General features: G+C 36.4%; 3 protein-coding genes across 4 annotated transcripts; 2 read left to right on the plus strand and 1 right to left on the minus strand.

The window, feature by feature from the left end:
• Nucleotides 1-23,509: 23,509 nt before the first annotated feature.
• On the plus strand, nucleotides 23,510-33,525 carry LOC108676164 (tropomyosin). Its single transcript, XM_018164214.1, has 11 exons — nucleotides 23,510-23,642; nucleotides 23,797-23,868; nucleotides 24,255-24,389; nucleotides 25,091-25,184; nucleotides 25,872-26,086; nucleotides 27,111-27,233; nucleotides 28,527-28,730; nucleotides 29,340-29,441; nucleotides 31,246-31,344; nucleotides 31,726-31,893; nucleotides 33,433-33,525. Exons 1-11 carry the CDS (start codon nucleotides 23,568-23,570, stop codon nucleotides 33,523-33,525), a joined length of 1,380 nt encoding a protein of 459 aa, XP_018019703.1. The 5' UTR covers nucleotides 23,510-23,567.
• Nucleotides 33,526-33,781: 256 nt separating this feature from the next.
• Nucleotides 33,782-39,873, plus strand: LOC108676182 (gametogenetin). 2 transcript variants are annotated; one of them, XM_018164236.2, is made up of 5 exons: nucleotides 33,782-34,235; nucleotides 34,559-35,666; nucleotides 35,960-36,347; nucleotides 37,264-37,398; nucleotides 38,068-39,873. In XM_018164236.2, the coding sequence occupies exons 1-5, from the start codon at nucleotides 33,816-33,818 to the stop codon at nucleotides 38,186-38,188; spliced, it is 2,172 nt and encodes a 723-aa protein (XP_018019725.1). In that variant the 5' UTR covers nucleotides 33,782-33,815; the 3' UTR covers nucleotides 38,189-39,873. The 2 variants fall into 2 exon arrangements, with proteins under 2 accessions (XP_018019725.1, XP_018019732.1); XM_018164243.2 differs by having other exon boundaries at nucleotides 34,559-35,657.
• Nucleotides 39,874-39,991: 118 nt separating this feature from the next.
• LOC108676198 lies at nucleotides 39,992-43,876 on the minus strand. Its single transcript, XM_018164254.2, has 3 exons — nucleotides 43,672-43,876; nucleotides 40,546-40,693; nucleotides 39,992-40,353 (listed from the first exon to the last, which is right to left on the minus strand). Exons 1-3 carry the CDS (start codon nucleotides 43,690-43,692, stop codon nucleotides 40,211-40,213), a joined length of 312 nt encoding a protein of 103 aa, XP_018019743.1. The 5' UTR covers nucleotides 43,693-43,876; the 3' UTR covers nucleotides 39,992-40,210.
• Between the last annotated feature and the right edge of the window lie 23,625 nt (nucleotides 43,877-67,501).

Genomic DNA, 67,501 nt, shown 5'->3' on the forward strand with positions numbered 1-67,501 from the left:
GCCCGCAAATTACGGGCTCATGCCCGCAAATTATGGGCTGAGGCCCGTAAATTACGGGCTGACGCCCGCAAATTACGGCTCATGCCCGCAAATTACGGGCTGAGGCCCCCAAATTACGGGCTGACGCCCGCAAATTACGGCTCATGCCCGCAAATTACGGGCTGAGGCCCCCAAATTACGGGCTGAGGCCCGCAAATTACGGGCTCATGCCCGCAAATTATGGGCTGAGGCCCGTAAATTACGGGCTGACGCCCGCAAATTACGGCTCATGCCCGCAAATTACGGGCTGAGGCCCCCAAATTACGGGCTGAGGCCCGCAAATCACGGGCTGAGGCCCGCAAATTACAGGCTAAGCCCGCAAACTACGGGCTGAGGCCCGCAAATCACGGGCTGAGGCCCACAAATTACGGGCTGATGCCCGCAAATTACGGGCTGAGGCCCGCAACTGTCTCTTATACACATCTAGATGTGTATAAGAGACAGAAATCAAACAACGAAACAAATGGGTTGCGAATTTATTTAAATCACTAAAAGTTAGGTAATGGTGAACTTTTAATTTTAAAACTGTAATGATATATTGCAGTTTTCTTTCTATGAGGCGGCGATCCATCGTGGCCTGGGACTGCTATGTCCCAAACAAATACATACTAAGGATACTAAGGATATAACATCATCATTAAAACAAATAACATTATATGAGATTATTATTTACTGTGAAATAAATACCGTATTTACTTTCAACTTATGAAAACAGTTAGCAAAATGAATTTGAGCCTGTGATAAATAGACCACCTTCAATTAGAGGGGTTTATTGATAAGACAAAAGTGCAATATATATGTTCTCGCACTGATTTTTTTATTATCTTTTTGGTTCCATCGTTGGTGTTTCAAAAAGCATATATATAATCACACGAACATAGCTGATATTTCAGCTGCAGCCAAAAATTAATTTTACGTGCATTTATCAGTCGTCCTCATAAAAATGCAATTCAATTCATGCAGCTTTCTAAATGATCAACCTTCACTGTTGTATGAAATTCTTAATAAAAATCTGTTCAAAAAATTTCCAGGTCAGAAACAGGCAAAATCTTTTCATATTTTATTGGAACTCAGTGGAAACAATGGATAATGGGGACCATAGCAGGCATGCCTAATTTGAGTTATGCACCTGGCCTATACTTTCAAAAAAAATTTAAGAGATCGTAAGTTCATCAGCCAATCATTGACGGCCTTTCAAGCAAAATCCACCAATCCTAGGCAAGAAAATAGAGCGTAAGTACTTACGTTCACTTAGCGAGTCTTTAAAGTGTGGCCCCTGGCCTATTTCTTATATGAATGTTTTATTGTAATGTTTGAAGCAATTGTACGAAGTATAACGCATTAAACAATATATATAATAAATATAATTCAGTACTCACTGCAGTGAGTGACAGAGAGCGCATTTTCTCGTCGACGAAAACGTGAAGTCACGGACGGACAGACAAGGCCTTTCAAGCAAAATCCACCAATCATAGACAAGAAAATAGAGCGTAAGTACTTACGTTCACTTAGCGAGTTTTGAAAGTATGGCCCCTGGCCTATTTCTTATATAAATGCTATATTCTAATATATGACGCAATTGTACGAAGTATAATGCATTAAACAATATATATAAAAAAATATAACTCAGTTCTCACTGCAGTGAGTGACAGAGCGCATTTTCTCGTCGACGAAAACGTGAAGTCACGGACGGACAGACAGACGGACAGACGGACATGGCGAGCACAATAGTGCATTTTTTTCCACAAATGAGAAAATGCGCTAAAAATGCATACGGGAGAGGCTTGAAATTTAATGATTGATCACATGTATGCTCTTACTACGATGCTGGGCTCATACTTTCAAAAAAATCAAGAGATCGTAAGTTCATCATTCAATCATTGACGGCCTTTCAAGCAAAATCCACCAATCATAGACAAAAAAAAATAGAGCGTAAGTACTTACGTTCACTTAGCGAGTTTTGAAAGTATGGCCCCTGAACTGTTATTCACAGATAAACAATTCCGGAAATTGCACTTGGGTCTCTTATTTGAGACCAACTCGGTGATACGGTCATTTTTAAGCCAATGTGAGGAAATGTTTTTTTTAACTTTCATGGCAAATTTTTTATGCAACAGGAACTATATTTCTTTGTTCTATGAAATAACCTTTTTGTGTATAAGTAAATGTGGCATAATTTTACAATAAATGAACATCGTTGTTATGAATATTTCTCTAAATGTGTAGATTTTACCTGGAATTTATAAAATTTTCCAACCAGACTCTTGAAATTATTCTCTTTTTGCCTGGGCAACATAACCTTCACGTTTCCTGAATTTTCTTCTATTAAACTAAACTCGGCGCTTTTTAATGCTATTCCTACGAGAACGTCGTTGCGATGTATGCACCCAAGACGCCACCGCAGTAATGGAGTTCTGACTCAGCTACGCGGTGGCCATAACGACTCATTCCTTGCGATTTTTAATGCTATTCCTACGGAGTTCTGATTCAGACCGTAACGATCGTCCCGAAATTTGACTCCAATCTCGGGGCTTGTCATCCCAGTCTCAGCGAGAAAAATAGCGGGATTGTCACTAGCCCATCTGCATCAATCACTCCAATCTCAATCATTTATCCCCGTTATTTCAACCGTCAATTTGCGTTCGTTTCGTCCATTTTCGTAGAAAAATGCGTTGGTTTCATTGCTCCGTTTCACTCAAATGAAATTTAATGATCGTCAGTAGTGTTCGAAGTGATTTTTTTTTGCCATGCAGAAGCTTTTTTCGTTGCTTCACTGAATTTTTTTACTAAGCCGAGAAACATTAAACGCCGTGAGATTCTCCAATCAAAAATTCATTTCAATCACAAACAAACTTCGGATGCGCTAGCCTTGAGTAAAAATTCTGTGTGACATTTGCAATAATTACATGAGAAACATTGAACAAACATTATATGAGAAACAATAATCAATAACTTGCTGAGTCAATCACACACTGGAGGTCAATCAGGTTAAAAATCTATTCACATATTATTTTGAAAAAATTAATTTATTGCCTTTTGCAAAGGTGGGATTAAGTGCAATCGATAGGCCACGAAAATATTAGCTTTGGAGAGCAGCCAAACTCGAGAGGATCACTCATATTCTCCTGGATCATAGACGAGTTATCGNCTGTCTCTTATACACATCTAGATGTGTATAAGAGACAGGGCTTGTACTGTGTTGATGGTATGATGATGGCTTGTACTGTGTTGATGGTAAAGAATGGCCGTTTTAAACGACGCGACAAGTCTTTTAGAAATTTGCGACACACGAATAGTTCCGATAAAACTTTACAGGAGTGAACGTTTTGAAAAGATAATCGCAAGGAATGCTTGCTTTTCTTTACATATCAAAACGAAACTCGGTAGGAACTATTGCCAGTCGTTACTTTTTGAAAAGATACCCGGTAAGAATGATTAGCTTTAATGTTTTAACTTATAAATTTTCACTAAATTTTGACTCAATTATTATTCTTTTCATTTTTGGTTCAGAGTAAATTTTTCGAAACTTATGAGAGTTTTGTTCAGATTAGTTCCGTCATTTAGCAATTGCGGTTCTCGAATCTTGGCGAGTCTTTTCTCTTAAATTAGAACCATAATATCTATACATTCCTTTAGTTATCTCTACTGCATCTATTATAATTATTACGTAACTGTTAGTTCTCCTGCGCATAATGCTAATTAATGTGGTTAAAGGCCCTCTATTTATAACAGCCTTATAGTTTATCCAAGCTTATCTTGATTATTCAAGAAATATTCTTGTTTGAACGAAATGATAATTGTTTGTTCGAAGGTCACAGTTTTTAATGCATTTTAGTCATAATAAATATTTCAGGTTACATTCTAGCATTAGCTTAAGAAATTAAATTATTTTTTGCTGGTGAATTCTTCAATTTTAATAAGGTTTTAAAGGTTATTTATGTTCATTTTATTTATATTGCAGTATAACTCCTTCCCTGGGCTCTTTATATCCCAAAGTTTTAGCCCAGCATTCCTAACCCCTATTACCGGTACTGAAAACTTTAATTTCAACCACATTAATAACAATATTTATATAACAACAGTGATATTAATACAACCACATTAATAACAATATTTATATAACAACAGTGATATTAATACAACCACATTAATAACAATATTTATAACAATTTTAATAAGGTTTTAAAGGTTATTTATGTTCATTTTATTTATATTGCAGTATAACTCCTTCCCTGGGCTCTTTATATCCCAAAGTTTTAGCTATAACATATCCCTGAATATAATCTTATTAGAAAACTTTAATTTCAACCACATTAATAACAATAATATTATATAACAACAGTAATATTAATTCAACCACATTAATAAGGGTTACAAATTGCCTTTGAACACGGAATAAATCATTATGTTTTTTGTGAAAAAATTATGATTTTCATGAGAAAAACATGTGAAGCAAAGAAAAACACACATTTTTGCTATGTGAAAATATCTAGTCGTCGCGGAAGGAATGAATGTTGCATGTACTCTCATGAAAAAATTTGTATAATTTTGCATATATTTACAGTGCACTTAATACACCACTGTGCTATTTATAGGATTGAATGATAATTTCAAAAAATTTAAAAGATTGACGATTCTATGACAGAAAAAGGTTGATCAATATTTTGTGCCAAAATATCGCCGTTTAAATTTTATTCTCAAAACTCTACTAAAAATTCAGCAAGCCATGCTAACGATGTTATCGCGGTAATAATTAACTTAATTCTCGTCTATATGTGTCCACAAATACTCATAATGGAAAATTCAGCTCAATTCGACTCAAAATTTCATATTCATGGTCCCTCAATATCATAGCTAGGCTTTAAGTGCAGACCTTCAATTTTAAACTCATAACCGTAACTTCTCTCGAAATTAACTTCAAAAATTCTCGCCTGAAAAAAAAAACGAACAAAAATCGTTTTTTTTCTTCCCGGTCGGAACGTCAGGGGAAATATTCCTGTACTTGTTTGGCTCTCATTAATGACTAATCACGATAAGTAAAAAAATTTATAATTTATTCATGGCCCACGACATGGCCCAGAGTCACGGGACTCTGTCACGGACTTCGTTATGAACTTGCCACCTACGATCACAGATATGATATATATGAATAAATGTGATGATGAGAATAAATATGATATTCTTGGTGTTAGTAAAGGATAAGTGAAGTAAAATTGAAGTTAATAATGCTAAGGTTGAAAATTATTCTATTCATATTAATTTAATACTGACATATAAAATAATAATTTTCATCGTTAGGCTATCACGGCCTATCACAAATAAAATAAATAAGAATAAATGTGAAGATGAAATATGATATTCATGGTCTTAGTAAAGTGTAAGCGAAGTAAAATTGAAGTTTATATGGTAAGGTTAAAAATTATTCTATTCATACTAATTTAATCATAACATATAAATTTATTGAAAGATACTTGAGCAATATAATTAAAAATATCTTTTAAAAATTAACTTGAGCGATATAATTAAAAGAAAATAATGGCGGCAATGTTGAGGCGAAACACAAGTGATGATTTTATATCATTTATTTTGCTGGCTTAGAGTGCTTGCAAAAAAAAAGATAAAACATGCACTACCTCCAAAAAATTACAAACACTTAAAAAAATCATTATGTCAAATAGTAGTTTTAAGTTGTGCGAATAAAGTTGAAATTAAAAATTTCAAAGTAAATAAATAAATTTTCGAAGTCTTTGATATCACTTTTCCCATCTAAAGTACATTTTTAAAGATGATGCTCTTCTCCAGTTAGTTTCAGTTCCGTGTTTGTTTCAATAGATAACAGTCACAAAATCTGTTCCGAGCGAGCCGTTCATGTAGTACGCTCTTTCGGGCAGTTAACTCGTATGGAGTAAGGAAGATGGACGGGGTTCTCCACTTTACTCGTAAACGTGTAAGCTGAAAACAAATTACCTATGAGACACTAATACAGCACAACTATGGAAATTACCTATGAAACACTAATACAAAACATTTATACACAAGAACCAGAAACAACGTTAACACGCTTTTACAATAAACACAATTATGGAGAAAACAATAAGTTAAATACTTTTAGTTACTATAGGTTACTCAGACTTACATAGTTCGTATAGGAGTAGTGCGTAGTAAGTACCAGGTCACAAGGATGAATAACGTATGGTCTAACAGGTTCAACATCAGATTGCGTTGGCTACTTATTCTTTGTATGAACAGAGACAGAGAGACGGGCGTATGAACGACGCCACAAAATCAAAAAAATTATTTGTTATTAACTTATTAGTTATTAGCCATAGTTAACGATAAATATATCCCGTTTAATCTCAAGGAAAAAATTAAAACGAGCATTAGATGTTTCAGATATAACTGATACTATAGGGCAACATGGGGCAGCGCCCCCCTCCCTTTATTTTTAACTGAATTTTTGATGAAGTTTTAATTGATACGAGGTGGTTCTTTGTTTTGTTTAAAGGTACAACTAATGAGGAATGTATGATGTGAATTTGACGCCTATATGTTTATTCAATTTTTAATGAAACACTATTTTGTAAAAAGTGTCAAAATGGGCCCATTGCCCCACCCCTGGGGCAATGGGCCCATGGGCTTGGGACAAGGCGCCCACCCTTGGTCCTGTCTCTTATACACATCTAGATGTGTATAAGAGACAGGNTTTAGTCATATGTCATTAATCTCATTAATCCCTTGTCATTAATTTTGTTAATCTCATGACTTTAACCCCAATAATTTCATGTCGTAAATCTCATTAATCTCATTTTACAATTTCATTAATCTCAAATCATTAATCCAATTTGCCTCATGGCTTTAACCTCAGTAATTCTATGTCGTATATCTCACAAATTTTATGTTATAATCGCATTGATTTTGTGTCGTAAATCTTATTAATTTCATGTTGTAATTTCATTAATTTCATTCCGTAAATCTCATTAAACTCATGTCATATTCTCATTAATATCATTTCGTAAATTTCAATAATCTCATGCATAATCTCATATCATAATCTCAATAATTTCATGCGTAAATCTCGTTGATCCCATGTCATATCTCATTAGTTCCGCAAACAATCGTCTCCTTAGCCTTGATGAGTCTCATAATTTTTTTGTCACCAATCATATTATCCTTATAACTCATATGTCATTAATCTAACTGCACTCATTAGTCTAATTTCACTTAATACGCAATCAAATAGGGTAGAGCTTTGATAAGGCTTATATCCTGCAGTTTCAATTTATTTTTTAGTCCTATGGATCTAAACCTGTAAAATAATAACTCCAAGTCTGTTTTTAACGCGTTCAAGAACAAATTAGACAAGACCATGCAGGAGCATATATGTTTAGTCTTGAAATGCCTCGTATCCTATTGAACAACTTAAATCTAGAAGCGATTTTAAATCTACCGTCCGTTGAAAAGATTTGATCAAAAGGCCAGTCTAGTCAAGAAAAATACAAGAATAGGCCACAGGCCTATCCAGGCCTAGTATTTAATGCCGAAGATACTATACTATACTTTACTATACTATACTATACTATACTATACTATACTATACTATACTATACTATACTATACTATACTATACTATACTATACTAGACAGAACTGCAGGCGTGTGGAGTATGAGCTGCTGTAGCACCAGACAGAACTGCCGGCGTGAGGGTGGAAAATGACCGGAAATTTTATTTCTAATTGCCCATCAGGTAACTACGTTCTTTTCTTTTCACGCGTGAAGTTGGCTGTTTTAGTAAGCAAAATTTCGTGCAAGATAAGTTTGCTTCTTCGTAAGTTAGTTTAAAAGTAAAAACACAATGAATAAATTATAAAAGCAGGATTATAAAGAGATAAAATAAAATGTCGACTTTAAAACTAGTTAAATGTTTTGAGTATGGATACAGAAGTGCTGTGCTGAGAAATTTGGAAGCAAATATATGTATGGATTTTAAAGACAATTCATTGAGCAATTGAAAAGTAATTCAACAATTTAATACTAGATCTGGGTCGTTTCTGAACGAAAATAATTCTTTTTGAATTTACAGCGGGTACCATTTAGCAATCAACAAATAGAGCGTGCGGTTTTCCTTGTAGCGCGATCGATAACTATATACCTGAAGATATATATTTTTTTTTTTTGAAAGAACTTATTTCACACCCAAGTTTGCTATCGAGAATAAATGTACGTGTTATATGCATAGGAAGCAAATCGGAGGCGATTTCACATAATGCATTTCATAGGCGTCAATTTTTGTTGCGTGTTCGAGTCCAGCAATACCCTGCACCTCAATTATTTTATATTCCTTTACCTGAGAGTGCATGCGAGAAGAAATATCAGCTTAATATATTCTCAGTCGAACGCCACAGACACAAATTCCCCTTGTGGTAGTAAAGCAGTCAGCTAAGGAACAGCAAGAACCACGGCTCAGGGAGGCTCACTTCATAATGTTGCGATAAAAATTTTAATGCATTCGAATTGATAATATATTCTCAATGAAGAGTTATAACATAAATATTGATGTATATATGAATATATTTTGCACACTTCACCATAATATGACCGCAAAACATACGTGGTGGCTATCATATGTAGATGACCCAGGAAAGTGTTTAAAATTGAAAATTTTCTTCAAAATGTTCTCGTTGTTCTTTTTCACTAGGTACTGTCATAAATTTTACTGTTGTGCATTATCGCTGTAATTATATAATTTCTTATTATGGTTTCTTAGTCATTTTATATTCATGGTCATAGCCAAATAACATAATCTAGAATAATCACCGTAGTAATCATAATATATAAAACGTTCATTAATTGTCATTAGCAGCTTCAATACGCAATATTTTGAAGCTTTAAAAAGCGTATTGAAGCAAAATTGTTTGTTGTTTGAGGCTTGAAGCAATCAAACAAAAAATAACAATGAACTTGAATTTATCTTGGAATTTTATCATAATTCCAGCATGAAAAATATTAATCATAATTCATTTTTTATCCGCTCGGCTGAAGGTCAAAAATATCGACCAATCAACGTTAATCGCGCACAATATAATGAAAAATTAGTAAACTAATTTCACAGTCTCCAAAAAATCAGCATAAACACCAGGACTCGAGTGCCAATTAGAGCCCTCGTGGGCGCAGGTAAAGCGAGCATCAGTTCTTTTGATGAACTCCTCGAGTTCAGGTTCGCATGGCCAATTAACAGAAAAAGAGAACTCGGAGAGCAATAAGTGTCTCCAGCAACCAACTTACAAGAGATTTCTTTTACGACGAATCGTAAAATCATTGAGCGATGGAAGGCTACGTTCTTCAAAAAGGGTCATGTCACAAAATTGAATGCGACGGTAAAACCCCTCAGCCACCATGGAAATGACGTTAAAATGACGTTTAAAGTTTATTCTATGAGGAAAATATTATTTACACGTTGATTAAATGTCTGGTAGGGTAACGGTTCTGATAGTTGTTGCTATCACGTTTAGAGAAATTAAGATAAATTATCACTGAACTGAGCTTCCTTTATAGCAGTGGTTACCAACGTGGGCGATATCGCCCCCCTGGGGGCGGTGGACAGATCTGTGGGGGCCTCTGGAAAGATCTGTGTTAAACCTTTCTCTTTCAAAATTGCAGCAAACTAAATATCAAGAAAGAGGCGTTTGTTTTTATATGTGTCTGTCTGCGCGGGGGCGCTAGAGATTCACTGGGGAGCCAAGGGGGGCGCCAGCCTGAAAAAGTTTGGGAACCACTGCTTTATAGTATAACTTATCAAATATGCACTTCAATCTTGATCTGCCAATCTCATGTTTCATCGTAATTTGCATTTCATGTTCATTGCTGCACCTGTAATTTAGTGTTATATTTCTGCATTTGAATTTGATTTCTCGAACCATAGACACTAGCTTGAAATAAATGCACCTCATTTCGGCTCCGTCAAGATCAATCTCGAAATTTCCACTCAGCTCGCGATTTCGACACCGAAATCAATCTGCCAATCTACCTCCAGCTACTTCACTGGCAAACTTTACCCTTGATCTCCACAAAACTTACCATTTCACCAGCGAAATCGGTCTCCCGATCTCTACTCTGCTACTTAATTGTCAAAATCATCTCCTGGTCTCCATGTTGGTAGCACCGCAAAGCTCGATCACCAGCACCAGCAAAATCGATCTCCTGATCTCCATTCTGCTACTTAACTGTCAAAATTATCTCCTGGTCTCCATGTTGGTAGCACCGTAAAGCTCGATCTCGAGCACCAGCATAAATCGATCTCCCGATCCCTACTCTGCTATTTAACTGTCAAAATTATCTCCTGGTCTCCATGTTGGTAGCACCGTAAAGCTCGATCTCCAGCACCAGCAAAATCGATTTCCCGTTCTCTACACTGCTACTTAACTGTCAAAATCATCTCCTGGACTCCTTGTTGGTAGCACCGCAAAGCTCGATCTCCAGCACCAGCAAAATCGATCTCCTCATCTCAACGCTGCTATTTAACTGTCAAAATTATCTCCTGGTCTCCCTGTTGGTAGCACCGTAAAGCTCGATCTCCACCCAAATCGCTATTGCTCCTCCGATCTCGATCTCGCGACTTTGATGGACCGTTAATCTGGCGCTTTTACTCTCGTCCGCAAAAGATCCTGAGACGCTGGCGCTCTTTAGTGTAGAATTACAGACCCGATGCGGAATTTTCCTGGACTCATGTTGTTACGATCAGGATCTAGAGTCATTATGTGTAGTAACGGCTTCGTTAACGTGCCAAAATCGCGTTTATTTCCGAGCTTATTGCTTCGCGGGAAATTAAAAACCTGCCTCTGATCTTATCAACAACTAATATTTTTATCGATTAAAATGACGTCAAGCTTTAAATAATTCGTTAAATGTACCTAAAACTCTCCTCACAGTCCTATAATGAGCTAAGTGTAATATGAGAGTTTGAAAAGCTATTCTAATTTAGCTTAACTGGCTGGAAACTCTGAATGAAAACTCCCACTTTGTTCACATTATAATAGTACTCGTGCTGTCATAACAACATGATAATTACATTCACTTCAACATGTTATCGTGTGAAGGTTGCAGCAATCATGTATATAGTTCGGCGATATATTACGAATTTATTACCACATTGGCTAAAAAATTTTCTTCTTTGAAAAGACAAGAATTCCGCATCCAATATTAATAAAAAAAATTAGATCACTACTCACTGCAGTGAGTGACAGAGCATTTTCTCGTCTATCCGTGACGTGAAGTCACGGACGGACAGTCACGGACGGATGGACATGCAAGCACAATAGCCCTTTTTTCCATAAATGAGAAAATGCGCTAAAAATAATATAATCGGTCATTCTCATTAAGTTTCGAAGCGCACAACAAGTTGCCCATAAGTGTTAGAACCCAAAATCCCCGGTCTTAGCTCTCCTGGGAGCGATACTCCGAAGTGCGTTTATCTGACCTATGCACGTGATGCAAGTAGTCTTGTAATATATTAAGTCATTGTCAAGAAATAGTATGTAATTAACCGGTAATGCAATTAGGTGTGTATTCTTGTATGCATAATTGTTTCTGTTTAATGCACTAATGCAATCAGGTAAATATGTGAGGTAATTGTCAAAAATAATTTGGTTTTTAGGTGTGGGTATAAGTTAGAAACTAATTAAATTGATGTGCTTACTGTATGTTATGTACTTCGGCAAGAACGATTTTAGTCAATAAAAACGGGAATTTTAAATAATTAATTACTTCGTTGGAACACAATTTTAATTAATCTTTTTGGTAACGGATGTGATCAGCAGTTACGACGTGGATAACACGAAACGGCCCCCTTGGCAAATGATGGCTAGATAATGTTTAATGCTTAAAAATTTTTTGAACAAAAATTTGATGGTGTGGTATAATCGAAATTTTCAGCGTAGTAACTGCAATAAATTCATAAACATACCATTTTTCAACGACTGCTTCAGAATGATGTGAACCAATAATGGCGATTGAAAATTTGAAACACTTCTTGAACCGCAATAATAACTTATTTTTGCCAAAACAAATGGAATCGCGAGAACTAATTCTGGTGACAAATTTAAGCAAAAAGCGTAACGCAAAAGTTGGTACGAAGAGCCCACGCAATCAATGTAGGCCCGACATGTCACACGAGGCCACTGAGAGATGAAGAAGACGTGACGTGCCTTCCATAGCTTTGGCACTGATGGCATCGCTTCCTCCTGCTGCAAATTCCGACCAAATGCCGTGGGGTGACTGTGATATTCATACGGCCACGCGAAGGCTAAGGGTTTCATGGGTGACTGTGATATCCTGCGGCCACGCGAAGGCTAAGGGTTTCATGGGTGACTGAGATGTTCTGGAGGCCATTTGAAGGCTAAGGATTTTATGGTTGACTGTGATATTCTGGCGGCCACGCGAATGATGAGGGTTTCATGGGTGACTATGATATTCTGGCGGCCACGCGAAGGCTAAGGGTTTCATGGGTGACTGTGATATTCATACGGCCACAGAAGGCCAAGGGTTCCAAGGGTGACTGATATTCTGACGACCACGCGAAGACTAAGGGTTCCATGTGTGACGATGAAATTCAATCTGGTTTCATTTGGCGACTGTTATATTCACTCGGTCACATGGGGTAACTTTTATATTTACTCTGGTTACATGGGGGAGATGGATTTACACTATATCCATTTGATGAATTCAAAATAACACAAAGCAAAGGATGACTAAATCTAACTTGAATTACAAATCTGAATTTGACAGAATAGAACCGTATCACTTAGCTTGAATTTTATCAAAACCTTTTTCCTATTTACTCTTAGCAATTGAATATTCAATTAATTACATTACTGTGTTAATACTGTAGATTAAACTTGGACCTGTGAACAGTCTAACGGTGGAAGGATACTTCCGGATTCAGTTTCAGCTAACTCAGTGGTATTGCCGGTAAATTTGGCTCATGCTTAGACCACTTTCTTCATGGAAAATTGCCGAATTCTGTCATTTTTTGAAATTCATGCTGCTGGGGCGTAATGTTGAAAAATGCACGAGTTGTTAGCTTTTATTTTGCCACCGCGTTGGCAACACGAGTCATTCAGAAAATCAACGACAAAGTGAGAGGTGGTTTTCGCAGAGACTTGTTCTGAAGAACACGTTTCTAGTTTGATGACACTTTTATGATTTGTATGTATACATGCAAACTAATGCTTCGTAGCTCCCGCGTTAATCTGTTTGCTTTTTGTATGATATTTGGTAAAAAGCAGAACCGACATATTTCCGTAATTTCTTGTCTATGTTCTTGATTTACTACTAAATACTGCTTTCGCAAGCCTGTAATTAAAAATTCATTTATTCAACACCTGAAAAATCTTAATTTTATACGTCCATGCATGTCATGAAGGGGCGATGAAAGCAATCAAATCAAATTTTTATTAGCATCTTTTAATATTCAGTGTAGTTTTTTGTGTACACAATTCGTTCATTTCTTTACAACTGCCAAATTCTCCATGAGTTACACGTGTTCGAACTCTGAGACGACTTCGTGATCTATAGTTTTAATTCCAAGTTTCCTAATATCTACGTGTATAATAGGCTTGCGCACTACCACAATTTAGCAGTTTACCCCAGGCAAAATTGTGGGTTGCCGTGATATGTTGAATATTAGTGATATGTTGAACGCGAAATATCACTAATATCGCCATAACTGCGCTACGGTTAGACTGCCATCTTTGCATTGCCACTTGTGATATGGTGCGGTGAGGTCTGGTTATATGCCACTTATTGCCATACATGTTGTTGCTCATGCAGGTTGTTGCTTATGCATGTTGTTGCCCATTATACCTACTGTAGCTCATGCATGTTTTTGCTCAAACAAGTTTTTGTTCATACATGTTGTTGCTCATGCATATTGTTGCTCTACGCTCATGCAAGTTGTTGAGAATAGATGTTGCTGCTTATGCATGTTGTTGCTCATATATGTTGCGGCTCACAAATGTTGTTGTTCATGTACGTTGTTGCCCATGCATGTTGTTGTTCATGCAAGTTTTTTTGTTCATGCATGTTGTTATTCTTGCATATTTCTACACGCATTGCATGGCAATAGAATCTTTGAACAGATTTTTGCAGATACACAAATGTTTTTTACGCGGTTTAAAATTGATGCAACTCTTCCGTAGTTAAAGTTGTTCATAATGGGTAATTCTAATGCCCATGTTCACTCAATCTTAACACAAATATTCGAAACTATAACGACATCATCCATGAAGTCGCTCTACGAATTTCCAATCGTTCAATTCAATGACAAACTTCAGTGCCCATGCACGCATTTAAACGGACCAAATAATTTTATAATATGAAATAACGGATAGAAAAATAAAATAAAATTTGTGAAGCGTAAATTGTTTCGTCGCCAGCGTCGAATCAGGATAACAAGTGAAGGTAAATTTCCGAAATAAATTTCACTTTACGTAAATTTCACTTTCAATTTCAATTTTCGAAGTAAATTTCTCTGTATATAAAAGCGCCATGGAAAACCCTGGTCAAATGATCGCTCACAAAACCATCGCTGCATCAAAGTCCCGTGCCAATTCCCGCCAATAAATAATACAATCGCAGGAATTTTATCGTTAAATTGAACTGGAGAGAAAGCCTAAATGAATGCAAAGGTTTATATGAGAGAGGCAGGCCCATGAAGAAGCAAAGACTTCCTGCAATTTACGCCCAGCGACATTTTTCCCGAGCCTCGTTTGCATTCATTCAGAGCGAAATGGAGACAGGCGGCGTCTCGTTACAACCAAGCGTCTCCACCAACACTTAATTTGGCAATAATAACATCCTTCAATCACAGAACTGAATAAAACATCAAGTTTTCAACAGTTTTAAACAAAACATCGTGCTTTAAACGTAACTGTATGGAAATGAATAAAGAATCCTACGTTTGATGTAAATGAATAAAGCATTGTACGTTGGCAGGACTGAATAAAACGAATCAAACATTGTACTTTCACAAGACTGAATAAAACATCCTAACGTTCGAAACAACCGAATAAAATATTCTACGTTCAACGTAACTCCATAAGACATCCTACATTCAACGTAACTCCATAAGACATCCTACATTCAACGTAACTCCATATGACATCCTACGTTCAACGTAACTGAATAAGACATCCTACGTTCAACGGAACTCAATAAGACATCCTACATTCAACGTAACTGAATAAGACATCCTACGTTCAACATAACTAAATAAGACATCCTACATTCAACATAACTCAATAAGACATCCTACATTCAACGGAACTCAATAAGACATCCTACGTTCAACGGAACTCAATAAGACATCCTACATTCAACGGAACTCAATAAGACATCCTACGTTCAACATAACTCAATAAGACATCCTACATTCAACGTAACTAAATAAGACATCCTACGTTCAACGTAACTCAATAAGACATCCTACATTCAGCGTAACTGAATAAGACATGCTACGTTCAACGGAACTGAAGCCACAAAACACTCGAGTGACAAATCATTACAGTTGAGAGCTGCGATATCAGCTCCGCTGGTCACCGATCTAACTGGCTGCAAATTCCGAGCGACATTTTCTAGATTTAGAATTCCAATTTCATTTTACGTAAACTTGAAATTAGAATATTCTTCATCGAGAGCAAGTCTGTAAATTTGAAGTGAAATTAGTCAAGATTGAAATTATAATTCACTGTTCTTTCAGTTAAGTACTTAGAATTGATATTACATAGTAATTACCCTTGTGCGTGTAATGTTTGTAATGCTTAAATGATGCTATAGGGTTATAACTAAATTAATTTTTTTTAATCTGGTCAAGCTGTACCATACATTTTTTAAATGATTATAGCGAAATTTCAATCACATTCAATTAAATAAATAACCAATTCATTTCTTACGATGCCTGCAAAATCTGTTCTCAGTATCATAAGCAATAGGAACATTATGTGCAAATTCAAAATTATTTCCCTTATCTTTAACATTTCACGCGGTCCTCTTCTGAAAATAGCATTCAACGATCTTAATCGTGTCAAAAACTTTCATGGTCGACTGTAAAAAACGAGACTCCAGATTTCGCTAATTAAAGCAAGGATATATCGTGTTAGAAATGTTATCATTTGAGTAAAAACATTAATATCTTCAGCGCAAATTTCTGCTATTTTCTAAAATCGTTTGAGCAATAGATTTTGGCAATAATTTTCATATAATGATAATGTGTCTAGGTATCTATCATTTTTTAAATAAATGAATATAACAGAATAGTTTACATTTTACCTCAATAATTGATAAGCTCCTAAGGTGAACGTTCTCCATCACTTCGATGAAAGAACCAGCACTTGATTTAAAAAATGAGGATTGAATGATAATTTCAAAAAATTTAAAAGATTGACGATTCTATGACAGAAAAAGGTTGATCAATATTTTGTGCCAAAATATCGCCGTTTAAATTTTATTCTCAAAACTCTACTAAAAATTCAGCAAGCCATGCTAACGATGTTATCGCGGTAATAATTAACTTAATTCTCGTCTATATGTGTCCACAAATACTCATAATGGAAAATTCAGCTCAATTCGACTCAAAATTTCATATTCATGGTCCCTCAATATCATAGCTAGGCTTTAAGTGCAGACCTTCAATTTTAAACTCATAACCGTAACTTCTCTCGAAATTAACTTCAAAAATTCTCGCCTGAAAAAAAAAACGAACAAAAATCGTTTTTTTTCTTCCCGGTCGGAACGTCAGGGGAAATATTCCTGTACTTGTTTGGCTCTCATTAATGACTAATCACGATAAGTAAAAAAATTTATAATTTATTCATGGCCCACGACATGGCCCAGAGTCACGGGACTCTGTCACGGACTTCGTTATGAACTTGCCACCTACTTGCGGCCTATCACAATTATGATAAATATAAATAATGTGAATTTAAAAGCAAAGAAACCGACAAGCAAATTCATCATATCGATATCGATTCACCATATCGATATTCACCATATCACCATATCGATATTCACCATATCACCATATCGATATTCACCATATCACCATATCATATCAATATTCACCATATCAACATAGCGATATTCACCATATCACCATATCATATCAATATTCACCATATCAACATAGCGATATTGATTTCTTTGCTTTTAAATTCCTCGTGAATTTGCGATATAAGCAGACTGATAATATAAGTACTTGAATGAATGTGAAGATGAAATATGATATCCATGGTGTTTAGTAAAGCATAAGTGAAGTAAAATTGGGGTTTATATGCTATGGTTGAATAATTATTTTATTCACACTAATTTAATCATGACATATAAAATTATTATTTTAATCGTTAGGATATAACTGAAAGATACTTAATTGAGCAAATATAATTAAAAGTATGTTTTAAAAATAAACTTGAGCGAAATAATTAAAAGAAAATAATGGTGGCAATGTTGAGGCGAAACATAAGTGATGATTTTTATATCATTTATTTTGCTGGCATAGAGTGCTTGCAAAAAAATATAAAGCAAGCACTACCTCCAAAAAATTACAAACACTTAAAAAAAATCATTATGTCAAATAGTAGTTTTAAGTTGTGCGAATAAAGTTGAAATTAGAAATTTCAAAGTAAATAAATAAATTTTCGAAGTCTNTTGTGAACACGATCAAACGATAGGGTACTTAATTATATTATACCCTAGAAGCAGAGCTGGGCAGCGCTACTTTGAAATGTAGCGGCCGCTCCCGCTACCGCTACATGCTCTAAATGTTGCCGGCGCTACCGCTACCGCTACAATTGCTTAAATGTAGCGCTGCTACCGCTACATGTAGCGCGCTCCTGCCCATCTCTCAGGCTGTCTCTTATACACATCTAGATGTGTATAAGAGAACGGCTTAAACCTCAGTAATTTTGTCATAAATATCATTAATCTAATATCATAATCTCAATAATTTCATGTCTTAAGTCTTATTAATTTCATGTAATAATCTCATTAATTTCAGGCCGTAAATCTCATTAATCTCATGTCATAATCTCATTAATATCATGTCGTAAATTTCATTAATTTCATGTCATAATCTCATTAATTTCATGACATAATCTCATTAATTTCATGCGTAAATCTCATTAATCCCATGTCAAAATCTCATTAGTTCCGCAAACAATCGTCTCCTTAGCCTTGATGAGTCTCATAATTTTTTTTTTGTCATAAATCATATTAGCCTTATAACTCATATGTCATTAATCTAACTGCACTCGTTAGTCTAATTTCGTTTAATAAGCAATCAAATAGGGTAAATCTTTGATAAGACTTATATCCTGCTTATATATGTTTAGTCTTGAAATGCCTCGTATCCTATTGAACAACTGAAATCTAGAAGCGATTTTAAATCTACCGTGCGTTGAAAATATTTGATCAAAAGGCCTGTCTAGTCAAGAAAAATACAAGAATAGGCCACTTGCCTATACAAGCCTATTCTTCAATGCCGAAGATACTATACTATACTAAACATACTGGTAGTTGTAGAACCTATCTGAAACTATTTGCGAATATAACCGATCGCTTACCAACACTAGAAATGTTTTGTATTAAAACTCAAATTTTCTGCTTATTCTCAAAAAAGGTTTAAATGTAAATCATTTATAGCNGACATTAGACTCGGAAATATAGTATATTAAAATTGAACCTGTAGAAATAGTTTTTTTTATATTAGTGAACTTCGGTTTAGACACAATGGTAAAAAAATTATCGTGAATTTAGCTAGGTAAGTTATAGTTTGTATTCAAACATGACCCTAAAATACGTATAGGATCAGGATTACAGTCCTTAGAAGTTAACACTCAGAAGAATCATTGGCTCATATCGCCCATATTACGACACACTCTCCTACCCACAACACGTGCAGAAGGCAAATGAAGGCACTGATGCGTCATTTTACCGGGCTTAAGTGGATCAGGATGACGCACACAAAAGCAAAATCTGCATCGCAATATGGACAAGCCTCACTCATTTCTCTGAATGAACCCATGTTACTGGCTTATATCCAATAAGCTGCAAACTTCAGAAGATGAGCAGAGCTGGGCAGCGCTACTTTGAAATGTAGCGGCCGCTCCCGCTACCGCTACATGCTCTAAATGTTGCCGGCGCTACCGCTACCGCTACAATTGCTTAAATGTAGCGCTGCTACCGCTACATGTAGCGCGCTCCTGCCCATCTCTGAGGATGAGGTTGTAAAGCTGCTCGCAAACGTCCATGATGAACCCATAAATGGTATAATAATAAGTATTATTAGTTATTAGTTTTATTATTTATTATTTGGTATTAGTTCAACCATACACCAAAAATAGCTCAGTCAAACCACCAACGAATGGGTCTGACTCATTATACGAATATCTCTTACGTACGAAACATGGACGGCCTCCTCGAATATCAGGAGGCATGAGAACGTGTGGAAATGACGATATTTATGAAAATGATTATATGTGCAAAATGAGCTGTATATCTAAAAACATAAATTTAATCAAATACATATTTATTTTTTTCATGATATGTTTAAATAACATATTATATACTTTTTAAACCAGTATATTTCCTGTAAATCTATGAACGAAGGAATAAATAAATTAATGTTTTTAATTTGCGATTACATTTTAAGCGATTACATGGTAGATGAATGGCGACAGGCCTATCCAGGCCTATTCTTCAATGCCGAAGATACTATACTATGAATGAAATGTTAAGTGATCAGATGTGTCACGGATTGACATGTAACTCTACCAATATGGCTATATCTATACTTTTTATATACCATTTAAATTCAACTCGCTAAGTACTTCACTTTGTTGGGAACAATGAACAGCAAGCCTACGATCTGAGAATCGTGATTGCATCAAGAGATTGGTGATCGAAAAAAACGAAAAAAACATAAACCCGTATTTACAGTACAAGTTCTTGAATACAGGTCATCATTTATTGTTTGTCAGATCGGATACACCAACAAGTAGTTTAACCGTATAACTTCAAGATGAGCAAGCATAAGAATATTTCCTGTAAGTCAAAATGTAAGTATATCATTACTTGAAATCTCTGCACACACAATCTTCATTACATAACCGACGAACGGCAATTTTTTCAGACTCACTACCGATGATTAACCTTATTGACAGGAAAGTGATATAAAAAAATTACCGCTGGTCCCGACGAACACTGAAGCTAAAGTGTGTGTTTGAAATTTCATTTAAAACAATAAACAGATATTTTAAACGACCTATTGAATCAAAGCTCGCGGTCAACGGCTGGCGATCTAGGCCGCCATGAAGATATATGAGCAATTAAAATGCAAATATGTATCAACAACATCCTATAAATGATCTTAGTATGAGTATACCATAAAGTTGAATTTTAATTTGTTCACAACTTGAAGATGTATTTCAGATACAAGGAAAATATCTCAGGGTCATATTTAGTGACGGAGTTCCTTTAATTCAATGATATAGAGAATACTGTAATAGAATATAATAGAAATGTCGGCACTGAAGAAATAGGCCCATGGCCTGTTGCCGACTCTTGAATTTTTCGTGACTTAATTCACACGGGATCCGGCCTTTGGAACCCGATCTTTCCATAACTATCCAGAATATAACTATCCATAACTATACAGAAATATATTTTAATAAGACTTAACTATATTCTGTTTAAAATATTACTGTGTCTCTGTGCTCATATTATAAAGCAGCGAGATTTTCACAGCTAAGTTCACAAAAATCTGTTCGCGTTTCAAGTTGATTAATCAAGCGATATCTTTCTACAGAAAAATGTACAATTACTATATAATTGGATTACCGTAGAATGTAGTCCGCTTTAAAGTGCTATGTGGTTTAAAACAAAATTACGATCGTAATTTTTCGTTCATCAAGAAGTTTTAACTTTAATCCACGCTGTTTTTAATGTTGCACCATACAAGTTCTACTCGAATCTCCAAGTCACAATCGATGCAGTTATGACGCACTTGCTTTGTACTCGCTCAGTTCAGCGGCTGCGGCTGTCATGGCGTTTCGTTGCATCAGCTGAGTTCTCATCTAGTTAGGCTCTAAATACACGGTAGAGCCAGACGCCAGTGGTCTGTGGTTTTGCTATAGCTCACTGTTTTAGTAGTATTCTGTCAATCAAGATATAATTCACAATTAGTAACCTGTAACTATTCATAGAATAATAAGTGTTTACTTCAGTGATGGAACTGCAAACGGATGTGCTGTAGTTCTATTCTAATGTTTTTCTGACTCACTTATCACTAGAGACAAAGAGACTTAGGTTCCCTATTTTAGTGTAGTATAAGCTTTAGAAGTTCGGTTATTACATACTGTATTTTATGATTGTACTGTGTATTCATACTAGTTCTAATCCTTGAGTTAGTAGTTTTAAAATAACATGTAGCTTACAGTAGCTAAGGCCCCACCCCCAGGCCCCTAAGACAATAAGATACCTACTCTTTCACTCCAGTGAGTCCAGTCTTTGGTCCAAAGTTTGGACTTTGGACTCTAAACTTCCCATTCCCAAGCACAGGCCACAGGCCCATTAACTAGTCTGGAAAAGTCCTATTTTTGTCTGAAATATCGCGGCTCTAATATCATATAATTTCAGTAGGTATGAAATCTCGCGGCTCGAATGTCATAAATTTTTGTTTGATTAAAAAATCGCGGTTTGCACTTCGCAAACATGTCATTTCATAAAATTTTCAACTTCCGCAATCCGCATTGCTTTACCGTTTCCGCCAAAAATATCTTGCAGATTATAGGGCCCATAGTCACATATCTCATGATTCTCATCTGAGTCATCTCATACTCATAGTGATAAAAGAAACATCACAGTCAATGGGTCAAACAATAGATTTTTCAGAGAACAGTTCATTTTTTGTTAAGTACAATTTCATTCAACATCACATGATTGATGATTCAAGATCTTTGTAAGATACTTTGTTAAGTATGTTTGTTGGTATTCTAATCCAAAGTGAAAATCCTAAGTGGTCTAAATTAAAATCTAAATCCTTCTATTAAATGATTAAATTGACAATAATGCCATCATCAGCTAGAATATGGCTTATTTCACCCATTCCTAGGCTTTTTCCTATTGTGTACTTAGGCCTATAATAATAATTAGAAAAGAGGTAATTCATTGGCGTATAAGTACGTACATGGACTGTACAGGGTGTTAAAGCCCAAGTTCCAGACTTCCAGTTATCAAGCAACAGGGATACTAGAGGCCAGTCTCTTAAGCTCTCAAAAGGCAGATGACGACTCAGCGTAAGGAGCAACTTATTTTCACAGCGAGTAATTAACTCATGGAATGATGCTGATGGAATAGTCTGCCAGATTATCTGTAAACAGCTTCAAGAGCAGGTTCAACAGTTTCTGGAGGGACAACCCAGCCCTGTACAGCCCTTCATGCTACGAGTGATGAGGCTCCGATCATCTTGGAACAGACACTGCAACGTTCGCGGTGCTGATAAACATTGTTGTCGACCCATGAACAGGACCGTCAAGGACCTTAAATTGCATTGTCAAAGTCAATTTGTCTAGCGCCCGACCAAATGAGAGTCTTATCATTCTTATGGTTCCAAAAATGGCAGCGTAGCTCACTTGGCTGTAATTGCAGCTTGAAAGATATTAAACGTCAGAATTATCTCGGCATAAAATATATCTTCAGAAGACTGGGGCACTGGGCCTGCCAAGCAGCCAAAGTGTATCAATTGACAATTGTGTAGGCAGTTCTATTTGCAATTGCTTTAGTGATTATTCATGTAATGACTAACATCAATGCACAATTTATTGGAACCTAATACACACTAAAGGCAACAAGTTTATAGTCATATACCAGTAATTATTATATGACTATAATTTGTCATTCATAGTACATTTATACTAAACCTTGAATAACAATACCTCAATATAAATTAAAGACTGCCACTCAATATATTTAAATATATGAAATAATCAAAAAAATCAAATAAATCAAAAAAATTAAAAAAAATCATGATTTTTTATAAAAAATCAAGTGATTTAATCACGTGATTTAATCATTTTGATTTGATCATTGCCAACCCTGTGGCCAATTAACCCAGTTTTTCCTTTTTCTATGGCATTCTTCTAGTTTATTCTGTAAAAATGACAAAAACTGCCTATGTTTCCCCACAATTTTGAAAATCACTCTCCAATCAATCATTATTATCCGCAATTTTAGGAAACTACTTTAGCAAATATTGAAGCCTTTGAAGGAAATAAATGCTAAGGCTAGATTGGAAAAGTTTCAATTTTCATTGCTCTAAATTCTTGATGCTCAATTTTTGGTGAACTTGAATTTCCATTATCTTTAGATATGATGTTGGCTGGGATGTGGATATAAAGTGAATAAATAAAAATGCATGTTTTTTTCCAGAAATATTTTTCAGATTCTTAAACATTTCTAATTAATGGTCTGTAAGCAAGATTGCCATGATGGAAGAAATGGATGACCTAGATGTAGAAAGCGTCTCCTCTGATTACAGCATCTTACCCGAAGCTCATGAGGTGAGTGTAACATTCAACTTTTCCCACTCATTCCATCTAAACTTGTTCTGTGGTATGAACTATGAATGAATGTGTTTAATTGCTGCAGTAATGGTCACTAGCAACCCCAGCAATATAAATAACAATGTGAATAAAATATTTATGTCTCTTGCAGATGGATGGAGTTGCCCAGCCATACTTGGCTACAAGACCTGATGCAAACAGCAGTATCAGCAGCCATACCCAGGTGAGTTGTAAATTTATAACTCATTCATTCAGTTTAAACATCTTCTTGTCATTTGTACACTAGTTTCCATACTGGTTACTGCTTACTGGCAATGTTCAATGATTGCTTCAACTGGATTGAGATGCTTGATAATTGTGCTTGTTATTGATGAAATAATTAAGAACACTTAGTTTTAAGTTTAATATAGCTGCACAAATTTTACAGTGTGATGATTCCTGAGAGGCTGAGAATGATTTCACTTGTGAAATTATTGATTTGGCTTGAATTGTTGTCACGTGCTGTAAGATTTTATTCCAAGTTGGCAAACCTCAAGCAGTGTAAATGTTCTTTCTTCATGAATATCTAAGACAAATTTTGCCAGTTTTTAATTACTATATATTGTGCAGGTTGAGTTTGTAAACATGTGTAGCAGTTATCCCAGCTCGCAAGATCTGGTTCTGTGTTACACATTCACAGCAGAGCATGTGCCTTCTGTCACTGATAGACTTGCTCTCTACAAAGTGGGCTTTACCACTCCACAAGTAAGTTTTATGTCTGATATATACCTGGAACATATTCAAATTAAGATGACAGTAAACGTCCATTATTAACACCAATAATTATTTGTAACATCAATATTTAATACATTTGAGCATGCAAAAACTAGTACTACGTATGTTGTACAATTTTATTTTTCACTGCACAATCAGTTAACCACTTCCCAACTTCTTGATTTCCCTCTAGTGCCAATTCCTATGAAAAATCAGTTCTAGAGAAACAAAGAAAAAATTAAGCAATAATTGTTTAAAAATTTATTTTACTAATTGTAAAATAGGCTACTAATATTCATATAGATTTGATCATTTTCCTAAATAGTGGACAAATATAATTTTCCAATAGCAGTATTACTGTAACCTTGAAATCATTGTACTTTTTAAATTAGTTTTTTAAATTTTTAACTGGCAAATTTTATTACACCACATGTACATTCCTAACGTAGCTAACTCCTCTGAATTTTATGCTATCATTAGTTTTGTGCTCTAGTTTATTTTTTGTCTTTGGTGCAAATAGGATGCTTAAGCAGGATGAAATCCATCTTAGACAAGTTATTCCGAGGGAACTCTGAAGAATTCAGTTCTTGTTATGCAATATAAATATACCAGGCATGCTAATTGAAAGTATAACCGCTTTTTTGAAAGCGAGTTTAAATTAGAGAAATATTAACGTAAAGCCCTGACCTCAGGACTACCTGGTATACGAGTGGGCACCCATGCAGCCTCAAGCAGCTCCTTCATCTGATGCTGCCGATGGCAGAATCTTCTGTGTTACCTTCTCAAGTGAGTTCACTTTTTAGCGCATTTTCTCATTTATGAAAAAAGGCACTATTGTGCTCGCCATGTCCGCCCGTCCGGCTGTCCGTCTGTCTGTCTGTCTGTCCGTCTGTGATTTCACTTTTTCGTTGACGAGAAAATGCGTGCTGTCACTCACTGCAGTGAGTACGGAGTTATATTATTTTCAAAATGTCAGCAAACAGTGGTAAATATAATTATTAAAACTTGTTTTGTCGTTAAATTTCCTGCAGTCAAGAATCATTTACCTGGAAGACATCTTGTGTTTTTTTATGAAATGAGAAGTCAAAATTTTCCCTATTCATTTAACCAATTCTCCAATTCCAAACCAATTCTCCAAAACCCATTCTTCTAACCAAGTGATTCCACGCAACGCCCTCCAAAGCAAGTCTAGAAGTTATTTTGATATAGGTACGTACTATACGTTAGAATTTGATGCAATCCAAAAAGTTCTAGTCAAATAATACCTGAATATTGTTGATTTCTTACTGCAATAGTAGTGCCTCTTATTTAATGTAATGTAACCTACTTGAAAACATTAAGCCTATTTAATACCTAGTCCTTATGGCCTTCTGAACGTATGTGTGCAACCTGCTCTGTGTCAAACTTAGGCCACAAAAATCAACCATAGTTACATAAGTAGGTTTGATTCACTTGGCATCTAAATTCCTGCAGAGTCAGGCCTGCCTGGAGACGCCAACGAGTTCTACCAAGTGTGCTACCTGAGCGAGGACCGTCTCATCAGGGGCGTGTCAGCACCGTTCCAGCTCGTCCAGGACGGCAGCGCTCAGTCCAGCCTGTCCAGTGGAGCCGTCTCCAGCATCGAGCAACCAGACGGCACTGTACTGGTCACCACTGACGTGTCGTGTCTGCACACCAACATCAACATGGTCTGTGTGTTATTAAATAGAGTCTTTCTTTATTGGAAACTCGTATGCAAGGTCAGAATGTTATTAACACATTGACTACATGCGTACCACGAAATGTATTTCTCCAGGAGATAGTGGTACATAATTCTGGTTGCCTAAAATCGGCCAAATCCGAGAACAAAAAAGGCCGATAATTCAATGTATATTAGTTTATTTGTAGGTTCCGCTATAGGTGCAAATTTCATTTATTTTCTTTTTGCAGTATTTAAAATTTAATTAGGAAGTACCCCTATCATAAATTTTAGCCGGCCAACGCAATTGAGAAAAACTGAATTACGGAATTTGTCCGGAAAAAATGACCGTCTGGCAACCCTGCTTAAAAAAAAGTACAAAAAATGAAATAATAGTACAAGATGAAGAAATCGTAGTCAACGTGTTAACCCCACAGTGGTTGCGTGCTAAAACTGAACAGATTTGTTGCTTTTTCGATCTGTTTAGTTTCGGTCAAATTTTGTAGGCGTCGATTTCATATTTGACTCGCACGACCACTGTAGGATTAAAAGGTTAAAATAGATTTTTAATTTATAGGAAACTCATAGTGATGTTCAGGTTACTATCAAATAGATAATTTTTTATTGGGAACTCGTAGTTAAGGCCAGAGTGCAGCTAATACAATTTTTTGTATAGTACCGTAAACTCGGAGTTAAATTTTGAAATGGTAAAGAAAATAGATTTCATAGATAGAAAACATAACATATCAAGGGCTGTTATGCAAGACCATCTATGCCATCAAAGTTCTTGAATGGTCCCATTGTATGAGGATGTAGATGATTAATATTTTTAGTCCTCGATTTGGTCCCATCGTTCTGTTGAATTCAGTTATAGTTTACTAATTTGCCACAGAGTAATGGTATTACCAATGGAAATGAGAAGCATTAACGTGTTTGTGTATGCTATTTTTGGTAGGTAACTTAATTTGCATTAGTGTGTTCGTGTTAAAAAGCGTGTACTTTTGGTAATTTAATTTGCTGAAATTTGTTCACAGTTGCAAGCGTGCGTGCAGCGTGTGCAAGCTGAGAAAGTTGCTGTTGAAGAACAACTGGCAGCCGTTCAGCTGCAGCTGCAGGGCAAGACTGAGCAGCTGCGCGACCTGCAGCTCAAGATACAGGTGCGTGGACGTGGGTGCGTGTACGTGGGTGTGTGGACGTGGGGGACGTGGGTGCGTGGACGTGGGTGTGTGGACGTGGGTGCGTGGACGTGTGTGAGTGTGGACGTGTGTGCGTGTGGACGTGTGTGCGTGTGGACGTGGGTGCGTGCGCGTGTGGACGTGGGTGCATGTGCGTGTGGACGTGGGTGCGTGCGCGTGTGGACGTGGGTGCGTGCGCGTGTGGGCGTGGGTTCGTGCGCGTGTGGACGTGGGTGCGTGAGAGTGTGGACGTGGGTGCGTCTCATCCAGGCTTAAGCACGTAAAAGAATATCAGAACTCAAATGAAAATTATGCAGAGTTCAATCATTGTGCAACAGTCCTCTCGCGCGTGGTCGATGACTAATTACCGTACGCGTGCACACAAACGTGAATTTAGTTCAGGAATGGTTTCATTTTTTATGTGACTACATGATCTAGGATCTAGAGTCTAATGCCGAAAAGCTTCCTGGTCAATGTTACCTCTGGCGCTTGGGATAACTCTGACTGCTGTAACAACATGATCAGTAAACGCACTCAAAGTGGTCTTGAATTCAGCATCCAAAATGAGCACCAATTTAAGATAATAACCGACCAACTGGAGAAGATCTTGCTCCTATTTCTGTTAAATGAGGACACAGACTTTGGTGTCCTGTATTTGCTGAAGTTAATATCAAAAACATAGTATGGGCGGATTCTGTGTGATGCCATTCCAATAAGCTGGCTACCACAGCAGAGGCGTTATTCTTTGCTTATTGCTCATTTATGCTTTGGCACAGCAAGAATTTTTTCATTCCATGCCAGAAAAAAGAATGGACATTTGATCAATGTGTTCTTAGCTGGTCAAGCCCTCCAACAGCTGCCATTACAGTGAATCACCAAAAGCACATTCACTTCAAATTTGTGCTTGATGGTCATAGCTAGTGGTTTTCTACCTAATGGAAATAATTTAGATATTAGGCAAATTCTACTTTAGGCTTGCAGAATTTGTTCTTTTTCAGAGAAGGGGTTTTATTAGAAATTTTCTGCTTTCCGATCTACCAAAAAATTTGGTTCGACTAATTATAAAAAAATTATAAAGCCATTCTCTTTTCTTCAAGTGAACTTCTGGTTTATTGACCAGTTTATATTTAAGCTTAAATCCTGGTAAATTTATATTCAAGTTTATTGACTGTTTCTACTTCTGATGAGATGAGTGGTGTCTGGTTAGATTTTAAGTCTGCTCTATACTGGAAAATCTAGCGAGCGTCGTTACATTAAAAACCATCGACTCTGCAGGATCTGTCAGTTGCGGCTGACAAGCAGCAGCAGGCGTCAGCTGCTGCTCTGCTGGAGGCAGAAAGTCGCCTGTCTAGCCTACAGCAGGAGCGTAATGCTCTGCAGGAATCACTGCAGGCTGCGCAGGATGAGGTCGACCGACTGCAGGAAGAGATAAAGTTGCAAGTTCGCCACAACGATGATGTGCTGAAAACGCTCAGCCAGGTCAGTTCTATGCACGTGTAGTTTTCAGGTTGTAATTATGATTACAGTGATTACGCTATGATTGCAGTGAAAAGTTCTCTAGCGTTGAAAAATATTTCAATGAACGAAAAGTTCAATGTCGATAACTGCGAGCAAGGAGTTGTTTCTTCTTTTAGTCTATCTATTATGTGTTTGAAGTTGCAGTTACTGTGCTGTTTTCGTTGATGCCGTATGCTTTTTCGATATTAAAGGTGCATTTTTTTGCAATTTTCACTCGTTATGAGCCGCTACAGCCTAGCTCCGGAATTTCCTGTTACAATTTCATGAACCTTTATGTTGATTTAATTGCGCACCTAACACTTGAACACAAATTTGAATGTAGTACATCGCATATTGAATTATTATGTCTTGTTATAACGTAGCATGTCGTCTGGCGTGTGTTGGAAATGAAAAAAAATCACCTTATATCACCATTAATTCTCTCTAGTGGATTTCATTGACTGGTCTTCATCATGCATCAAATTTTGACATGAAAATTTTCCATGTCTTGAGTTACAGTTCAAGAAATCGTAACATTTATTTTTCTTAAGGTCGTATGTGGCTTATATTAACTTGTGTTACGTCTGGCAGCGCGAGGAAAACTTGGCGGAGAAAACTGCTCAGTTACACGAGAAGCAGGAGCAGCTCGCTACCGCCATGAATCAGCTGCAAGCTCTCGAGGCCAAACAGGAGGTAAGGGCAATCTCAGTTTCCCTTGTCATTTACCGTAGGTATCTTTTATAGTTTTTAGTGCATTTTCTCATTTATTGAAATATGCACTATTGTGCTCGTCATATCCGTCTGTCTGTCCGTCTGTCTGTCTGTCCGTCTGTCTGTCTGTCCGTCCGTGACTTCATGTTTTCGTTTACGAGAAAATGCGCTCTCTGTCACTCACTGCAGTGAGTACTGAGTTATATTTTTTTCTATTATATTAGGTTAAAAGTTTTGTTTGCATCAATGCAGTACTTCCTTAAATTTAGATCGCGCCCTACTGATAGGTAATTGAAATGTGAGTGGTACATGAAATTGCAGTTTTCTATAATTTTCAAAAGTGGGTTTCAAAATTTTGTTGGAAGAAGCCTCTCCTCGTGCTTGAGGCGCAATCTAAAAAATTTCATTGCAAAAATCTAAAAAAAACGCGCTCCTTTGTAGATACGCAGTATTCACACCTACCGCTCCATATCATCTATTTTCCAAATGCAAAGCGTCCTACAATCTGAACTGCTCGCACATTTTTTCTGTCACTACGTTAATCCCTCAGCTTCTAAGTAGAATATTACATCTTATACCTCTTATCGACGAATTATATACCTCTTCTCGACGAATCTTGCTACGCGTTTGAATAACGAAACTACCGCTTCATATTATATATCTAACGGCTGCAAATCTTGCTACCGCTTGAGCTGCACGCCTGCATTTCCTTATCTTATGCTGACCCAAAACTGTTTCAATGCTGACCCATATATTTTATTCTGTTACAATGCTTCCCTTCTGATGAGTTTAGGAATTCCAAGTCCATAATCTTACAGTCTGATGCAAGATGCAGTTGCAGATCACTTGCTGAGGGTAGTTTCCTATAACTGGACGATCCGAGATCTTCCTCAAAAACTTGTCCAATCGTCTCTTGAATGTCTCAAGGGTGAACTCCCCTTTCTGAGCACCTTTGGGAAGGCAGTAAACTGTCTTGGTCCTACCACGGACAGTGATCCTTCACGAAAAGTCTGTACTCAGGCCGCGGCTCGGTTATTAACACGTTGACTACGATTGCTCCATCTTGTACTATTATTTCATTTTTTGTACTTTTTTTTAAGCAGCGTTGCCAGACGGTCATTTTTTCCGGACAAATTCCGTGATTTAGTTTTTCTCAATTGCGTTGGCCGGCTAAAATTTATGATAAAACAATGTTTCTTAATTATGGTAACAAATTAATCTGACAAACTTTAGAAAAGCAAAACTGGTTGGAATAAATAGAAATTATGTTCATGGTGCACGTTTCATAAAACTTGATGCACCTTCAGGAAAAATCATTGGTATGTATTCATCATTGTCTTGTTTGAGAAATTTTTCCGATCTAAATGTTTCTATTTTTCAGTCATCAACGAAACTTTCACACAAGAAGATGATTTGTGTAGTACTATTTTTAGTTGTGTTTTAATTTTTACTCAAATCTTACGGTATGAAGATTCTGTAAAAGATTCAAGTCGTTCCGTATTATCATGTCCAAGAAATGAAAACTAAGCTGATATAAATACAATGTTGGATAATAAATTATGTTAGTTGCGTTCCTAAAATATTAGCAGGCCTTGCTTGTATTTTTATTTTATTTATCAATTTATTTGTTCATGTGAATTTTTTTTTACTTCATGGATTTGATGGCAATGAAGGTCCCTGTATTTTTCATGTTATATCTTGAATCGATATTATTTGTTTTATGAATCTAATACTATTAATATATTTTAATTACGACTTATATAATTTTATACTGTGACTGGGGCAGGCAAACGAGGAGCTGCGGCAGCAGATGGAGGAGCAGCAGGAGCAGAAGTTGCTGCTCGAGAAGACCCGCGATGAACTGCAGCAAACCAAGCAAGAACTGGTGAGCTTGCACAGGAGCTAGCGAGTCATCTTCTATTTAATGTTATTCACGTTTAACACTTGTAATTAGACAAAATAAATTACTAGCGTCTTTTTCCTCTACAAATTAATATTAAAAAAAAGCAAGAAAATATTATTTGCAAATGAATTTTAGGGAATTCCTCTAAGTAATCTAACTTCGCCTAAATTACATTCCGGGCTGCGCTTTCACCCTCCACTATCTTGCAATCGTTAGCTTCTGGCGCAAAACGTCTTAAAATGATAACAAAGGCAATTTAATATCAGCAATATGATCATTCGTTGATCTTTTTTTTTCCACTGAATTTTTCACAGAATTAGTATATTAATATTATAATTCTCAAAGCAAGATATTTTATTTCAGGAAGAAGAGCAGTCGAAATTGGTCTCTGTTCAGACGTCACTGGACGCTTGTCGTGAAGAGCTGCGCGTGGCCACAGAGCGCCAGAAGGTCCTGAACGCCGACAACAAAGTCCTGCAGGACAGCGTGCGCTCCCACCTGCGCTACTCGGCGCAACTAAAGCTCAAGCTGGTCAGTTGGTTTACTCGATAAGTAAGATCAAGCTGGTCAGTTGGTGTGATCAATAAGTAAGATCAAGCTGGTTAGTTGGTGTACTCGATAGGTAAGATCAAGCTGGTTAGTTGGTGTGATCAATAAATAAGATCAAGCTGGTCAGTTGGTGTGATCAGTAAATAAGATCAAGCTGGTCAGTTGGTGTACTCGATAAGTAAGATCAAGCTGGTCAGTTGGTGTGATCAATAAATAAGATCAAGCTGGTCAGTTGGTGTGCTCAATAGGTTCAAGCTGGTCAGTTGGTGTGATCAATAAATATGATCAAGCTGGTTAGTTGATAGACTCGACAAATAATTTCAAACTGGTCAGTTGTTAGACTTAATAAGTAAGCTAAAGTGGGGCCGTGGTGAACTATATAAATAAACTCATGCTGGTCAGTTGGTATACTCAATAGGTTCGAGCTTGTCAGTTGATTGACTCAACGAGTTAGGGAAGTCATGGTCACGCAAAACGTTGTAGCTTATTCTCAGGAAGTCATTGAATTCAAGTGACAAAATTCTATTTGAATTGAAACTTCAAAGATTAATTACTCAATTACAGTTTTATTGAAACTTTTAAAATGTTAGATTACGGAGAATGTGTATCTTGGTCTTATAGTTAGTTCTCAAGCTCAAACTGATTACTCAACGCAGGAGAAGTCAGTAAATGATGGTTATTAAAATATTAATTTTTTTGTGAGTCGTTGAAAATTACAACATTGAAAATGTATGTTGATTTTTGTGAGTAACTAAGAATAAGTAAAATGCAATTTCACTGGAATTTTGCGGCGGCTAAAATTAGTTGAAAATTTGTTAAAAAAAGTATCTGATGCTTAGAAATTTTCTGTAGAAAATTTTAAATCATGAGTAGTTCGAGGCTATCTAATTTTGATTGAATATTTTCTTGGAGTCATGTTAGAACATGCACGAATTGCCCATTGTTGATAATCATAATAATCGGGTTTACTGACAGCGTAAAATATTAGGTAAAAATTAATGTATATTATATAGGAGTAATCAAAATTGTGTTTGTCTTGCTAAAACAATGAAAATAAAATGTTTATGATACTTGCTTATACTGCCATGAAACAGTATCGACTACTATTGGGAGAAATCAGAACCGTCACGGTCGTCAAGCTAACACTTAATCATCACACTGTTGCAATGCACTTGAGCATGGCATTGTTGCAGTGCACTAAAGCATAGCATTGTTACAATGCACTTGACCATTGTATTTTGCAATGCACTTGAGCATGGCATTGTTTCAATGCACTAAAGCATTGCATTGTTGCAATGCACTTGACCATTGTATTTTGCAATGCACTTACATTGCATCGTTGCAGTGCACTAAAGCATTGTATTGTTGCAATACACGTGAGCATTGCATTGTGGCAATGCACTCAAGTATGGTATTGTTGCAATACACTAAAGCATTGCATCGTTGCAATGCACTTGAGCATTGCATCGTTGCAATGCAAGCAGAATTGTTGCAGCACTCTCATGACCTGTTGTGTTGCAGCGTGAGGCGGAGGGCGCGTGTGCTGGAGCAGAGCGTGTCGCCCGCCAGCTAAGTGAGCAATTTTTTATACTGTATCTATCATGTAGAGTATAAAATAAGAGAATGTAAATTATTGACTGCATTCGGATGTTGAAAGTTATTTGCCTTTTTTTTAGAGATATTGAAAACTGGAGAGAAAGTTTGAGTAGAGACTTGAAGCAGGAAAAAACGTTGTTGACAATCCCTATTCAGCGCGTTATATATGTGCATTTTTTAGTGTTATCTTGCTTCATGTGTTCAGTGTCAAGTTATATCATTATTAATTTATTTTGTAATATATTATATGATTTGTACTATTTTTGTTCTTGAATTTTTTTCTATTTTTTTAAAACCAGGATCAAAACATGGCAGAGTCCATGGAAGCGCTGTTGAATCTCCACGACTCAGACAGCGTTGATGATGAAGAGGACAACGAGGCGCGTGTTGACGTTGTTGAAGTGCCCCCAACAATTACCGTTGCGACACAGGGCAGTGCTTGCGATGCCGCGTCTGTTGCTGCTTCTGACCTGCCTGTGAATCAGGAGAAAATCGCGGAAAACATCACTGGTTCAGCCGAAGAAAAAGGGAACACAGAAGGTCAAGAAGTGGAGGTCGAAAGGTGTGATCCAAGCGGAGCTTCGTCCGAATCACGTGTTGAAACTCGGCATGTCAGCTCTGTTTCTGAGGTATCTATTCAAGATGCTGGCCCATCGTGTGGAAACGAAAGTGAAGGAAAAATTGAATCCTCAATAGAACAGGCAAAGAACGTGAATGCCCAACCAAAGGTATGTATTGCAAGTATTATTTACCTACTACTTATTATTACGTATACTAAAAAAAACATGAATATAACGATTGATCTGATCGATGTCTATAAAGCCTGGAAAAAACACAGACTGGTCTGGCTCATACTAGGTCTACTTGATTGACTTGATCTTAAATTGAGTGTATAAAGATTAAGTGCTGGTATTAAATTCTATTGTCAAACCTCACTCAGAGGAAATTTCCATCTAGCATCTCCTGAAAAATAATGTTCTACTGAAATCTGTCCTCCAAGTGTCATTTATGTTTTACTTCAAAATTGAGCGAAATGCTTGTTCTTTTCTAGGAAATGTCAAAACCTGAGGAAGCTGCTAACGGGTCGCTCGCAAACTCCAAAGATGTTAGCGGAAACGCGTCTGAAGACAACAACTCGATGCCGAAGAAAATGCCCGATGCTACTCAAAAAAAGCGCAGTAGTGACTCGCAAGGTCCTAGTCAGGACACCGCTCACAATCACGGACCTTTTGGCTTCAATTTCCAACATCAGTGGCACCCGTTCATGGCTGCAGGTCCTCAGCCTCCCCTATTCAATCCCCCACCTCCTCATCCTCACCCTCCTCCGTTCTATGGCCCTGTGTTCACATCTGGCCAAACAGCGCCAGTTTTTTTCCCGCCATCGATGCCATATCACAGCGCCCCAGATTTGAGGCGTAGTTTCCCGGGCCCAAATAACTCTCCGGATATGCCAAACTCGCAGCCAATACCCATGCCGTACCCTCCGTTGTTCCCCATGCCGCCTCTTTCATTCCCTTTCATGCCTACACCACCACCACCACCGCCCCTACCACAGGCTGACAGTGCACCCACTGAAGAAGACGGGCTTCCCCCACCACTTGTTCCCAACCCCACTGAGAGTTCCCTCCATGCTGCTCTCTTGAGCACCATCGGCGCCGCTGCCCAGATGGCCTCAAGTGCCAAAATTGTTAGTGACCAAATTTCTGGTGCCTTCAGTGGAAACGCCACGGGTGCTGGCGATGCACATGCCCAACAGAGTGCCTCAAACTCTTCATCTGAGGAACAGGGTAATGCCGGCCCCAATTCGCAGGAACAAACTGCAGGGAATGAGCAGCGTCAGAATAACCCGTCCTCGTCAAACGGACAGTGGCAGTTTCAGCACGGACCCAACAAGAACGGTGGCTATGGGTGCTCGTTCTCGAATGGTCCTGAGGGCATGAGAGGCCATTTCTCTGCTCACCATAACGTCCATCGTGCCGGTGCATGTCATTCTCACCGCCGTCACGCGCCCAACGCCCCCGGTAACCCAGGACGCCCTCCTTTCTGTGGTCGTTTCCACGACCGCTTCCGCCCTCAGGGATGGCCCTTCGAGCGGGACTTCCTTCGTCCTGGATTCCGTCAAAATGTTCGTCTGGGACGCATGTCTGCAGGTAACGCCGGTCAGTCTTGTGTACATTATGTTCTATACATTTCATTTGTATACGAAATGCATGTTCTTTGTAGGTATCGGTTACAGAATTATTCGGTAGGCTTTTGTCGTTTTTATTTATGGCCGTAAGTGTATGAATGTTCAAATAGCTTTTTTTTTACTAATCGAGACCTATCGAGGTACGCAAAGCAATTTATCGCAGTGTTAGTTAATCTAAATCACCACTAACTTATCACTTATTGCGTTAGATTCCAGCAATAATAGTTTTTCTCTTAGCCGAAGAAACAATTACTTATTTTTCAGGACGTACTCACATGTTTGATGAGAACTTGGATGAGGACTTCTTCAGAGACGTGCCCAGAAATGCTGCTGCTGAGAACTCGGATTCTAATAACGAAGATGACGGAGAAGAAATTCCTACTGGAGGCAATGCCACAAAAACGGAAACTTTCTCTGGATTTACTGGAAATACCAATGGTACTTCCACCACAACCACTACGGATGCCACTTCTGGTACCACTGAACATGTTCATGTCAACATAAATCTTTCTTCAGCAACTGCTGCGTCCGAGTCTGCTGGCGCTACTCGTGCTGAGACGGAGCACGAGTCTGTGCACAGTTTTGGGGCTACTGCTAACGCCACGCCTGGAACTCCTGCCTCTGCCCCAACTGCTGAAGAAATATATGACGGGTGAATATTAGTTATTTATTCTCTTCTTAGAATCTTTATGGCCGTCGCGTGCCAGGAGCAGAGTTCATAGACCACCCTCCCCAAAGCTAGTAGTTTATAACGTTGCTTTTTCATGTTAGCACCTGTACTCACACCATTTCAATCGATAACGAAGTTGCAAACCGATGCACAACTGAGTTATATATTTAGATTTCTTATTTGTTGAGCTGTGATAATTTTTGAACTTCAATTCATGTTCAGCTCATCGCTTTTATGTATTAATGATGACGTTTGAATTAGTCATACAAAATTCAATAGTTAGTCGTTAATTTTGTGTATTGTTTACTTCAAACGGTAGGAGGAACCGAAACCTTGATACTTACGCAATAGGCAAAATTTTGCGATTGCATGCTGATAATTTATTTCGATGTCATTCTATGCTGGCAGGTGCAGTGCATTATTAGGGTCTTGTATACAAATTTCCGTTGCATTTCGTTTTATTAAATTGATTGCCTTTGATGAAATGAAGAGAATAAATCAGAATTTCTAGCTCTACTATCAAATCCAGATGTTATAAGTTGAAATAGGTACTACCGTATTAACGGGTTATCAATATTATTATGAAATTCTCTTTTATTGCAGCGCTCAGTCTTCTTTGATGATCTTGAACTTGACTTTAGAGAGAACCAGAAAACTTTAGAGGAATCATACTTTTGGATTAAACATAAATGAATAATTCATAATTAAATTTGCCTGCTTTTAAGGTAGAATATAGAACGTATTACTCATTCCATCTTCCAACCTATGAAGAACAAGAATCGTTCTTTAAAGTTACTTCTCTTGTTCTTTGTTTCATTCTTTGAAGTTCCTCTTTCACAAGAATGTTATATACCCATATCATGCAAATGGTTTATTTCCTCATAATTATAATTTCTAGGCACCTGTACTGCCCACTGTGCCCATACACTCTGGACGCCCGCAGCGGAGCGCTGTTCGACGAGCACATCGACTCTCACTTGGAGTACATCTGCCCTGTATGCAGCACGGCGTTCCAGCGCAGCAAGCAAGCCGAGTGAGTCGTGTGTTGTAAATTTCCTTAGCTTAAGATTTATCCTCTAATTGCAAATTACTTTTAGTCTCTTTAAGTGTTAACTACTTATAAGCTCAAAAATGTAAACTACTTATATCTTTTAGGCTAAAGTGTAAACTACTTGAAGGCTCTAGGTGTAGACTACATTTAGGCTCCAAGGTGTAAACCTCTTCTACTGGTAGTACTCAACGAAGTGTAATCCTCAACGAAAATTTACAATAGTTATCATGTTAAAATAATAAAATAAACATAAAACAGGTCTTGTTAAAATAATAAAATAAACATAAAACAGGGAGGGGACCAATAGTATACAGTTCAGTGGTAAGTTCTCGTTCGTAAGAATTCATCCCTCAAGGCATCACAGCTAGAAATATGCAGGAATGAATTTACGTTGGAGATAACGGGAACACCATAGTCCTTGTGTGGTCAATACTGGAAATAATAAACCACCTCGGTGTAAACCTCTACCTCTAGAACGCAAATTTAGATTCATTGCATTTTGTTTCTACTAGCCTACTATGATAACTTGTCTTTTTTGGTGTATTTTAAAGAAATTAACGATGTTAATTTTTTCGTCTGATGCTCCAATTCATGTACAGTTTTGTTTCACATGTAATATATAAAGCCTGACACGCCATTATGGACTTCCAGGTACGAGGCTCACGTGAACGATCATTTCTCTGAAGAAGAGGCGGCAACCGCGGCCGGTAACGCTCAGAACTCGTCTGGACCTTGGGGCAATTTCTCGTGGTCTCGCATGGACTTCGACTAGAAACTCGGGGTCATTCCGTGACATGCTATTACGCTCGATGATATGACGAAATTTCTCTTCAAATCAGACCATAAGTTCAGCCGTGCAATTAAGCTTTTGTATCATCCTACGCACTTTTTGAAAGGATAAGTTGGAATCTTCACCGCAAGTCTCCTACGAGATGAGATTTGTCTGGGGTAAAATTTTAGTTGTATGCGTTAAGTTTAACTTTCTTCTATATCGGAAACTGAAGTTTCTATCTTCATTACTGCTGATTGATTCCCCATCAGCTTTACTTCTCTTCAAGAGAGCTTTTTGGAGATTTGAAAGATTTCTTTTATGTTCCTATCAAGATCATTCGCTAAGATTTGGTATTGTACTCCGAAATTGGCGTCTGTAATTGAAGGAACATGTAATGTCAATTCTAAGGATTCTACCAACGGATATTACCTCAATGGAGTATGGGGTATTTTCCGATGTTGTGTAACTAAAGACCCAAACGGCAGCAAGCATCTAATAAAGCTCCTTTGTCATTTGAGTAATAGTAGTTTGTCCTATAACGGTTGAAGTCGTTTCTTCCCGTTTCTAAGAATGATTTGTTAAAATCGGTTTCAAGAGAATCATTCCGGAGATTTTTACCATGTGTTAATCTCTCTCCTTGTTGGGTACAGGTATGTTCAGCTTCGGATTTTTGTGTTGAATTCTCTGTAGAATTCCTACAGCTTCAAAGTATTGAATTTAGTAAAGGGGGTCGAAAATTGAACTCGTGATCCCCTAACGGAAATCGGAGTGAAATGTTACTTAATAGATGAGGCTCATTGAATGTTTCATGATGAAGCCAAGCTATAAATTTTACATACTGGAAGCATTTCTGTTTTTAGCTAACAGGTTTTCTAGTGCTTAAGAACTTGACTAGTATCCTATGCTAACTACTATCCTATACTACACGCTTTTTTACGTATGTTAATCACAGGTATTTAGTGGCACAACTATTTGACGTTCGATTCTGGATGTTGACGGGTCTCGATTTATTATTAGTTTGTCATCCCGAGACTTTTCGGGACGCATTTATTTGGTTTTCATTAGCCAAGAGATAGGTTTATTATATTAACAGAGCCACGCGGCTACATTCAATGTTAACCTCTCCTATCTTGGAAGATAAGAGTAGTTGCGATATATATTGGACCTAGAATAGAGGAGCAGCACCTATTCATATATAGCCCCCAAAGTGTTGTTTGTGTTCGTTATTCTTACTAGAGCATTATTCTGGTTTTCTTTTGGCATTAATTCAAAGTAACGGTAATTAGCGAAATAGCATCGTTCTTCTGTTTTTAACATAACCTTAAGTTTCGTCGGCTGTTGCTGAACGCTACCGAGCCTTATTCATTTCGCATTCTATTTCTATTATTAAATTGAAGTGGAGAGTTATGTTATACTGCAGGTTTGATATTATCGCTTGTATTTTTAATAGTAAAAATTTAAACCCGTCTTGTTCCTAAGAGGCATACGTAACAAGGCTAGATATCGAACTGAAATAATTAACCAACGGAATTGTCGGCTAATGAATAATCATTTAAACCTTCAACTTCATGGTTAGTGTTCAGTGCTTGTTATTTGTTCGAGTCTGTGTGTTTTATCTCGATTAAGAAGGCATTTATTCCGTTTGCCACTCAACTTGTGCCGTACAGACATTGTATTGTCACTAATGAATTCGTTTCATTTATTCCTGGATGGCGTCTTCAAGAACAAACTGCATAAGAGATCCTTTGAAAATCAAGTTAACTTTCATGTTATCAATACTGCAGATTGAAAACACGATAGGTAAAGACAATTGTAGAGTATTTATATTTAATGACATTTATATAAATAGTCGTATATTTGCAGTTCACGATCTTGAACAGCAAGTTGTTCAAGCCATTCTCCTATAATGGCTATTTACATCCCCTTCTCAGTCTAGGAATCCTGAACTGCACAATCAAAGCGGGATAAAATATTAATGGATAGATGAAAATTTACACAAATTTGACGAAGCCGATCGATCCTTTACTTCTTTCCGTTGTCAGCTACAGGCTGAGGAATTCTGTCCTTGACCATCTCAGCTTCCAGGTCAAAATAACTACTCTTGTTATAGCAGTAATACTCCGAGCATTTGTATTCTCCGCTCTTGCTCGCTCCCGGTCCAACAACTGGAATTGAAAAATGTTTGCATAAGGTTCTTTAGCTGACATGCAATCTTTGCAATAAGTATGTACGTGTATTTGCAATAAGTATGTACAAGTATATAACCAGGAAATTAGGAAACTCCCTGTTAATGATTGTTTTCTACTGGCGTTAGTTTCATTGAAAGGCAGACGTGGAATAACTGATCAACCGCTCACCTTTATCACCAGGGTTAGGAGTTGCAGGAGACTGGTATGGGGGAGGGATGGTTGATGCAGTGGAGGCCTTACTTGGTGCTGTGGTTTTACTACCAGAGCTTGCCATGCATCTTATGACAGACTTGGTGACCCCACGCCCACCACCTCCCTGAATAATTTTAGAATAAAATTAACAATATGCATTTATTACATTTTATATTGTGGCTGAATTTTCCAGCAAGTGCAGTAAAGTGTTTTTATACAAACAAGGGTAAAATTAGATATTTGACTTGGAATGTGCAGCTAATTACCTATGACTTAAAAAAGACTAAAAATTACAAAATCAAATGCTCCAAAATCCAGTCACAACGTGTAGAATAGATATTTTCCCAACTAATTAGCCACTAAAGCTCATTTTGCATTGGAAAATTATCTAAGAAGTTACATAAATCAATCTGAGCAGGAGTGAAAAATATCTACACTAAGAGCTGAAACTCCAGCTTTTTGGTTATTTTTTATATGGCAAAATTTTTGCTAGATGAATAATTCACCATCACATGCATAGTTTATGAAGATACAAGATATTTCACAGCAATGATAATTTAGTAAACTATTGAATTTATAATTTGAATCACATAAGGTGCTTATATCAGTGCCAATCATGGTGCATGACAATAGCAATTGTAATGCACATATGACTGCCAATCATCTAGCATGAGCCATATTGATCGTAAAAGAAAATGGTGAGCTATTGATTTGAAAATAGAAATTAGCAACTCCAGTCTGCTTCATTTGCACCTTGGCATCATTGCAATAATTAATATGGTGCCCACAAAACCTCAACCTGTGGTTGTGGCATACTTTGCAGTTCAGGATATAGTACCAATATTTCCACAGCCCACCACTGGCAACAACTAGAGCTTTCCAACCATCTTTAGAGCTGCAAGATTCTTGCTAGATGAATTATCACTAATTTGATTGTAACTGAAGTCAAGTGCATGATTATTATTGATTGCATCAGGTGCATGATTGTTAACTTAAGTCAAGTGCACGAGATTCTAAAATTATTGAAAATTTGCCTCTTTGGAGCACGGTATATATATATTTGATTTAGAAAAATTATGCAGAAGCCAGCTACAAATGGGACAAAAATGGCCATGCTTGATGTTGATCTCACCTCAGTGACCTCATCCATTTTCAAGACCCTTGCCTAATTTATCCATAAAACATAAGAAAACCAGCCCATTTTTCAAGATAATTCTTAAAAATAACACATAAAAATATATTTTTAGCTATGAAAATTCAACAAAAAGTTCTGAAAATTTTATCTGATCTTTCAAATAGGCTTAGTGGTTGCACAATTTTAGCAACAAGTTGGGAGTTTGAAAACTTATGGTAATGGTAGATTACTGGTAGATGTAAAATTTTACAAACAAAATGTTACAAACTTTTGTGCATGTCTTCATTTCTATAGATCCATCCCTTTCTGCAAACCATTGAGAACGATCTTAATCTTCGCCCTTTATTAAATTAACGTCATTATTATCAATTCTAATAATTTTATTCAAAGCAGTAATATAGCGGCCAGGCTGGTTGCGACTTTTCTCAATGCTTCCGAGGCTTTCCCTGCAGCAAAGCAGAAATCTTGCATCTCTGGCCGGCAACAGACAGATTCACTTCAACCTTCACACATTCAACTCGTCCCTGTGTCGTCTCGCGTGGTCTATGCCTGTTCGTTCTGCGTAGTCCCTACTCCGGGAGATGACAGCACTCAGCCTCTAGCCGGTTCTTCAACTGGACAACTCCTCACCTGCACGGCTGCACCCAGAAGGCCTGTTCTTCCCATAAAGAAGCTGTAAGTCATTAAATCAGCCTGTGCCGCTCTTAATGACTGCTTCTGGAAGAGCCTTAATCTCGCTCGCTAAGTTCCTCTTAAGAAATTGACATTCATCAATGATCCAATTTCAATTACATTTACCTTTCATCAAAATTTCTAAAACGTTTCATATTTGTTCCCAGTAATTTACTGAAAGCTTTTCTAAATAATGTAATCTACTTCTAAGTGATAATTGATTCTAATTCAAAAGTGATAATTGATTCTAATTCTAGAGTGATAATTGATTCTAATTCTAAATCTGAACTGTAAGTGATTCTAAATTCTAAAATGATTAACCCTTAATCTCATAGGATGAATGTCATGACGAGATGTTCATGATAACGAAGGGGGGCACAACTTTCCTCTACTTCTCCAGTGGATGGGCAACTCCAGCTTTCGTTTTTTTTTAATAAATTCAAATTTGAATGTAGAGTTTGTCGTTTACCTGTCCTTGCTATGAACTTATTTTCATCAAATGTCCCTTGTTTTCTCCTATGAAATGAATTAAATAAAAATTCAGTTCATTATATATGCAAGATTCCCACCAGACAAATTACCTCTTATCCTATCTAATTTTTAACAAAAGTGCACAATCAGGCTGCCAGGCAGCAAGATCCCAAATGTATTAAAAATTTGTCATGTTGAAGTAGCAAGATTTCAGAAACAAGTAGGAAAAGTCCAACCTGAATTTCAAGCTGATTGGGCAGAAGCCACCATTATTTGGACTAAAATGCCAGGGTATCTGGCCAATTTAATCAATTTTCAAGGCATTTTCCCAATTTAGCTATTTAGTAAAAAATATCAGAAATGGGCTTTTTATATTTATATAAAATATTTAAATAAGCAGAAATTTTCAAAAATCATTGTGAAATGATTGTTTTTGTCTACAATTTTAGGAAACTTCCATTTATTATTCCAAATTGGGTTAAACTTAAAAGTTATTGATTTCTATGAATAAATGAAATCAAGTTAGGTACTTCAAGTAGGAATCAGAAAAAAACTTTTTCATAATTCATTCATAAAAGCTTAACTAGCCTAGTCTTACCAGAGTACCTACCCAAAAAAAAGTAACGTTACAGTGACTGACAGACTCAGAGTCTCAGACTGACTGACAGCATTATTGATTTGCCAGTTGAACAAATAGGTATTGATTAAATACCTAATTCAAGCCGTCATGAATATTGCACTGCAATCAACTACAAAAAAGATTATCCATATGCATTAAAATTACAAAGATAGTGAAGAATGGCATTATTGGCATAATACCTTACCAATAATCGGAGCGCTTGCATGGTTCAACTGCGTACTATGGCCTGTGAGTCCTTACTCCGTGCACTTGGGAAGTTGGGAGGGTTTAGCGAAGTGCACTTTCTGTCGAGTGTCGAGTGCCAAGAAAATTTTCCGGTCGGTGTCGTGCATTTACAATTCCGCAATATTTTTACTACCGTTAGTACCGTACGAGCTGAAATCAGCTGATGGGTGCAGTGTGCCTGTGAAGAGCAGAAGAGATGCGCTTCAAAAGTCATCCTAGTGGATGAATAATTAGTATAAAAATTTCCTAACGAATTCAGATGAACAAATTATTTATCAAGTCAAAAGTTTCTTTTAAACTACAACACTTCATGCGTTTCGTACATAATATAAGAAGGGAATTTGTTTCATTATTTGGATTTGGGGTGTGATGACCCTGAAAATTACTTTATTTCGGCTGGCTGTCACTCGTCACTTATTTGTTATTATTAATAGGAAGAAAGGGAAAAGAGGCTACGTAGAGAAGGCATTATAGAATAGAATAGAAAAATGAATAGAATAGAATGCATTATAGCATAGGCAAGAGGATAAAAAAGTTTGTGTTAATAGTAAAAGTCAAACAAGAGAAAGAAGTTCAAGAAGAAAGTTATTTGGTCTATTATATATTGTTATGTCTCACTTATTGAATTGTTGTTCAAGGTTCATATCAAATATTGGTATCCTTCAGACCCCAAAAAAATTTTCGTGCCCTATTACATTATTATTATTACAGTTAATATTATTCTATTCTTTTTAGATACCTTATGTCCTCTCTCATTCGAACCTCTTCTTCTCCCTCGTTCTCTATGCACTTTCTAAAATCGCTTTTCACTCAGTCATGGCAGCAGTCACTCCTGCTTAAAGACCCGCTATCATCGCAATCCATGCGTCTTCCGTTCTCTCACACCATCACCTTCACTCCTCTCATCCAATATCACTCTCCTCAATCTCAGCGTCTCCCTCTCATATGCATCACATTCCATCATCAGATAAGACTATAAGGACTGTTGCCGATTCTGAAATTTGCAGATTTTCGCATCTTGATGAGAGTCTCGAACATGCAACTTACTGCTGATAAGACTATAAGGACTGTTGCCGATTCTGAACATTGCAGATTTTCACATCTTGATGCGAGTCTCGAACACGCAACTTACTGCTCCAATATCCACTATACTTAACCGCCGGCCACCTTGCTAATTTTGCCTATAAAATTTGTCGCATTTGGCCAACAGCTCGCTGCTACAATTTTGGTGCTATGGGCCTTATAATAACTCGACCCCCCTAAGGGCATCGATCAAAACTGTACTAACATGGGAGTTTTACTTACTCCAAACTTACATATTGAAGCATTTTTCATTAATGAATACTAAAGCAACAAAAAGTAAGCATTTCAAAACCCTAGGAATAATGATCAAGTAAAAACCGTGTTTTTACCATTCATATGTATTTCATTATCATTCGTTTTTTGAACATTCTGAATACTAAAATAAGATTTAGCTTTTCATATATTAATGACAGCTGCTCACGAAAATTGAACAGATATCAATGAGCTGAAAATTTCTGGGAAATTTTTCTCAAACTGGACGCTGGATACGATACATTACCTGTTCATATGAGAATCATATTCTTTTCTTCTCTCTTTCTCATGTTTGTAAGTTCTTTTGTAACATTTCCACGGGAAATTTTTTTATAATAATAGGCGTCCTTTTGAATCGTTAGTTTCAATTTCTCAAATACTTCCTAAAGTCTATTCGTAATTCGTTTAAATTGAGATGAACACCAAGAAAGTTGTTAATGATAATTATTATTCGCTGGTCTTCAACAAAACATGCACTAAAGTAAAGAACGATTTCGGCCCAACTTCAGCAATAATGTCCAAGTGTAGACGAGTATCTATGCTACGAGCCTTTCATCGCGTCTCCCACATAAAAGTACCAGGATAATTCGTTCCTGAAAACGGGATTTATTGCAGCAGGTGGAAAATTATTAGAAGTCAATCAAACTGTGGCATCTACTTTCGAGAGCGTATAATTCCGCCGTGCATTTTTGCTACTAATAGCAGAATGGAATGATGATTGTGCAGACTTCTTGACTATGAGATATTCTTCACAACGCTATGAAATAAGACGAGATTAACTCAGAAATCGTTGAGAGTGAACGAGTAAATGTAAAGAATCACCAGTTCCCCCAAACCATCGGCGCCTCAACTGATAACCGTCGACAGGATCAAAAAAGATCTCAATTGATATTTTCGGAAGTTATGGCAGAAAGTAAATCATCTTTGTAATAGAAAATGCATCTGTACAAAGGACCTGAAGGCTGTGATAGCCAAGACTAAGTTGCATTCCCCCAAGGTGAAATTGGTAAATCTAACATCGAGCTGCAGATGAATGATTCGTTCCAATAAAAAACGGCAACAGGAAGTCGGGAATAACATTCAAGTTTACGTGGGCATGACAGCAAAAATAGTTCGGTTAAGTCTTCCACCTCGATCAATAGAAAATCTACTTTTCCCAACGAAAATCAAGCAAATTTCCAATCGAAAGTTTTGACAGCGGACTCATACAGAAATCTGCCATAAGATCTCTTACTCGGAAACCTTTCAAAAACCTCTTCAGTCACCGACCACAACGGATCGCCGGAAAAATAGGACAGCGAATACTAGAAGTCCAAATAAGAATAAATTAACGGCTTTGAATATTACCAGCAGCGTCGATAACCAGAACAAGCGTCATATCGTGCCTAGAACTCTTCAGAAGTGCTTGAAAAACATCCCAACTTGGGGCTAACTCTCAACAACAGAACCAATTCTAGCGGTCATACTGGTGAAGAAACAAACGGCATAAATGTTTCTATTAACGTAAAACTGTAAGATATTAACGATCGGAAATCTCTAGAGACGAAGATAGAGTAGCCACATCTCTGGTCGGAGCGCCAAATTGTGAGACAGCAAGGAACATCGCAACGCAAGGCCAATGATAATATTCTGAGGCCAGGAGTGATGAAGGAAAATAATGTCGATGCTCATAATATCAAACGTTATGGGCCAAGTGACCTGAAACAAAATGAGAACGCTTAAAACAGTGCCAGTATAATCTCAAAGCATGGAAAAAGCGAAGAGACTTCTCAATAATAGCCACAAAAAGCCATGATAGGAACGTTCAGGAAAAAAAATATACGAGACCTTCCAAAGTTCTCTGTACAAGAAACGATTCCAGAAATGAGTCATTCAGTTAATGGCACTGGAGGTGGTCATGCGATCCATCAGCCTGACATCCCGGCAAATGTGGACGGTTTGGCGCAATGTCCACAAGTTCAGACAGAAAATGGAAAGAAAATCGTACATGGACTCTTCTCAGTACAACCCATTGTAGAGCATCAGTCCCGTCCGTCGTAATAAACTTACCGACAAACTTAAACTCCATGCCGAAGATTCCCTAGTGAATGCGCCTATCGAGACGCTAAGCAACGCTTCGGGGGTCAGTGGATGAACACACTCACGGACTTGACCAAACTCATTGATGTAGTGCACGGTGCACAGCAAATGGAAGTCCAAGAGCAGAACAAAGACTTGTTCTCTGCTACTCAAGCGCCTGTCAATTCTAACAAGGACATTCAGGAATTAAAGGAAACTGTGCATCAAAACGAATTGATGATAGAGAAAATGTTTTAGAAATAGCTACAAATGAATGACGCGCTGTTTAAATCAAGAAAATCAAGAGGCGCACTGAAAAGTGAAGCAGTCTAATATGAATGGCCTCAAAACTAGGATGACGTAAATGATTTCCCCGTAGATCAACCGGACATTCAATGTGGATCTTATGAGGGTATTGAACGCTAATTCAGACCGGGAATACATTCAATTCATGGACATGGAGCAAGAAATTAATCTCACCCGACAGCAATAAGAAGCAACGCACCACCGATGATGAGCGACCAAAGAGGCAAGCGTTTTCCTCACCCAAAAACGGTCGCATTCAATTCAAATTTTGTGAACTAATCTAACCCATGTGGCGGCAAAATTTGCAATAATCGTGATTATTAAATTCGAAAGAACGAGAGAGCGTACCGTCACAACAACGAAGCCAATAATGGAATCCAGTAACCTTGGAATACATGTAATTGTTAAAAGCAAGTGAGGCGTTCAAACTCACGTTCCCGGCACGAACACAAGTCAAACTATCACGGCGATCGCCATGTTGGTAGATCGGGTCTGTGCCAACGCCATTTGGACGAACCATAGTTCTGGGCCGGTCAGAAATTCGATTTGGGTTCACATGAAATTGGAGACAACCAGAGTTTCGACAACGCGGGCAACAGAACAAGCGGATATAGTAATTATAGAAAAAGGCAAGAACGAAGAAATGGGATGGTTTAGTTTCACACAAGTAAACCATAGGCTCACATGGGACTGAATGTAAGCGAGGAAATGCCAAATCCCTTTACGAGGAGCTAGCAGTCAAAACCGAGAAAACTATTTGGCATTCCTCGACCTTAGAGACTCCGAGGCTTCAAGTGCCCTGAAATTACGCTCAAAAATACCGGTATGGTGCAAATTTACCCCAGCGGTTATGTGGTGCGGAAGTCTTATAAGTCGGACACTAAGTTAGACTGCAAAAATCCAGCCATGAAAGAGGATTAAATGCCACTAGCTCGCAGTGAATACCACATGAAAAGCCGACGCTACGCATTTTGAAGAAAATTATTTAGACGGAATTGTGAAATTTCCAAACTTCAAAATTTTTTGATATAGTCAAAAATGTGTGAATTCTCTAATAGTTTGTATATGGTGTTATTTGATTTTGCAATATTAAATGATAATAAAAATATGTTCGATTCAACAAAAGGTTTTTGGGTCATTCAAATTCACGTACTGTAAGTCAGAAATACCAATATGTGGATTTGAAAAAAAATCATTATTCCGAAAATTATGAACAATATTTAATACAAAAATCATTTCCCTCTACCTGATTGCTTGATTTTGCCCGCTGGACAAAAAAAATATTTTTGCATCCTGTGGGAACCTAAATCGATTTTCGTCACGGCCCACAGCTTTATGGTGGACTCTGGCGCTATGATACGAAAGTAATTTCCATATAATCTCGCCAATTTTTTCGCAGCGTTTTCTGAACTCAATTCCTGAACGTTTATCGACCACATATGGCCCTGCCAAGAACCTATCAATTTCTTGCGAGCTTATCGCTTCCTTAGCGGGCGCTACTTGCCTACCGTGTGCTGTAGATAGCCGCTGCTACTTTCCCAGGAGATGACGCCGACTGGCGCAGTGACTTCTAAATGTTTTTTCTTACCTAATTCCGTATGTTGACTGTATAAGTTTTGTCTTCAATAAAATTTGAATCAGTTTCATTTACTTCAGTTTGATCTGTACTTGAAAATTCTTTGAAGGTAGCCAATGCTTTAAAAAAATATTTCTCATAATGTATTCTCGACACTTTTTAGATCGTTCTTGAATGTTTTAAGAGAGATCTCCTGAGTAAAGAAAAACTAAGTTTATGTTTTACGTTCTTAACTAAACATAAAATTCATACAATAGTAAGGTGAATATTCATCAAGTAGGTTACTGAAAATGATTTTGCAAAATATTTCACTATCTAGCCAATATTGGGCTCTCCATTTCACATTGATTAATGCAAACCAAAAAGTTACTTCGAAAAATTTGTTCTAGTTTTTTTAATTGTGCATATAAATGGTTTATATCTAATAGATGAAAAATCTTGACAAAAATTATTTTTCGACTGTAATGAAATTCCCTAGAAATGAAAAGTTTTAGCTTGATCACTGAACTGCGCGGTGCAAATAAACGTCAACTGACAGTTTTTGCGCTTGAACGGCTTCTGCGGAACCATTATGCGATGAATATTACTTGAATAGAAATATTCAAATAAATGAGCCATTTTTATAGCAATTCGCTCACATAAAATTGAGCATCAGCGGTGATGTGGAAGGAGGCCCCAATTTCAATAATTCAAAGTATGGTCTCAGCTTTGAAATCGACGTTCTTTTTCAGACAGTCTTTTAATACCGGAGCGCGAGGGTGGATCGCATACTTTCACAGGCTTAAATAAATGGCAATAGCATATTAATATTGCAAAAAGATTTTTATGGCATCAGAAAATGTTCCCGATGACCAACCATGCGAATAATAAATTTTAATCTCTTCACCTCCTAATGGGTTTAAATAGTGAAGTGATTAATATCTCGAGTGATAATGTTTTAGTTACCCTGAATAAATACTTAATTAAACACATTGATGACGACGAAAATTAAATATCATGAAAATTTAATTCTTATAAGGAAGCTAAATTTGTTATTCACTGGAAAAATTCCACCTATTAAAGTTGCAGGCGCATCATTATCCCGTTTTGTTCTCACGAAGGAATGTTTTCTTTAGTTTGTCTTGCAAATACCTTTTTTTTGCGGTCCTAGAATTCCGTTAATGAGTTCCGCACAAATTTGTAGGACAATCATAATATACCGCTCAATAAATGCTATATTAAGTACAATATAGAGACGCGCCAGACATTCCCCAGATACAGGATCTTCAATAAAATCTCAGACATTGCACTGCCGGCACTGAGCATCCGGAGCTCGCAAGGTTGAATTAATACATGTATTAATTCAACCATGCGGAGCTCTGAGGTAACAGTCTTCACAGTCCCGTGAGATTACGAAATACTTGACGAGTCGTACAAGAGAAGTCCGATGAAAATAAATATTTATTAATATTTTTAAAAATCTAATGGCGTTCAAATTCTCTCACAATTTACTAGCGGAATTTTTAATAATTTCATCGACTTAAATGCAAATGCCGGAGGTAAATTCGAATACGTATTCAGATGCGCGAATAAAGCAAAGAATGCAACGAAGTTTATTGTTTGTACAGAAAACAATAGCACAAATCTCTTTAAATAAGACACAATGATTTTTTTTTAGCACAAATCTCTGAGGCCAAATGTCTTCAAATTTTTTAAATTTTATATTTCCAAGTTTTAAACTTTTATATTTTCAAGTTTTAAGTTTTACATTTTTAAATTTTAAATTGTCAATCAGGGGCCATACTTTCAAAACTCGCTAAGTGAACGTAAGTACTTACGCTGTATTTTCTTGTCTATGATTGGTGGATTTTGCTCGAAAGGCCGTCAATGATTGGCTGATGAACTTACGATCTCTTAACTTTTTTTGAAAGTATAGGCCCTGGTCTTTTGTAGACCCACTTATCATTCAGTCCTAACAAGGACACATCACTATATTAGAGCAAGGCAAAAGCAAAATCCTTTATCTCTTATTTGAAATTAAAAAAATAAACTCAGATGAAGTGCGTTTCGCGGTGACTTCGGTGGCTTCAATGATCAATTGCTGTCATAGTTGAGAACCGAATCTTAGTTGAACTTACGCGAAAACACAATCATGGAATTACTAGTAAACGGGTTATATTTTAAAACCTTTGAATCATTTGCAATCACGATTTATGAACGTGGTATAATTTACGATTTCCTGATAACCTCTGATCATGTAAGTACTTGAATTATATAACTCACGGGAATAAAAAAAAAACGTGCGATCATCGTAAATTTTTTATCGATGTAATTCTAGATTAAATATATAGCTCCTATTTGTTCATAAATTACAATGGTGCAAATTATGTTTGAATTCTCTCAAGTTCACCAGTCTAGTCATGCGTATCCCACGACGTAATGTACCTACACCGCAACATGCCGCTGTTGCATTCACCACATGACCTAACTCCCTAACAAGTTAGCATAACAAGAGCCTATCGCTAGACTCGCTCAAACGAAACTTTCCACATCGGAATTCACCTTTGCTGTCAGGAATATCTCGGAGATCATTTAGTCCTGTGCGAAGGGTGAAATTCACATAGTGTTCACTCAAGTAACCATGCATCAGAGGATGGTCTGTGTTTAAGTTACCAAAATTTAGCCCAATAACCAAAAAATTTTCTATTTTAATATAGCCAAAAGAGATCATCATGAACAGTTAAACATCAGTAAAAATGCATTAAAGAGACAACAAAATTGATTAATTGGATGATTTTTCAAGCCTGTTTCAGGCGCTTAATTTTATCTCACTATAGGCAAGTGTTTGAACTTTAAATTTTTTATTCTTTAAATTGTTACATTAATATAGAAACATTGTTTTGTGCGCATGACTGGCTATTTAATATCCGGAATAGCATTTTAGTTAGGCTACAACCCTGAAAATGTAATGTTAAGAGATCAAAATGTAAGATCAAAAGTTTACATAACCTTTATTATATCATGATATTAACTAAAAAAATTATAACATGTAGCTTGTAAATAAGTTAATAACACTTATAATGTGAGATTGGGAATGAATAACGGCATAAACCATTAGATACTTAAATCTTTGTTCTAACTACCGTAGACTTTTTTTCACGCGTTCGCATGTCAAGCTGAGTTACGAATTGTAGAAATTATGCGTTTCATTTTAATCAATAATGGTAAATGACTCTATGAATTTAACAGAAAATCGCAGCCTGGTTACTTACAAACTTGGCAAGGTGGAAATAATAGACCTCAGAATTTTCATCACCGACAGAGTATTATCGGTAATTACGGTTATTACTATCGGTTATTGGTTATTATACATCGGTTATTATTCTACTATGTAATCTAACAGCGTCGAGAGCAATATGAAAAAGCTTCGAAGACAAACCTTGTCAGGAAGTGTACGAGGTGAGTGTATGGATGATTCAAATGTGATGCTTGTGAAGAATTTGTTAGTAATTTCTTTATAAGCTCTAACAATGAACGAAATAAAATTAAGAGTCTATGAAACTCATTACATGAAGATCAAGGAGTCTTCAATTAACAATCAAGATAATCCTAGAAATAAAGGACAAATAAAGATGAAATGAAATGAATAAAGAACGACTAAAACAAAATAATAATGAATAAAATAAATAATAATAATGAATACAAGACTAAATGAATAAAGGATGACAGTCGAAGTTCTAGGTATATCCCAGCTCGGTCTTTACGTCACGCGCATCAAGGGCAGCTATTGCTGGAAAAGATTGCGTGGTGCGTGGATGCAATCCTGGGAAAAACGCTGAATTGCTCCAGGTTTATAGCCCTGCGCAGCACCATGGCTGCAATCGTCGCAGCTGGGTCTTGAATCCTTCTGCTGGACCAAGTAAATCTCAAAGTTTTGGTTTCCTTCTTTTGTGTCTAGGAAATTCAGCTACTATGGGAATTCAAGAAGCTGAAGAAAAGCACTAATAGATTCCTGAGACGGAAATTTAGATCGGGTATAATTTCACGAAATGTAGTAGCTGTAGAAAGCAATGTACTCGGCCTAAATCTTAATTTCATAATATTTTATGAAAATTTCACAGAATAGCGATGAAAGTTAATATAAGTTAATCAATTTAATGCATTTTATTTGATGCATTATACCCAAACTTAGTAATGAACATAGCATTCATCCTTCAATCGTGAAGTATTATCCCAATAAATTAGGTACAGTGAAAATTTTTAACTTCTATAGAAACATCTACTTGATTGGTCATTAATTATATACTTAAATCAAATTATTCAGTTTTATCACTGCCTAACAACAATTTACCTTCCTGCCGCACTGAATTGAGTGCAAGACAAGGGATCTCAGCGGCCTCGGTACCTCAGTGTCTCACTGACGGTGCGTAGGGGAGGTAGTGTCGCTGGTTTCGTCTCGCTCTCTCTGTGCCACGAGTGATGAGACTGTCTCTAAGAAAACTATGTTCGCAGTTACATAACGAATTTGAAAGAGGGACCGATGAAATATTTCTCAAATATGTATAAAATTTACAATATTATCATATATAGGTATTTTATAAGCTGTATTAAATTCAATGGATTGCAAGATTCAATAGTGAAGATGCTAGTTATGTGTTCGAGTCGCTATAATTACAACGAAGCAGTCGAAAAATTTTTTATCGCCATCGTCTAAGGAAACAAGCGAAAATTTCACAGATCCATAAAAACCTCCATGAAATCTTGTCAATTTACAGACCAACAAAAATCAACTTCACAAGTTGTATAGTTTAAACTGAACGCATTGCCCAAACTAATTAAACGTTTTAAAAAATAAATAGAAAAATAAACAGAAAATAAGGAAAAGGTCCGGTTTTTTAATGATTACCTCCATACACAATCTGGTGCTTAAACACGTGAAACAGAGGCTGGATTTGCAAGTTAAATAAAATATCTTGAATTTATATCACATGGCCTTCTGTTCTGACATCTTCTGTCAATAGCTTGTCAACGCACAGCATTAACTCGTGACTCAATTTGCGGTTTGCAAAATCTAGGAATACGACATTATTGGCAAAATTCAATCTGAAACTGTTATGCGATGTACTAACTTCTGCAATATTAGTCTTCATTTTTAATAATTTATTGATGTCTGAACAAAAATTAATGAATTTATTCTATTACAAAGTTATTTACAATCTATGGGGAATTTTCAAACATTCCGTGAATATCAAAGTGAGAAATTATTCAAGGTTTCGAATCTTTAACATCTAAAATAACGAGATATCGCAAATTCTCAAATGGGTCCTAATTTAAATATAAACTCTTTAGCCACGTCCGCTTCTCCATTTCAATTAATTCCTAACGATATTATTATTATTATTATTATTATTATTATTATTATTATTATCATTATTATTATTAAACGTCTTGCATAATATCTCTCTTCACGCAGCAATAAAATCGTGGCAGCATAAATGCCTTAAGGAATAGATCACATTTCAATTAATTCCTAACGATATCTTAACGTCTTGCATGCTATTTCTCTTCACGCAGCAATAAAACCTTGGCAGCATAAATGCTATAAGGTATAGAGCACATTTCAATTAACTCCTAACGATATCTTACACGTCTTGCATAATATCTCTCTTCACTCAGCAATAAAATCGTGGCAGCATAAATGCCATAAGAAATAGATCAATATATTCGGATTAGGTCTATAGCACGAATAAGCGTAAAACATTTACGACGTAGACAGTCTCGTGAACGTCTCGTGAAGGCCGCGTAATGTCATCATCTCACTATATGTCCCTCACTATATGTCGTGTCACGCTGAATATGTTTACAAAGAAAATAATGAATAGATGAATAATGCATGAGGTGTATCTATTCAAAAATCTCGATCAAATAAGTAATGTAATGTGGCGAGGTAAGCATGTTCATTGAGGTAAAAAATATCATTTAAAATCAAAGAAAAAGTAAAATATCATCAATTGCTGCAAGAATATCACGTAAAAACGGCGGAGTTTGAAATAAACAAACAAAAACAAGTTCATAGATCGGATTGTCTCGATATTCGAGATATTTAGCTATCGTACGATTGACAAACATTAAGATGATGTTGCACAAAATATTAGTGCAACACTATGAAGTTTTTTGTTTCCGCTGCAAAATTTCTTATTTTATAACTTCAGTTTTGAAATTATTTCTAATAACACAGAATCAAATACAAAAAATAGCTTTAGAATAGATGCATTACTTCCAGCAAGAGCCAAATATTCAGCGGAATATTTTTTAACACCTCGACTATTGAGCAATTATCGTTATCCCCGCTGAAATTCTACATATTTTTGTCAGAAATCAACATTCCTGGCGTCACTCTCTAGACGACTCTTTTCAGATATCTGTCATAATCAAAGGAACAGGCATTCATTACGCCATCGCGTATCATTCATCATAAATTAGTTCGTTGCCACACGTCAGACGAACCCTATACATTTTTATTTATTACTGCAATGCTCAGTCATTTTTACCTGGATAATGTTATCTATTTCCTGTATACAATCATCGAACTTTACGGAAAAATCTTATATTGAAATGATTGCTGTACGTTTTCTGCCAGCGTCATCAATAGTATAGGAGTGTCACCGATTATTGTAATGCAATGACTTGTGACCAAGAGATCTACAAGGCAGTCTTTTGAAACTATCTCTCCGAAACTAACGTTGTAGCCTAAAAGCTTCAGAGGACTTTACCTGGTCTGTGAGATGGAAGGCACTTTGAATCAAAGCGTCTAAATTTACGCGTAAAATTTTTACCAATCACAGGCACGATTTCGTTTCCTAACTTCCTAATTGATTTGCAGTCATAATTACAGGATTTTATTTAAATTAATAGTGAGCGTTTTCATGAACACTTCACAATACCAATTCAACTTTTACCTTTCGTAAGTACCCATGACAAATTTATATTTTTCGATGACGTTCTACAATACAATTTCATTCAAAATTGTTCATAACAATATCCCCTTCATTTCCAACTGTAATATTTAAAAAAATAAGTAAACTAATCAGTTATGCATAATTTAAAATCCTTTTTAAAAACGGAAAATGCCTTGACGTACTATGTTATTGGTTCGCGATATTTTTTGTAAACTTTTGTATTTGTAATTCTTTTATAAAACTTGGTTGGCGCAGCCTTTTTAAAAACGGAAAATGCCTTGACGTACTATGTTATTGGTTCGCGATATTTTTTTGTAAACTTTTGTATTTGTAATTCTTTTATAAAACTTGGTTGGCGACAGAATCAATTTTTTTATTTGCAATTCTTTTATAAAACCAGGTTGGCGACAGAAAGAAGCGAGCTGTGAGTCATGGAGTTGAGATAGAGCGCCGTCATGAAGGCCCAGATCCCAGGGTTAATCAGAAGAACAAGTAGAGATCGATCTCTAATCTCCTCTGGAAACCCACGCGCCATTCCAAAATCTTTTATCGACCGAGTTTTGCTTCGAAAAATTAGACCGTAGACTCATCTAACTTTGCCTGTATAGAGCTGTTTTGTGGGCGAACAAATGGATTATAATAGGACTGCTTTTATTAACGAGTCCAGTAATTTTTGCCTACTAATTCGATGAAATATCAGATACAATTTTTCTACGATTAAATGTTTCTAATTCCGAGTTATATGGATCAAATGTTTAAAAATTGTACCTGCCCATCAGAGATGAATCGATAACTAGATTACTATAGAGAAATTTTGTCCTAGTATGAGTTTTTTTACATAAAAAGGCATTCTGGCATATTTAATATTACCTGGGAGTTCTGTTCACTGTCTATCAAAGCCGTATTTTTAACACCGATTTTGAGTCGAGAGATCCTGAAATTAAATCGCCTACTTTACATTCTAGGCAGAATTTTTTACAGCAATTTTTCACGGATGAACGCGCCAAGTGCTTAGCGATGTACTATATGGTTTAAAAAATTTATTGAGGAACTATTTAATGTATGAAAGCTGTTAATGGAAAGAGAGTCTCGCACTTATTTCGAGTTGAAGCGAACATTGAATCATAGAGGCCCCGAAAGATAATTTTTCACTGCTGAAGATAGAGAAATTAAAAACGAAATGCGTCAGTGAGTTCAAATTTATCTGTCACTAACTGAAAATAATTTTATTGATTCTATGAGGCAATAGATAATTAATATAATAATAATAATTAATTAATTAATTAATATAATAATTAATATGAGGCAATAGATAATAGATAACCTTGCAGACAAAAGACGTTGAAGCAATGTTTAGTTTGTCAATTAATTAATTTACGAAACAACGTCAAATTCAACGCTGAGTAAACGTCCGATTTTTAAGCGCCGGCTACTTTATATTAAATACATTTACTAAGAAAAAACGCGGGTTTGGGCCAACATCATGATAATGCTTCAAAAAAAAGTACCTATAAGAAATAAACATTACAATTATGTCCTATATCAGTAATGTTTATAGTTTAACGTTACACGTTTCAACCTATTATTAAAACTATTATTTTCTCGTATTTGCATTGAAGATTTTCACTGATATAATCGCCTGTTCTTTATTCAATTCAGAATCATGAAATTGTTCAGGCCTGAAGCATCGGCCAAATAAATGCCCACGCAGATACATATCTGACAGCATCTTAGTAATCTGATAAAAAATTGTATGCAATTCAATCATATTATTCTTAGACCGATATTGTTCATAAAAAACAACAACCATCCGCCATTTCAACAGATATTCGAGAGTTTTTCATAGAATTCAGGTAGTGGAGTACTACGTAAATCAAAGTTTCATTAGAAGTAAACATTTATTTGGGTCACAATTTATTATAATTTTACCCTGCATCTGAAACTTTGTGTAAGGAGTTAACGTTTTATTTATGAAAAAGCACTTTACAAATTTCAATCATCGTGTGTAGTTGGTGGATAAATTTAAGATCAGCTCTATCTACTGGTCTAACGATACTCTTCCTAACTTAATGCGATCATTTCTTATATTAAAATACAATACTGATCACTACTCAATACTCTTACGCAAAGTAACTTTTATTCTGAAAAATTGGAGCATAAAGGAAGGAGTTATCGAACAGGAAATCTACTGACACCTCCCTCTCATTCAGCAGTTTGAATTCAAGCCGAGCGGTGCAGCATCCCAGTTTCCGATATCGACTTCAAGAATTTAACTTTTACAACCGGTCTTTCAGACTTACGAATTTTAGAATCTCTTTATGTTTTCTAACAGAAGCCTAGCTTAAATTCCGCACTCAGTTCTTATCCTCTTGACATTGTAAACAGTTAGGCCAGTCTTTCTAAATTTATTTGGAGTTTAGTTGTCATTTTAGGTTTTTATGCATGATTTTGAATTTTGGGTGGCAAACTTATGGTTCTAACTTTCAAGTAGTGCCGAACTGATGATGGGGCTGAACATTTCCTTTTATGATGATAAGGTGATATTCATTCCATATTTTTTTAAAGTCCTTGCTTTACAAGTAATTCTTGAAGCTGTTGAGTTTTGAGGGTACTGTACAATATTCATTTTATGGCATTTATTAAAATTCAGTCAAATTTCATAAACTATGTAAAATTGCTCAACCAGAAACCGATGCGTAGTAACTAAGTAAAGTATTCCATGGAAGCAACCTCTGCAATGCACCAGACTTGGGCAAGTCTCGCTCGTCTAAAGTGCCTTTTGCCAACAAAAATGCTGGGGATGTAGCGGTGCTGCAAATTAGGGACCTGATTAAATTATAATAGCCGGTGCTTCGTGTCCTGAAAAACGTACGTCCGCGCTCATTTCATCTATAATGAGCTAAGCGTGAGATAAGGTGTGATGCGTAATTTAATGTGGAGGGGAACTATATTCGTAATAATTAGATATTATGGGCAAGAAAATTTCGAATCATGCCGGGATAGTTATTGGTAAATGACTTGCATCAAATTGCCATGATTCAAAGAAATTATTCAGTGATACACTTAATTTGTACTGTAGTTGTACGCTAAATGAAGAAATTTTCTTATATATCTATATATTTGCCGCATCAGAAATAATTGCACAAACTCGCTGTAAAATTCTCGTATGAAAACTGTATGCATCAATGAGCCCTTAAGACCAATATGATCAATGAGTGAATTGGATTGCTGTAAAGTACTTAAATGATAAATGAATGCATTAACTCGCTTTAAAATACCAGCGTGATAAATGATTACTTAAACTCGCTGTAAAATACTAGTATAAATATCGTAAAACCAAATTCAAAGAGGGACGGCCAATGAGAAGCGGAGTTTTAAAAAAAATTAATAAATGTTTTTTCATTTCGCGTAACGAGACATTTACTACATTAGCGAGAAAATGACTTTATGTATTAAATTTGCAAGAAACGAATGCAAACGTTTTCAACAATAATTAAATTGATAATTTGTGAAAGATTGAGCCTTCAAACTTCAAAATATTGATAGCTCCACTTATTCGTATAACCGTGTTGATGGTGAAGCGTTCCCGCAGACTCGGAGTTTTACTCCAATGTTATTTTTCAGCAGCAGAAGCAATTTATAACAAATCCTTTGGGATTATTTGGAAGTTGTTCTTGAGTAAAAGGTTTTGAAAGGCACTCCTAACTCCCTAAAACCTTGCAATACATAAAAAATACTCACTATATTGATGATGAAAATTCATGAAGAAAATAAAAAATTACAGTTTTTATAACAAAATATTTTAAAATCCCGTTAATGTGAGGTAAAAATGATGGGTACTCAATTCAAACCTTACGGTGCGCTCGCTAAAACCAATGAGTACATTACGAGAAAATATCCCAGTAAATACCCGGTTATACCAGCCTCCAGGGAGTATAGTTTGAATACAGCCAGCATGACAGATGGTTGGATGAGACCAATGTCGGCAAAATTGCAGCGCTCGGGGAGATGACGCTGCAAAAACGAAAAGTGACTTTATCAAGCATGACATGACTTATCGTTATATTTTAAGTAGAGAATAGGAATTAATTGCAGTTAATAAACACAATATAAATGAAACAATTTAAAATATTAGGTAAAACAATGCTGACCGAGAATTTCTAAAAAATTCACAAGAACTCTAATTCTCTAATTTTCAATAATAGAGTCCGCGTAGTTAATTAAAAAAGTGCCCATGTTATAACGATTATCACGTTAACAATGAATTTTTTCTAAAATAAATGGCAAAAATGGTCGATCAATTATAAATTATGAATTATTACATTTTAAACCGCATAAAATGAATGAAGGATTCTATAAAATTAGGTTGGAAAATTAGGCTCTAAAAATTTATATTCCGCCAAAGAGCCCAAAAATTGAAAGTGGAGCTCAAATAAAGAAATCCACCATAAAAAAACTTTTCAAGCTGTATATTACATTGGATGACACCTCATAAAAAAATCAAGATTTCCATATCATAAAAAGTTCATCATACTGGAAGACAAAAATCAAACAATCCAATGAGCTCTCAATATGCTCAATGAGCTCTTTCCATTTCGGCCGGCAAAAACATGAGCTGAACGGCACACGTAGCAAGAAGAAATATTTTCTGCTCTATTTGCAATGAGATTTTTCAACGTTGACAATGCGACGCACCAGGGAATAAGCATCGAAAGTAGTTTATTGAGCCAGACATGAGATTTCATAGCGTCTGCAATACGAGTCAGTAAGGAGCACGCATCGGAGCGAGCATCGAAAAGAGTTTGCCGTGCTTGACATAAGATTTCTTAGCGCCGGCAATACGAGGCACTAGGTAGCACGCATCGGAGCGAGCGTCGAAAAAATTTAGTCATGCACGACATGAGATTTCTTAGCGTCGGAAATACGAGGCACCAGGGAGCACGCATATGCATCGAAAGGTGTTAGTCACGCACGACATGAGATTTCTTAGCGTCGGCAATACGAGGCACCAGGGAGCACGCATATGCATCGAAAGGAGTTAGTCATGCACGACATGAGATTTCTTAGCGCCGGCAATACGAGGCACCTGGAAGTGCGAATTCCATCGATTTTGCCAAGCCGGCATCCACGTCAGATTTGACGAAGCGTAAGGAGAATGGACATTCATATAAGAAAAATCTGGCTGAGAATTTTTTATGACAGTTCAATAAAATTTCATAGAGAACCGGTGAAAATATCGCTTGCTAGAGAGAAAAGAATCATTGTATTTTTCAGTAGAACTCAGCATTCGGAGTGTCAAATATTGATGCCTGTTACCTGCAGTAGAATAGTTTAGGTGCAGAGTAAGGAATAAGTCCACTATAGTTGCAAAGCTCCTGTAATATTCTCAAAAACCCATATAATTTTTCGGTCGATAAACGCAATTTTCAATAAGAATTAATAATTTCAACGAGAAGGGAAGCAAATTTACCGAAAAAAATTCTAGGATTCCATTCATACCATTTGCATAAGAGATGCCTTGCTTAGAATTATTAAATGTGTCATTCCTAACAAAATTCGGGGTATGCTTCAGCCTCCGCCCCAGAGTTGCTATGTTCGCGTAAGAGTAATTCTAAGTCAGTTGGCCAACTGATCGTAATCAGCGACTAGTCAGAACCTCCTTACCGACTTTACTGTCTCCTGAGAGTAGGGCAAGAGTTGGCAGAATAAGGACCAGGCGCTTGTAGCTGTCTGATTCGGGGACCGGAATGTAGACCGAAAAGCGGACATCTGGAAGCTGGTGGACTATGCTCCTTAAGTCCTAGGCGTTTCTTAATCCAGAGCCGCCCTCGGCTCTAAATTTTGTTAGGGATGGTGGTGCTGATTGATATACGCATTAATTGAACAAAGCCTCTACGAAGATCGTGACCACCGAGATTCCCGACGTCTTTCGATGAACAAATTTATTAAAGTGACACAGGATTTTGCATTTTGTAGGTTATAAATTGGTTTAGGATTTTATATCGTGTACAGAACGCTGGCCAAATATTTAATGACTTGCGTTTCATTTTTTACGGTTTACTGGTTTTTATATTTGCATCAAATTTTAACCGTCAAATTTTTCCCGCTATTTACAAATTAATATATTACACTTCTGTGGGTTATATAGATTTTATTTTGGATTTCCCACTTCTGAATGGAACAACATCACGTTCGCATCAACATCAACCTTTTTATGTAGGACGTACATATTTGATCTGCTGTAGAGGTCATAGGGCTTATGGCTGCCTCTTATCGGCGGTTCCTTTTCATTGCTGATTAGATAGGAAAGAAGAAAACCTAATTTAGAGTAACTACATGGGCGTAGCATAGGAGGCTACGCGGTGGCCACCGATGCGACGCCAATGAAGTTTAAAAAAAACTAATGCCTGCATGAAGCATAAGCTTATCTCAATGGTGTCGTAGGGGTAAGTGGCATCTCACAGGGTCGTTTTCTGATGATAATCAACCGATAATGTATATTCAGGTGCAGAGTCAAAAATATAAAAATTTAATTATTAAACGTATATCACAATAAAAATTCTTTCGAAAATAAGAAACGCAACAGCAATTAAATTTTATGGATCCATAGACTCATTGAAACCTTTTTCATTCTAACAAGAAAATAACCTATTTCTCAACAACATCCAACTAATCACCGAAATAAAGGAACTTTAGTTATTAAAGATAATATAGACTTGTCTGCAGTTGCATTATGAATATCTCCATTCAATGTTTTATTGAGTCTAATTTATATGCGCAGCAAGCAAAAGCATAATTCAATACCATATCATGAGCTTCAATCAGCTATGACGCAACAAAAAATTAATTAGGAAATTGATCTGTATTAATAGCCGTCAGTTTAATACAGTGAACTGGAGCACTTGTCGTGAATGGATTCGTACCCAAGCATCCTGAATACTTACTGATCTGTAACGACATGTACTCGTACGATACACTGCACGGTGAGCTACAAAGACATGTATGTGTTACGCGTACGTGTACCTCTAATTAAGCAAGTTTCATTGAAAACTGGATAATTTTGCCAACCTATACTAATATACATGTACTATACTAATATGTATATAATTCGATGAACAAATGTATTGAAGTGGTATAGGAGTTTGTATAAAGAGTATAGTAAATGTATGCTTATATACATGTACAGTACTCTACTAATATACATGCACTATACTAATAAACATGTTGCACGCTGTTCATAAAGCTGGCGTAAACCCTTTTAATTTTCCCACTAACACTTCACTTTTCACGTAGAGCCACTAATTGCAGTCATTGATGATTAATATGCGATTAGGCATATTAATAAGAAAATTGAAAGTTGTAAAAACAACATAGAAGTTGAAAATCAAGGTCCAATATCACCATGCTGTAAAACGGGACCCGATTCTTAACGAATAAACTTGTTATTATTGCTGAACAGATGAGTCCGCAATGCTCGAGATGAATGGAGGGTGACTTAATTATTATACCGACAGTTTATTTTGAACGTTTTCTTTTAATTAGCTTCTTCGCTAAACATGACGAGAAACTCCACATTAGAAGGCATTATGTAAACTGTTTAATGCCAATTTTCTTCTCCTGAACACATAATTAAATTAAAATATACAAGCATTTAAAAAATACCTGATTGAATCTTTAATAATTAAATCTATCATCACGTATCAACGAGATTTCCAATAAATAAGATAAAGGTTGTAAACTAGGTAAAATATTTATTACGTGTAAATATTTATGGGTCTGCAGGTCGATTTTTTTATCCAAGTAAGCTAAATATCTTTGGAGAACCCGGGTTATTATTACATTTTACATTTATTAATCGACAAGTTCGTGTGAGATACTTAAATATCAGAAGTAAATTCCGTAGATTTTGCAACTTTGTAAGTGTATTAATATAACTGGAGAATTTAGAAGCAAATAATTTTTTTTAATTACCTCATTTTCTCTTTAAATTATTTCAGTTTTTTTAATTTAAGGCTATTTTGCAACTTAAGCTAAATAATTACTTTCTACGTGAACTATTCCAGTTCATTTGATTCAGTGGAAATAAGATGTTGCTATTTAGCGTATGTATGTTGAACAGTGATAAAAAAACATTATGTTAGCGAATATTGATATTAATATCGCATATTAATCCCCAATTTACTTTGAAAAAATCATTATAAGTTGCTTAAAATATACGCAATAACAACTCTTTAGACAACATCTGCACCTCTCTGCACGCTAGCTGTTGTAATAAGGGCAATAAGTGATGAAGTCTTCATTGCAAAATGATAATTTCTCTATAAATATAAAAATAAGACAATGTGAAAGTACAAGTGAATTTATTTACATAGAAATAAACTATTAAATAACAGGACGTGTTCGAAAACAAAGCTCTGATTACTATTGAAGCGGTTAATGAAATGCACTCAATCATTGCAGTCGCCTGTGATCAAATTAACGGCGATAAACAAACGCACTTACTTAATTACAGACTAAAAGACTCAATTATTTTCAGATAAAAGAATTTATTTTCAGAAAATTTCGGCCAACAAAAGAAAGTATATANAGCCACCCTGCGTTTGCAGTCATATCGTTCCTGATAGTCTGCCTCGAAGCCACCCTGCGTTTGCAATCATATCGTTCCTGATATTTTGTCTCGAAGCCACCCTGCGTTTGCAGTCATATCGTTCCTCATAGTCTGTCTCGAAGCCACCCTGCGTTTGCAATCATATCGTTCATGATAGTCTGCCTCGAAGCCACCCTGCGTTTGCAATCATATCGTTCCTGATATTTTGTCTCCAAGCCACCCTGTATGCATGCACGTTCCTGATATATCATTCCTGATAGTCCGCCTCGAAGCCACCCTGTATTTGCAGTCATATCGTTCCTGATGATCCGTCTCGCAGCCACCATGTATGTACGTTCCTGATATGTCGTTCCTGATAGTCTGCCTCGAAGCCACCTTGTATTTGCAGTCATATCGTTCCTGATAATCTGCCTCAAAGCCACCCTGTATTTGCAATCATATCGTTCCTGATAGTTTGTCTCGAAGCAACCCTGTATTTGCAATCATATCGTTCCTGATAGTTTGTCTCGAAGCAACCCTGCGTTTGCAATCATATCGTCCCTGATAGTCTGCCTCGAAGCCACCCTGCGTTTGCAATCATATCGTAGCATGTGAAAAGGGTTATGAAGACTGAAATATACCGAATCCATTTCCGGGTCATTGTGAATGTAACGCTTTTCTCCCCTCCAGTGCATTCGCATCGTATTTAATTTGTCGAAATTCAGCCAAATGTAACACCCTTTCCTGCGGAGTTCACCAATCAATTTTGACACCAAATTTTGGTCTCCGAAATGGTATGGTTTATGGTATCAAATCAACTTTGTCACCAAATCAATTTTTTCAGCAAATCAATTTTTTCACCAAGTAAATGTTGCTAACAAAAATTTCAATTCAATTCAATTTCTTAAATAAATCAATTTGTCGCCAAATCAATTTTTCATCAAATAAATTCTTTCACCAAATCAATTATTTCACCAAATCAATCTTTTCACCAAATCAATTTTTTCCAATCAATCAATATTGTCATTTACCAACCTAGTCCCCTCCGGTCACCAAACTTTGTCACTAAATCATTTTTAAAAATTAATTCATTTTGTCAAATTAATAAATTTCAACTCCTTTTTTGCATTTTTACAAATTGATAAATTTTCACAATTAATAAATTTTGTCAAACCAATCAATATTGTCATCTACCAACCCCATGTCACAAAATTTTGTCACTATATCAATTTTGTCATATCAATCAATTTTTTCACCTACCAACCTCCTGCTGCAAAATAAATTTTGTCACCAACCAACCATTGGCAAAGGGCAATAAGTGATGAAGTCTTCATTGCAAAATGATAATTTCTCTAAAAATATAATAATAAGACAATGTGACAGTACAAGTGAATTTATTTACATAAAAATAAACTATTAAATAACAGGACGTTGTATTGTTAGCCATTTTGCGACTTTTATTTTGTAATAAATTATAATTTACCTCTACCTTGGCAACACCGTTAGGAAGTTAACGTCGCGCACACAATTTTGTCGTTAATCATTATCGTTCGGCTGATCCCCGCTGCAGGTTAGTTTAAAACCATGGGTTTGGCTTTAAAACCCCGAACAACCCTTATTCTATGGTTTTCAGACCATGGGTTTTAAGCTCTACTAGGTTCCTTTTTATTATCTGAATGATTGTTATAGGTAACATGGGGCAGCGAGCCCACTGCGGGTCATGGGCCCATAGCGGGTTTCTCGCTAAGTGTTGCAGATATTGGTCCGTGTTCTCTACCGCCGGTCGACAGTTTCACTAGGATGAAGTGTACGGATTTATGTTTTGCTAAGAGTTTGCGTTATCAAGTTATTTGTGAATAACTGTTTTAGTCCAGATAAAAATTTTTTGCTGCTAAATAAAACTGTTTTCGATTACTGTAGATGAAGCTTTTGAAAAAACTGTGAATTATATTTTCAAAGTAATATTTATAGGGATAATTTTGAGATCAAGTTTAGACTATTAGCTTTTAAAATAAAATGTTGACACGATATAAATTGAAATGATACCTAGTGGGGCAACGGGCCCACGCGTGTCACGGGGCAAAGCGCCCATGGTGAAGTTTTGTGTTATACATCATTAGATTTGTCTCAATGACCTTTTCAAACTATGACTAGCTTTTAGGATTACAAATTACACTTCATATTGCATGATTTTTTATTTGCCGCCTCAAGGCAGCAGGTTTAGTTTCTAGTTATGCATATTTATGACCCCATATCGAGTTATTGACTCTTGCCTTGCCGAAAGTTGATTTCAGCCAACACCAATGAGCCAAAAGTTGATGAGTTTTTATGGTGTTGGCTGAAATCACGATTAGGTACGAAATCTCTGCACATAATATCTGGATTATGGACGAAACTGGAACGAAGTTTTTTCTGATCAACTAAATATATTTTTTCTAGTCAAGGATACATTTTTTCATGTCAAAGACGAACTTTTTAGCGCAAGGATATATTTTTAAAGTCAAGGATATATATTTTTATGTCAAGGAAGTATTTTTCTTCACGTCAGTGTTAGATTTTTTAAGCCAAGAGTATATTTTTTTCAAGTTAAGGATATGATTTTTTGAGTTGTTAATAAATGAATGAATGTCATATTTTTCTTAAATTTTTCTTATTTTTAACTGTAAAGTGTTGTTTTATCATTTTTAAACGAAAATATGCAATTGTGGTAAAGGGAACAAGGTTGGGCGCCTTGCCCCAAGCCCATTGGCCCATTGGCCCATTGCCCCAGAGGTGGGGCAATGGGCCCATTTTGACACTTTTTACAAAATAGTGTTTCATTAAAAATTAAATAAACATATAGGCGTCTAATTCACATCATACATTCCACATTAGTTGTACCTTTAAACAAAACAAAGAATCACCTCGTATCAATTAAAACTTCATCAAAAGTTCCGTTAAAAAAAGGGGGGCGCGCTGCCCCATGTTGCCCTATGTATTATTATTTCTT

The sequence above is a fragment of the Hyalella azteca genome, unplaced genomic scaffold (genome assembly GCF_000764305.2).
Source record: "Hyalella azteca isolate HAZT.00-mixed unplaced genomic scaffold, Hazt_2.0.2 contig10698, whole genome shotgun sequence".
NCBI lineage: Eukaryota > Metazoa > Arthropoda > Malacostraca > Amphipoda > Hyalellidae > Hyalella > Hyalella azteca.

Bases quoted from the DNA above. Each gene is read 5' to 3' on its own strand.
- LOC108676164 (XM_018164214.1), top strand. From the start codon at position 23,568: ATGATGGAAGAAATGGATGACCTAGATGTAGAAAGCGTCTCCTCTGAT. The intron at 27,234-28,526 runs GTGCGTGGACGT...TCGACTCTGCAG, and splicing joins ACCTGCAGCTCAAGATACAG to GATCTGTCAGTTGCGGCTGA. The intron at 28,731-29,339 runs GTCAGTTCTATG...TACGTCTGGCAG, and splicing joins TGCTGAAAACGCTCAGCCAG to CGCGAGGAAAACTTGGCGGA.
- LOC108676182 (XM_018164236.2), top strand. From the start codon at position 33,816: ATGGCAGAGTCCATGGAAGCGCTGTTGAATCTCCACGACTCAGACAGC. The intron at 36,348-37,263 runs GTGAATATTAGT...TATAATTTCTAG, and splicing joins GCTGAAGAAATATATGACGG to GCACCTGTACTGCCCACTGT. The intron at 37,399-38,067 runs GTGAGTCGTGTG...ATGGACTTCCAG, and splicing joins CAGCGCAGCAAGCAAGCCGA to GTACGAGGCTCACGTGAACG.
- LOC108676198 (XM_018164254.2), bottom strand. From the start codon at position 43,692: ATGCAAGCGCTCCGATTATTG. The intron at 40,694-43,671 runs GTAAGGTATTAT...AAAATTATTCAG, and splicing joins TGCAAGCGCTCCGATTATTG to GGAGGTGGTGGGCGTGGGGT. The intron at 40,354-40,545 runs GTGAGCGGTTGA...TTTCAATTCCAG, and splicing joins TCCTAACCCTGGTGATAAAG to TTGTTGGACCGGGAGCGAGC.